The 72089-nt window shown below is 35.2% G+C and overlaps 2 protein-coding genes across 2 annotated transcripts; one reads left to right on the plus strand and one right to left on the minus strand.

Annotated features, from left to right (window-relative positions):
• The first annotated feature begins 10933 nt into the window (after positions 1 to 10933).
• LOC128546462 (calcium-binding mitochondrial carrier protein Aralar1-like) lies at positions 10934 to 46682 on the plus strand. Its single transcript, XM_053517002.1, has 8 exons — positions 10934 to 10966; positions 11082 to 11150; positions 17595 to 17648; positions 19079 to 19221; positions 21127 to 21242; positions 30750 to 30889; positions 39842 to 39988; positions 46338 to 46682. Exons 1-8 carry the CDS (start codon positions 10937 to 10939, stop codon positions 46680 to 46682), a joined length of 1044 nt encoding a protein of 347 aa, XP_053372977.1. The 5' UTR covers positions 10934 to 10936.
• On the minus strand, positions 24549 to 28337 carry LOC128546254 (zinc finger protein 862-like). The gene is made up of 2 exons (XM_053516540.1): positions 27921 to 28337; positions 24549 to 27193 (listed from the first exon to the last, which is right to left on the minus strand). The coding sequence occupies exon 2, from the start codon at positions 27138 to 27140 to the stop codon at positions 25332 to 25334; it is 1809 nt and encodes a 602-aa protein (XP_053372515.1). The 5' UTR covers positions 27141 to 27193; positions 27921 to 28337; the 3' UTR covers positions 24549 to 25331.
• Positions 46683 to 72089: the final 25407 nt, after the last annotated feature.

A 72089-nucleotide genomic window follows, 5' to 3' on the forward strand; every position in this document is an offset into this window, starting at 1 on the left:
CACAGACAAACATTAAATTTCTATCACTGTCACCAGCATCATTGTTTAAAACTCAATCAAAACTTAGAATAATGCAAGGTAGTCTCTGAAGAAATGCGTTTTCAACCTTTTCCTAAAGCAGTCAATTGAAGAACTTTGTCTGATGTTCAACGGCAAATTGTTCCACAACTTTGGCCCTATAGTACTAAAGCTTCTATCACTAAAAGTTTTTCGCTTGTTGAAAGGGACGATGTAACAGTCAACTGATGACTCCGAGGATCTGAGGGAGCGCTGGGGGATTTTCGGTGTTAAGAGTTCAATCAAATATGCAGGCGCATTTCCAACATGGCAATTGAACATGTACGTCAAGATCTTAAAGTTTATTCTGGCTTTGATCGGCAGCCAGTGCAAATCGTAGAGTGCCTGCTTAGAACTGTCTCTTCTTCTACGATTCAGAACTAACTTCGCACACATATTTTGAATGCGTTGCAGTTTTGCGATGTCACAATCAGAAATACCGTATAAAATAACATTACAGTAGTCTAAATGCGAAATAACCAGCGATAGCACTAAGGTTTCAGTTGCATCCTGAGTCAAATATTTGCGAATGTTTTTGATTCGGAAAAAATTCAACATTGCCGTTCTACACTTTATTTTTATATGCTCTTTGAAAGTTAAAGTTTCGTCCAAATAGGCCCCCAAATATCTGATGTTACTCTGTCTCTTGATTTTATCACCACAAATATCTATCTCGTGAATGTTTAACTTATTCAACTGAGGGGCACTTCCAAAGGCAATATGTTCAGTTTTTGAGGAATTCATTTTTAGTTTGTTACTGTTCATCCACTCATTTGAATCTGTAGCAAACTCCTCTAGTTCACCAATGGATTTAGCCTCGATGGATGGTTCGGGCTTAAAACGTGTGCTTGCGGTGTGGTCGTCGGCAAAGCCAAAGACGGAAATGGACGGGGGAACAATGTCAAAAATCGTTCCTGCGTACGTGAGATAGAGCCACGGCCCTAAACAGCTTCCCTGGGGGACACTACACGTAAGCTCACGTGCTGATGACACATAAGTGGCGTTGGTGACCCTTTTCTTCCTCAAAACGTTAGATACCACTGCCCAGTTTATGGACTTTTAAACCTTAAAAAGGCAAAATTTCCACCATTTTACCGCCACGTTTGGATATTCGATAAGGGTAACTACGACAGACTTAGGCAAATAACATCAACATTTGACTGGGACTCTCTCAAACATGAGGATATTGATAAGTACACGGAAAACATTGCAAATAAAATTATTGAGAATGCCAAAATATGTATCCCGAACAGAAAAGTACTGATCAGAGAGGGTGAACCGTCTTGGTTCACGAATGAAATCAGATTACTAATTAGGAAACGTAAACGTTACTATAGAAAGGCAAGACAAAGAAACACTCCGTATCACTGGGAAAAATTTCGAAACCTCCGCAATCTTATAGTTAACAAAATCCGTGTTGCAAAGAGTCAACAGTTGGATCTTCTTTCTAAAAAGTTAAAATCAGAATCTCAAACCAACAAAACTTGGTGGTCTTGTTTGAAATCTTTCATAAAACCATATTCCTCCTCCTCTATTCCTCCCTTGTCATATGATGATAAAATTATTGAAGATATGCCTGGTAAAGCCAACTTGTTCAATGACTTTTTTGTTGGTCAAACACGTATAGATGAGAACTCAGCACCGCCGCTGCCACACCCACAATCTGTTGATCACGACCTCCTTGTTAGTATTACTATTTCCCCAGATGAAGTAATATCTGTTTTACAATCTCTTCAACTAGGTAAAGCTGCAGGCCCTGATAGTATAAATAATCGTATCCTTCGTGAGCTTTCTCTAGAACTATCCGGCCCCTTGTGTGACCTCTTTAATTACTCATTGCGTATTTCTACAGTTCCAAACAGTTGGAAAAACGCTAATGTTACACCTATTTTTAAGTCTGGAGACCCCTCTCTTGTAAATAACTACCGTCCTATTTCTCTCACAAGTACTGTCAATAAAGTGTTTGAAAAAATCGTGTTCAAACATACTTTCAATTTTCTTCATGAACATAACATCCTCTCTCCCTGCAGTCTGGTTTTGTTCCGGGTGACTGTACAGTAAACCAACTTACATATATCCACAATTTATTTTCACAAGCTATTGATTCTGGTAAAGAGATAAGGGCTATATTTTGTGACATAAGTAAGGCATTCGACCGTGTTTGGCACAAGGGTCTCATTTATAAACTTAAGTCTATTGGAATCTCTGGGTCCTTATTATCCTGGTATTCCTCATATCTGCATAATAGGAAACAAAGTGTTATACTTCCTGGCTGTAAATCATCTCAAAAAGTAATCACTGCAGGGGTTCCCCAAGGATCAATCCTTGGCCCCCTTTTATTTTTAATCTACATCAATGACATAGTCCTAGATATTCAAGCTCATATAAGGTTATTTGCAGATGATACGAACCTTTCAATTGTAGTTGAAAATCCAAATACAGCTTCTGCTATCTTAAATTCAGATCTTAATAAAATTTCAAACTGGGCATCAAGGTGGCTAGTGAACTTTAACCCTTCTAAAACTGAGTCGTTATTGATATCCCGCAAACAAAATAGAGTCTATCATCCTCCACTATTAATGCAGGGTCAGCAAATAAACGAAGTCCATAATCATAAACATTTAGGTATTTTTCTATCAAATGATCTAAGGTGGACTACACAAATTGAGTACATAACAAAGAAAGCCTGGCTGCGAATAAATGTCATGAAAAAGTTAAAATTTCAGCTAGACAGAAATTCTCTTGAGGTAATCTACAAATCATTCATTAGACCTATTCTTGAATATGGTGACGTACTTTTTGACAATTGCACTCAAAATGAAAAACAGAAACTTGAAAAAATTCAGCATGAAGCAGCAAGAATAGTAACTGGAACAACGAAACTCGTTTCTATTGACAAACTTTTATCTGAAGTTGGCTGGAAAACCCTTGCAAACAGAAGGAAAAAACATAAGTTAGTGCTGTTTTATAAAATGAAAAATAACCTCACACTGTCCTATCTTTCAGACCTTGTTCCATCTAATGTAGGAAGAGACCACAGATACCCTCTTAGAAATGCTGAAAATATTCAGACTATGTTCACACATACTGCATTTTATTACAATTCCTTCCTTCCATCAGTCATACGGGACTTCAACGCTCTTCCAGACAAAATACGTAATGCTTGTTCTCTAGCATCCTTTAAGCGTATGTTAAATAATGACATTCCTACTGTTCCAAAGTACTTTCTGACAGGAGTAAGAAAATCTCAGATACTTCATACAAGGCTACGTACGCAATGCAGCTCTCTATCTTCTGAGCTCTATGCTAAAAACATTATTGAGTCTCCAAATTGTGACTGCGGGGATGTAGAAACGCCTTATCACTATTTTTTCATATGCCCGAGGTATTCTCACTTAAGAATACATTTGTTCAATATCATATCCCAGTTTTGTACTCCAACATTAAATGTTATCTTACAAGGTAGTCCTGCCCTATCAGATGATTCCAACGTAGAAATATTTACTGCTGTTCAGTGTTACATTGTTAAATCCAAACGATTTTGATCTACAAGAAGTAAACATATCAGAAATAGCTTACATGAAAAATAGCATATCAAACCCTTTTAACTGTGTTAAGTGATAGTAACTTCATCATGTAATTGCCTCTAGTTTTGTTGTCAATTTCTTACTATTTCTGTTCCTTTTTCTTTCTTTTTTATACCAGTATCTCCTACTACGGATAACTTTATAAATAGTTACTTTACACCTGTGTAATATTCTTTAGTAAACGTTTGTAATTTTTTCCACGCATTTGAAGGTTTCTATTGCCATGAACTATATATGCACATTGTTGTAATAGTGAGAGGACAACCTTAAGCTTATAAAGCTTCCTGTCCAATCCTTTATTGTATGTTTGTAATCATGTTGTAAATATTGCAAAATAAAATATGTTTAAACCAAACCACTGAGCTATCCGTCCACAATGATATATTCATAGTATTAATTTGACGTATTTCTGCTGTCGAAGTGAAAATAATATTATTCAATCATCTTTACAATTTTATGATATTTTATATTTTCCTTTTTCTATTTTTTTTTAATTACTTGTATTTAATTTTGTGCAGATATAATAACATTTTTATTGCTTTTAAATGTAATCCAACACTTTCCCGCACTTTTCTCGGTATGAGTTTTTAGGGTTTTGGTGCGCGGATTACAAATACGTCTGTCGCGACTTACGTAAAGAAACGAACATTTTTAGTGTAGGGCTGGATGCGAATGGTACTTTTTGACTTTGCTTGTATAAAATCTTAATTGTCCATTATAAATATTTTTATAATTGATCAACACCTATTTTGATAAAGCCTTCCTTGGCATTACGAAACAACTCGAATGACCATGTCTTATATTGGTGTTGCAGGGTTTAACCGGCTGCAACCTGTTAGAGGGGACCTTGCACCAAAAGCATGGTCGGTCATTAATATTATATCCTTGCACTGACTGTCACTTAGTTTAGCAGGGTGCCTCCTCCCAGCCAAGTTAGAGTAATGCCGTTCGGGAGTTGAGGGGTTTTTAATATGTACGAGTAGGGCCGTACATATCTTTATAGTTTTGTGTGGATCAACTTTGCTACATACGTCTAATAACCTATGTGGGTCTTGTATATTTAACTTGACCCCCTCTGCTAACTGGAAGCGCTTATAAACCAGCTCTTTATTTCGTCTGTTGCTCCCTAGTTAAATGCTACCAATAGTCCGTTTATCAGAACATCCTTTAGCTTAGATGGTATTTAATCTATCGCGTTCTGACGCGATCCGTCCCTGGCAACCAAGTCCGAATTAATCCTTTTCGAACCTTTGTTAGAGGGGACCTTGACCAGAAATGGTCGGTCATTCACCAATATCTTGGTAATGGCTGTTTCTTAGTTTAGCAGGGATTATGTTAATATAATGGCAAGACCGGGAAAACAACATCCTTTGCTACATACCTCTAAAATTTGGTCTGATTATAAATATAAGACCACCTGCTATATCTGGTAGCGCTTCCTGCTTCTTTATTAACATATAAATAGTGCAGTCTTTCCTGGATATTCTATTATAAGTTTGCAGCGACATTACTGTCGCGATCCAACCCTTCTTAAATAAAAAGCAAAATAATATTGTGCTGATTCTATTAGAAACTAACATGTAAAAGCAATAGTTGCATGATGTCTTCGCGACTTCGATGAACAATTCGCCTCACTTTCTCATCAGCTATGAATGGAGAAATCTCTGCAATTTGCCAGTTTCTTCATTGTCAGCCTTTAAAATGGGCTTCTGCCTCTTTGCGTTGCCTGTAAGTTGCTATGCCATTTCGCTAGTGATGTTTTTCTTGTGTTCGTATTCATTTCTATAAATTTAAACATGCTATATGCCATAATATCAATGAAATAAAGTCGCGGCCATTTCCCATCTACCTGTGTGTTTCTTGTTTGTGAATGCTAATAAGAATAGTTTAGAATATGTATCAGGTAAAGATTACTTGAAAGTCTTTGGCAAACGCTGAATATTACGTATACTTGTAAAAATTTAATTCACACTTTGTATGCGCATGTGCTTGATATCGCTTTCTTGCACACCGGACTGGCGTTTCCGGTGATTTTAGCTACCCATGCCGGCAAAACCCATCTGGCACCCCCCATGCCAGATGACTCTCGTGCTGTTAATAACAACTAGTTGTTCATGCACTGGTAATATATTGTTTATGTAAAAACACGAAAAAAGCAAGTACCTTGATAGTTTCTCTCCGTTCCTTATAGTATATTTCTCGATTCAAAATACGTTAGTTTACCATAAGAACAAAACGTTACGCTACAAACGATAAAACTAAAGTGGAACTTTGTTATTGTGCGTAACGCAAAACATCATGACGTCACTTCTGCTTACGGACGTTAATTTCCCGCGCTCTGCTACAAGAAAGGGTGCTACAAAGAAAGTATTTCTATCTGTTATTTGTAAAATACGGTATGCAAGAAAAATAATCTGCCAGAATAAAATGCTAACATGTATACGATATGCAAGAAAAAATCGGCCACCTGCACATGGACGGTAATTCGGCAAGCCTCATTACCGCCCAATGCGCAGGTGCCCTCGGGACGGATATTTCTATCCGATTCGTAAACACATGACAGATATTATTAATCTCTCTGTTACCGGGCATACTGCCTGCTGTTCATAATAGGTTCTATCATCGCCAATAAAATAACAACTGCCTGAAAACGGCTACGCATCGAAATGAAATATCTCTGAATGACGCCTTACAAGTGCAATATTCTACAATTTGTTAATGGCGTCATTTTCAAGATCATGTAGACTCAATTGCTGTGGCAAACGTCGAATTCTGCTTTTGAGCAACTCTTAAATGATTTTAATTTGACAAAGAGAAAATGTGGGTGTTGTTATTCAAACTATTCTTGTTACCAAGTCACAAATGTTCTTAAGAAATGAAACTGGTAATATTGTTATCAAGATATTGAATAAATTGATTGTATACTTTATTGTTTTATTTCCACCGTATTCTTAAAGAAATATATGAAAATCATAGGTGACCGATTATAAATGTCTATGAGTGTACGTTTCTAAACATTGACAAATTTGTCAATTGCGTCAGTCAGAAACGATCGTGCCGATGCAAATGTCACGACTAAACAGCCATTATCAAAATACAACCACATGCGTGCAAGTTATAGCAAATACTTATAACTTACAAAAGCCTCTCTTACCTGGCATGCGTCTTGTGAACGTAATTTGACTTTGTTCGGAATATTGCTTATTTTGCCCTTTTTCAGTTTAAAAATATAAAGGGAGTAACTCTAATGAAACGGCGACCGGCAAAACGAAAGAGAACAAGACTCGAAACAAATTGAATTTACACTGGATAAAGATTTGCAAAGAAATCATAAGTTTGATAAATTATAAGTATTTGTTATATAGCTTTTACGCACGTGGTTGTATTGTTTTGCAGAAGCTTTTCAATGGCTGTTTATTTGTGACATTCTCACCGCCACGGTCGTTTCTAAACGAAGCCATTGTACTGTCATTGAATGACCGCACGAATCGGACTTAGAACCAATGAAATCAGCTTAAGTTTACTAGAGTAAACGAGAAGAATATATTTGCTTTCAAAAGATCGCTTACACTGTGCTGTTGTCTAACATATGGTGTAATATTTGATTTTTATGGTAATTAGCTAAAACATGTTGCTAAATATAACTGAAGATTGAAAAATATGTACCTGATAATCATAGAATGTTCTACAATTAACTTTCCTGTTTTTACGAATCTACATATTTTCTAAAAGTGACATTTTTATTGTATTATTTCTCGGATGTATAAAATAACATACTAATTCTTACTCTCCATTAAATTCATACCGGGTGCGTATTTCTCCATACAAAGCTAGCAAGCTGTAAAAATATTCCATATTTACAGCAAATGATAGTATTATAACAATATTTCGAAAGAAAGAGGTGTTAGGTCTTCTAACTCAAAAATAATCGCAAACAATTTTCCATACGTCATGCAAGTTCTTAAAATGTACTGGTTACACGTGCTTCAGTTTCAAAATTGTTACAGCATTTTCGTCTTGTGAAAAAGACAACAACAACAAAAAAAAACCCACTTTTAAATCGCTTTGGTTGTTTAATCTTGAACCGCAAACGTAACAAACACATCGTCAATAGAAAATGCACTGTGTTTCCGGATGCGTAGGAGTAGGAGATGCGAATGGTTTCGGTTTTATTTGTTCGTTTGCTTTTGTGTCTCCTTTTTTTCTTTGGGAGAACGGGTTGCAGAATTTTGTACTGCTTAAAAATTTAGTGTTTTTGTTGTAAGTCATGAGTATATGTTTTTCCCATGCTTTGAAAAAAAATCCCCTCCAAAATTTGTTTTATGTATTCAAGACCTGTCTTTATATTTCGACGGCGTATGAATCAGTTGTTTCTCTGTCGGTCTTCTTGGCACTAGAATAAGGAGTTGAAGGTCTCTTATGTTTGATTGGCGTTGTGACAGTCTTTAGAGGAGAATGAAGTTTTTTTTGTCTTTTATCTAATTATCATTGCTTTCTGTTTGTCTTTTCTTAGTTTTTTGTACTCTGTTCCTCCGTTTATTTTTCAATGTTGAAACAAAAATATATCTAAACTTTTTTCTTGACATTTTGAAATCCTGTGGTAAACCTCTGAAAAAAAAATCATATTGTATCTAAGTAGAGATAAACCAGCCTACTTGTAAAATGTCTTAACTCATGCACCAGTAACCATGATAACGCAGCTGCTCAATGCCATTTTGTTATGGTATGCTACGTATTAGTCATTGTATTGTATATAAGTCAAGTTTGTAAAAGTCGCATGTGGTCAGCATTAAATCAAACAATCGATATTTTCATTTGATTTGTATCTATTTAGGAAAATTAGTACAAGCTTTGAAATCAATGTACACGGTTGTTAAGTCTTGTGTACGGTTCAACTCCCAGACGTCCGACTTTTTTACTTCAAATATCGGGTTAAAACAAGGGATCCCAGCTCCCCTCTCCTTTTTATGTTTTTCGTAAACAACATTTCTCAGAATATTTACTCAAATGTGGCTGATATTTTTACTGAAAATGAACAAAGAGCTATAAAAATAAATGTATTTTATACTTCTTTGAAATGAACTACAATATTTCCTGTTACTTGATGTTCACGATCAGATGCTTTTGGCAAAATCACCCGATGCCCTTCAATCGATGCTTGACGATCTTGTAAACTATTATCAGAGGTGGGGGTTAAAAATAGATACGTGAAAAACTCAGGCAATGATATTCGGAAAAGGCCATCATACCTGCCATAACTTTTATATTTATGACACCCCAGTTGAACCGTGACATTCTTTAAATACCTTGGTATCACCACTACTAGTACCGCTGTCGTGTCTTCCCTATATAAACAGACAGAAGCTAAACCTTGTTCGTACCAACCTCTATGTGTGTTTCCCCATGGTAAATAACTGTTGGCTTCTTGATAATACACTCAGATATAAGGAACGATAGTGTCCATCCTCATAACAGGTAGTTTTCTGGAGATTAACTAAGTAACTGCCCTGATCATCTGAATACTTTTGTTTGACTTATTGCTCAGTACCTCACAGTCACTTGGAGGTCAAGCCCCCCTCCCCTCCCCTGCCAGATATCAGCCAATATTCTTAATATTTTAAAACACACTGAGCACATATCACAAATATTGAATATGTTTTGTTACTAATTCAGCATCTTTTAAAAATTATACCATTTACTATCAATTCAATAAAATATGGGATTTTTTTTTAAACGTGTTGAAATTGTAACAGAAGTTGTTGATCGAGACATGTGCTCAGTTTCTTTTAAAAGGTTGGCAGGTGCGGATTGGGAGGGGAGGGGTGCTGACCCCTTAAGTGTCTGTGAGTACCTCAGGCAAGTTATCTCAGGCTTATCCACACAAAGTGAAAAGAAATAGCGTGTTTCCATTATTTTCATCAATAAATATTTTCATATAGCCATGTGATGATCATAAATAAGTCATTAAATATTCAGGCCGTCACAAATTGCGAAGTTTTTTTTATTATACTGGGTTAATTATATATACTCGTCTGCCAGTACACATTACTACAAACCCCGCGACACGTTACAAACTTACAATATGCATATTCCCTAAGTTGTGTTTTTAAAATCATAATTGTCCTCAGAAACAAAGTCAAAGTAGTGAGTGAGTTGGGTTTTACGGCGAATCGACACAAAATGGTCATATATCGCCGAGAAGAAGTTATCGAAAACGCCAATTGTAAAGCATACCTTAAATCTTTTATGTAAAAATGTAAAGCATATCTAAAATCATTTATGTAAAAATGTAAAGCACGTAAAAATGTAAAGCATATCTAAAATCAGTTTTGCCTAAAAAACTCTGTTTCCGGTAACATGCTCAAAAAAAAAAAAAAAAAATTGGGTAGGTAGGTCCGATTTTTTTTTCTTTTTTTGGATTTTTTTTTTTATTAAGGGAGACTTTTCGGAAATTATTTTTGTGTCAAAAATGAATACAAAAAGAGCTAGGGTTATGCCTTTAGAGCATCCGTAAGTTGATTTCTAACTTCACAGACCATGTTTAAAGCATAAAAGTGCAGTTTTGCAACATTTTGTTAAAAAGTTAAAAACGTATTCTCCAAGGCCATAAAAACATTTAGGGTCGGGCCAAAAATTTAGGGTAGGTCAGCCGGAAACAATATTTTTACGCCTAATATGTATAAATGTAAAGCATATCTAAAATCATTTATGTAAAAATATACGTACGAGTTAAAATATCAGCTGCAAACATAATAATATTGCAAAAGATCTGAATAAAAATATGAAATGTCAGATTTTTTGATAAAAACGATAAAATATTTCGGACTGAAACTTTTTCAAATAACTCTTTCAAAGATTGAACGTCATAGTATGTAGGCCTACTGCGCTGTGGAGCAAAGTCCACAACAAAGTCAAAGTAAAATTGGATCAAAACACAACTTAAAGATATTTCTGAGGGGTCGATACGTCACAGGGTCGAAATTTGTCTTTGGGGTCGGAATGTTCAAGGAAATTCAATTTTGGGGTCGAAGTGTCTTGGGGTTGAAACGTCTTGGGGTAGAAATGTCTAGCATTCGTGAGCGAAACTGACTCTGAATGAAAAAGTTAGGGTCTACGATACCCGCTTTTAACAATAAGAACGGATGAGTGAAAAGTATGTTGAACCGAGCTTATAACAATAAGATCACGCGCATGCATTTTTAAAAACGAGCCTTTCTACTTTCAGTTTTATGTTTATCATGACAGAAATGACCTTCACCCCTAGTTTTGCCCAATCAAATGCATTTTGGTGCATGACAAGGAAAATGGCGGCCTCCATAAGGGTTTGTTTTGCCATATCATAATTTCAGTGGTCTTTACTCAGTTTTCATCATATTGAATTGTTTTATGTTAGCAGCAATTCATTATAATCTGAAATTATATTTATTTTTGTTTCAGGAAAAATACCTTGCCCGTTTCTCTGCAAAATGGCCGTTTGCTACAAAGGTCGAATGTGAAGCTCACAAGGTGAACATTTACATGCATTATCGTCAGTTAACCTGTTTAAAAACTGCTCCTCTTTCCATTCCATAAATTGTTTCCCTATTCATGTTACGAATTACATCATCACCGACGCTTGCAGGTCCTTGATAGCAACAGTGACGCTTTCCAAGTCAACTGATATAACGTTTGAAGTGGGTTAAATTTTAATTTAAAAAGGGCAGTGGCTAGGATTATGGTACCGTCAAATAGATCAGGGCCCTCACTCTACTTTGGGGGAAGGGGTCTGCAGCCCTCAGTCAGGGGAATTTTCGCGTCATTTTAGCCAAAAGGGGGAATTTTCATTGCCTTCAAAGAATAACATACTATGTAAGAAGGCAGTGGCTACGATTACGGTACCGTAATCCTAGCCTCCGATTCTAGGATTACGGAAGTTCCGTATTCCTAGACAACCCTATGAGGATAGGCTAGGATTACGGAAGTATTTTAAGAGGCATAAAGTAGATGTTAGGACATGTATAAATGATGTTGTAAACTTACTTATTTCACTTAATTTTTCATGCCTGCCTTATTATTTCGTGTTTTCTATCTGCCGTTTTGGGTAAGTATAATCTTAATGGCTGCGCGCGGAAATATATTAGAAATATGAGTGTCAAAGTTAGATTAAAAAAAATCCTATACTTTGAATTTTATGATTCATTACCATATTGTATGTTATTAAAGACCATTTGTGTTGACTTGATAAAAAATGCAGGTATATACGAAACATAGATAATTCTATAATATTTCCGCACACCGCCATTAAGATTATACTAACCCAAAACGGTCGATCGATAGCATGAAATATTAGTGAAATTAAGTGAAAAGAGTAAGTTTACAATGTCATTTATGCATGTCCTAACATAAACTTGATGCCTCTTAAATTCTTCCGTAATCCTAGCCTATTCTCATAGGGTTGTCTAGGAATACGGAACTTCCGTAATCCTAGAACCGGAGGCTAGGATTACGGTACCGTAATCGTAGCCACTGCCATGTAAGAACTATAACATGTATAACTTTCTTGATTAGAAATACCATAAAGATTGTATTGAATAATTTACCCAACAAATTCTGGTGCAAATCTGAATATTTTAATAAATGTCATTATACATTCATTATATTACTGAACGAACCGTTGATACTCGTGTATAATACTTTTTTCTTTTTTTTTTAACATCTGGGCCCACCCCCGAATCGTGGGTGCTTATTATACACAGGTGTAGACGAATCCGGTGTAGACAATTTTCCAACTTCAAAATAACTTTGTTTACGATTTTCACCATTTTGGTAAAGGGAAACTACTCTTTGCGCTGACTGTCTGCACTAAAATCTGAGACTGCCGTTACGTTCTGCAAAGAAGTATAAAATACACAGAATGGCAACTGGCTGTAATCTCGCGTGAGCTCGTGTCAGAGCGTGATTAGGTGCTATCTTACTAAAAACAAACATCGGTGAGCATGGAGTTACAATTTGTACCTTTAAAACTACATTTAAAATACATGTTAGCTTCTAAAACAAAATTAGTTTAATGTGAAATGGTCTTAAGACACGAAGTACACGGGGTTTTTTGCCATCGAAAGAAGTGTGGTCATACGGTGATAATTATTTTACCGATGAATAATTGCTTTCGCATACAAAATGGCGCGTGGAGAAAGCGCCACTTCCGGTAAACGAGATCTCGTTTTTTTGTCATGGGAGGTTGGCGAGATTTGCTCTATATACCTTTCAAGTTGCCAATCTATTTATTTTTATAGCTCTTTGCGTTCTGTAAAAGATCGAGTGGTGTATTTTCTTTTAAACAAAATTAATATCATAATAAATTTAATAATATTTTGATAATTTTTTTTTTTTAAAAATCATAAATATTCTGATACTAATTAAAGATAGACTATTATTGTCAACCGGGATCAAATTGTGAACATCATGAAAGCGTCTAGGGTACAGATCCTTACCTCTACTCCTCTAGACAAGCTGTTGGGGGTTATAAGAGGGTACTTTATACCACATTTTTCTAGATATTGAGGGTTATTTGCATCTTTAATTTTGTTGAAAATGAACTATCAAATAAGATTTTATTAATATTTACTTAAAGCTTGAGTCTTAATGGTTCTCAGATAACCAGTGTTCGCACGATTGTTTACATTTTCTTTCATTAAACTAAATAGACAAAAGAATAAAATCAAAGCTTCATCTCTCAGGGTTTTTTTTTTATTCTATAGCAGAGGCCGAATATCGGCCTCGTCCCCCAGCCGAGGATTTCCCCCACAGCCAAGGATTTCCCCCACAGCCAAGGATTTCCCCTACCGCAGTCGAAATTCCCCCTCCAAAATCGTAAACAAAGCAATGGAGATTACTCCCAGCGATTTTCCCGACCGAATATCGGACCCGTTCACAATTGCAGACGGTCTTTCACAATTTTCAATGGGTGTGAAAACCTTTAGAAATAGTAGAAAAATGTTAGAAGAGCGTTCAGTGGACCCGAGGTTCCGGTTTTGACCAGCGAAAATCGATAAAAACTCGTATCTGACCCGCACATAATATGCCGTGGGCGTCTGCTTGTCTCGCGGTGATACTCTTTCATGCGTAACGAGTTCGAAAGCTCTGCCCCTTGTCAATCAAAATCCCAGTGAACTTCATACTGTTTGTCGACACCAGCGTAAGTATGACAGTAGGCGGAGCGTCGTATGTTAATTAGCTACTGACAGATGTCAATCACGCCACGCGCCGACTGACACGTAGTCATCAGTATGTAATATAGATGATTGATAAACAATGCAGCGTCAGATTATCGTGTTTGTACCTCTTGTTAATTAGCGGTAACAGCTTATGCTGTATTGTGTAATATGTGTTGTTAATTTAAAGTAATTATTTTATGTGCTTGATTCGATTAAATAAGCCGGTCGGCCGTTACGCAAATATTTTATTTTTGCCGAGGTATTTTGCTGGAGCAAAATAAAATATAAATGTTTTAAGTAACCTGATATTATAAGTATGGAATAGTTCTGGTGAAAAGATGAAATTTAAAACGGGTATTTTAACAAGAGTTTTTAATGTTTGCTTCCGTTTTTAGCTCGACTATTCGAAGAATAGTCTAGCTATTCTACTCACCCTGGCGTCGGCGTCGGCGTCGGCGTCGGCGTCACACCTTGGTTAAGTTTTTGCATGCAAGTACATACAGCTATCATTTAAAGGCATATAGCTTTGAAACTTATTTATTCTTTTTCTAGGTCAATTACCTACCTCTCTGGGTCAAGTCCCATAACTCTGACATGTATTTTGAGCAAATTATGCCCCCTTTTGGACTTAGAAAATTTTGGTTAAAGTTTTACATGCAAGTTACTATCTCCAAAACTAATGCAGATATTGAATTGAAACTTCACATGTGTCTTCGGGGTTATAAAACTAGTTGATAGCACCAAGTCCCATAACTCTGACCTTCATTTTGGCCAAATTATGCCCCCTTTTGGACTTAGAAAATTCTGGTTAAAGTTTTGCGTGCAAGTACATACAGCTATTTCTAAAAGGCATATAGATTTGAAACTTATTTTTTCTTTTTCTAGATCAATTACCTACCTCACTGGGTCAAGTCCCATAACTCTGACATGTATTTTGAGCAAATTATGCCCCCTTTTGGACTTAGAAAATTCTGGTTAAAGTTTTACATGCAAGTTACTATCTCCAAAACTAATGCAGATATTGAATTGAAACTTCACATGTGTCTTTGGGGTTATAAAACTAGTTGATAGCACCAAGTCCCATAACTCTGACCTTCATTTTGGCCAAATTATGCCCCCTTTTGGACTTAGAAAATTCTGGTTAAAGTTTTGCGTGGAAGTACATACAGCTATTACTAAAAGGCATATAGATTTGAAACTTATTTTTTCTTTTTCTAGATCAATTACCTTCCTCACTGGGTCAAGCCCCATAACTCTGACATGTATTTTGGCCAAATTATGCCCCCTTTTGGACTTAGAAAATTCTGGTTAAAGTTTTGCGTGCAAGTACATACAGCTATTACTAAAAGGCATATAGATTTGAAACTTATTTTTTCTTTTTCTAGGTCAATTACCTACCTCACTGGGTCAAGTCCCATAACTCTGACACGTATTTTGGGCAAATTATACCCCTTTTGGACTTAGAAAATTCTGGTTAAAGTTTTACATGCAAGTAACTATCTCCAAAACTACTACAGATATTAAATTGAAACTTCACATATGTCTTCGGGGTTATAAAACTAGTTGATAGCACCAAGTCCCATAACTCTGACATGTATTTTGGGCAAATTATGCCCCCTTTTGGACTTAGAAAATCCTGGTTAAAGTTTTGCGTGCAAGTACATACAGCTATTACCAAAAGGCATATAGCTTTGAAACTTATTTATTCTTTTTCAAGGTCAATTACCAACCTCACTGGGTCAAGTTCCATAACTCTTAACATGTATTTTGAGCAAATTATGCCCCCTTTTGGACTTAGAAAATTCTGGTTAAAGTTTAACATGCAAGTTACTATCCCCAAAACTAATGCAGATATTGAATTGAAACTTAACATGTTTCTTCGGGTTATAAAACTAGTTGATAACATCAAGTCCCATAACTCTGATATGTATTTTAGTCAAATTATGTCCCCTTTCGAACTTAAAACTCTTTTGATATTTAACATTTTGGGTAATAATTTCCTGCTTCTGTGACAATATTTCGAATAGTCGAGCTTGGCTGTCTTACGGACAGCTCTTGTTTATATTTGTCACACGTTTTCGCGATCGTGATTTTCGGACTTTTTTTATCCTTTCTTACAAGATTTTCTAGTACAATTGAAATAAAAAGCCAACAAAATTATGCATTTAATAATAATATGATGACTCTTGCAAAAGCAACTCTTATTTTAAAGCATTTTTTGTGAATAAAAGCATGTGACCTTTAAATATTCAATGATTTGAGCATTTCAACTCTCCCCACCCACCTTGTTACAATGATAAGTGAACATTAGTGCAAGTCCATCTATTGCTAAGTGACAGTGTGTATAGTTGCTAAAAGTTGCAAGAATATGTAATAAAAACATAGTTTAAAGTGTTTATTATGCATAATTGTAAATTCCCTCCTGAGTGAAAAAATCCCCCAAAACTGCTCGTCGCGCGCTATTTTCTTCCCCCAATGACAGGCTGGGGCCTCTTCCCCCAGTCGTAAAAAAAACCCCTGTCTCTGGACAATATCAAACCTCTGAGTCTGATGGATGAATGTGAATTTCTGTAATAATTAAGCAACATTGTCATGCAGTCCCTGTTTATATCACTGTCATTTACCAGTATTCAGAATTTTGACATAACATCAGGAATTCTAACTTGACTAATTAGAGAGCTGCATTTTGGAGTACCTGCCAGTTTCCACTTGGGTAAAACAAATTTTTACTATGATCATATTGTGACTTTAGAAAGAAAATCAAATTCAGTTATGTAGCCGAACATGCCCTAGAGGATGCTAGAAAGTGCAAAGTTTTAAAATTTTATTTCAAATATTATAATTTTATGGATTTAATACTTAGTTTTAATTCAAGCAGGGAGTCTTATGATCAAGTCTGATCAAATCAAATCATTACTAAAGTGAAATTAGTATTATTCCGCAATATTTCGGACATATCAGAATTATGAATTGTGAGCTGAAAAAATGATTTTTTGGTGTTGAAATATTGTAATTGGAATATTTCCATGAAAATTTAAGAATTTTGGAATTGTCTTGACTCTGGATGGCTTTTTTCCTTCTGTAACAGGGACCCACTATTGTAAATGCATTTTTTCTCTCAAATTAATCAAGAAGGAAAAATATTACAAATGCAAGGTCTTTTTCTGTAACATTTTCACAAAGTTCAGACTGTTTTGACATTCAGTGCTATGTCTGGCACTGTTTAATACGATTCCATTGCGAAATGGAACATTTCAATCAAATCAAATTGAGCGCTTCAGCCTTCAAATACAGTATAGTTCTGTACCAAAAAATTAGGGCACTCTGTTTACAGAAAAAAGAGAGATTTAATGTTAACAGGCAGGTAGACACTAACTTCTTGTTTTTTACAGTAAGACTGATTGTTTGAAAGGTGAATGTTTCATTCAACGGGTATATATAATACAGAAATTTTGTAAATGTTTACAAGTCAAACATGACAAGGACTGATTTAGACGTAAATATTTTTTGATGAGAACGAGATCATGGAGATATTGTGATGGAACATGTTAATATGTATGTAGCACAGAAAGTCTAGGGGATCTTTTTTAAGGTCACCAGGATCAAGGTCACTTTTAGGTCAATGTCACTGTAAGAAAGCATATAAAAAAATACTTGAAAAGCCTGGTTTTCATGGAATTTCCATGGCGCTTGTTAAAATTTTGAATTGTTTTCAATGTATATATGTTATTAATTCTTTTATTGTTTTCCTTTGCAGGAAGAAGGATTGATGCGTGCAGACTCTGAGCATTTGAGAACTATTTTCAATAAGGTAAACTTGTGGTGTAATGCTTACTTATACAGTATAGGTTTCCTGTCAGAAGGCTTGTAATTGAAGACACTTGTATATCAAATTTCAATGTTTTCCTCAGACTTTTCTAAAGGTGTTTTTAATGTGTGTTTGTGTACCAGTCATTCTTGCATACCAGAGGTCTGCCATGGTTTCAAGCATTTTGCGTGTTATACATGTTATATGCCTAAATAGGCTGGGGGAAAACAATTAAGCAAATTTTAGCTCAGGTATTTTCAGTTTAAAGCTTGTTTTCTGTCTTTTCTTTCTTGTTTATTATTGAAGACATAACATGAAGCTATGGTAATCAAGTTATTCCATAGATGGTTAGCACTGTGGAATTAATAATTTGTAACATTTGCCTGGTTACTTTCATCTTTCTCAAAATGTTGTGCTTGTCACATAATATAGACACATATTTCTTGCATACCAGACGGGGATTTCCGGTATTTTTACCGGTGCTGGAAAAATCCATCTTACACCCCGGGGTGTAAGATGACTCTCGTGCTGTAAATGACGTATTACGAACTACATATATGTAGAAGATTTATGTAGTAATATATATTTTATTTAAAAAACGGAATAAAAATTCAATACATTGACAGTTCCTATTGGTTCCTGATAGTATATTTCTCGATTCAAATCACGTTATTTTATCAAAAATTCATAACGTTACGCTGCAACTGATAAAACAAAACCGGAACTAAACATTGTTATTTATTTTGAAACGTCATGACGTCTTTCCTGTTCACGGACGTTGGTTTCCCGCGCTTTGTTTAAATACACTGCCATATGAAATAGTTCTAAAAAGAAAGCCGTTCGATTGATTTTATTTTTATTATTATTTCTTGAGATCGGTATGCAAGAAAAAGATTCTGTCACTGGTTATAGGTGCAGATGGAAATATCCGGCTCTCGGGTAACTGTTTAGGCGGTAACTCGGCAAGGAGCCTCGTTACCACCTAAACAGTTACCCTCGAGGCCGGATATTCCCATCTGCACCTACAATTAGTGAAAGAATCTTATAACATGACATAGTATTTGTTTAATACCATATTTACATCATACATGTTGACTACAGAAGAGAGAATATAATGTAAATCAATTTGTGTATGATTTGTTTTACAGATGTAGGATAAATTCCCTTAAGATAAAAATTGACTTTGCTTTATTTGGCCAAGTTGGATGAAATCGCCCTTTGATTTGTTTAATAAAACTTTGAATGTTACAAACAGGCAAAAGTACAATTTTTTAAGGGGATATTTAACTATGTGCATTTTCACCTTGAAAATTAGTGTATGTTTCAGAAATATTAAGATAGAATTGTTTTCACCTTGGTCAATGAGCACAGTGATTTTGTCTGTATTCTGTTTTGTACAAATTTTTGATATATGGTAATAATATATTTTGTAGTATGCCAGCGTGACTGAAGGAGATGAGAAGTTTATGACATATCCGGACTTCATTCAGAGATTTCTGCAGTTGTTAGACACCAAGGACTATAATGAGTACACACTGCAGCTTTTCGGCAGCAGTATCGATACAAGCCGAGATGGGTAAGACATACACATGTTTTATATTTCTTGCTGTCAGTGAATGGTAGCTAGACAGTTACTCATTCTTTGGAATCCAAATACAGTATAAATTTGTTCCCTTGGACTGGGATAATTCAAACACCACTTGAACTCATCACCCAGGTCTCAGCAAAATTCCTACATATATTGTTCAATGGCTCCAACTGTAGATAACTTGAACAAATTTTGATGGTCCTGTTGAGTTGGAGTGAACATAGATTTTCATCCCTATTTTGAAATGAGGACATGTATACTTGTCTTAAATTCTTTTTAACCAATATAGAGGAATAGTGTTCAGGAAATAGGGATCTCAGTTAGTAGTAAGTCTTTTAATGCTGTTGATTCTAATGTCAAGTAGAGAAAGGCATCATTACTGGTACATTCAAGTTTGAATCAGAAATCTTAAACATTGGATATGATGATGCTAATAAACTATCCATTAAGCATTTTATTGTACCCCCCGACAACAAAGTTGTAAGGGGGGGTATACTGGTTTCAGGTTGTCTGTCCGTCCGTCTGTCTGTCCGTCCGTAGACACAATCTTGTGCGCACCATCTCTTCTCATCCCCTTGACACAATTTAATGAAACTTCACACAAGTGATCAGTAACAACAGTAGTTGTGCATGGGGCATGTTAGGTTCTTTCAGAAAAAAAAATTGCAGAGTTATGGGACTTTGTTTTTTGTTACTATACTATATACATAGACACAATCTTGTGTGCACCATCTCTTCTCATCACCTTGACACAATTTAATGAAACTTCACACAAGTGATCAGTAACAACAGTTGTGCATTGGGCATGTAAGGTTCTTTCAGAAAAAAAATTTGCAGAGTTACGGGACTTTGTTTTTTGTAACTATACTATATATAGTTAGACACAATCTTGTGCACACCATCATTCTCTCCTCATCCCCTTGACACAATTCAATGAAACTTCACACAAGTGATCAGTAACAACAGTAGTTGTGCATGGGGCATGCTAGGTTCTTTCATCGACAAAAATTGCAGAGTTATGGGACTTTGTTTCTTGTTAACATACTATGTACATACAGTCTGCATATGCAATCTTGTGCATGCCTAATCTTCCGAACCCTTGCACACAGTTTAATGAAACTTCACACAAGTGATCAGTACCAACCCTAGTTGTGCATGGTGCATGTTAGGTTCTTTTAGATAAATATTCAGCATAGTTATGGGACTTTGTTTTTTGTTACTTTACTGTATACATACAGTCTATATACATACAGTCCACATAATTATGCAATCTTGTGTGCGTCAAATTGCAATGTACTGTGTCAGTGCATGTGGGGGGTACATTCATCACCTTTAGTGATAGCTCTAGTTAAGGTAAGCAACAGCAGCTCCAACACAGTTTAGGTAATATGAAAACTTACAAGCTTTTTAATGGTAGTCCACTACTAGAGGAAGACCACTCATGTCCCTCTGGGCATCATTTCAGACAGGGATGAGCCCCTGTATAGGACCATAAACCTACAACCAGTTGAATGGCTTCCTCACATGACATCTCTAGCAGCACTTAAACCTGCAAGGTGGAGTAGCAAGGGATTTTAAGCCTGTGACTTTAACTACTCTGCCACAGAATGAATGTATGTGGTAAATTGACTTTGGGATTTTATGGATTCGTTGAACAACAAAACTAAACTTTCTCTCTATAAAAGAAATTCCCATTAGATTTATGTTTATAAGTTGAATTTACAAAGTCTTGTCTTTTTGTATTAACAAGAACACTAGCATTTGTTTTACAAATACTGGCTTGCAGTAAGCATTAGACAGAAATTGAACAATTTCAAAATACACTTTAACCTACTGATTTCATTTAGCCTGTGTAGAATATTTTACAGTTGATTACAATTGTTCTTGTTGCAGCAAAATCTCCTTTACAGAGTTCCAGGCATTTGAGCACCTGCTTTCCCTACCTGATGCCATGTACAGGCTATCTTTCCAGATCTATGATCGCAATGGAAGTGGCTTCTTAAGCTTTAGTAAGTTAACTTTTGTATCATGTGATACATGTATGCATCAAATTTTCCCAGAAACAAAAAATTGTGAGCGGAAAATGGTACTTTTGAGAAAACTGAAAACAATAATTGATTTTGTTTTACAGATTTGTCACCTAAACTGTTCGTGTCTATATGGTAACCTGGTAGCTAATGCATTTAAATACTGACAGTAACAACTATCATATATTTATTGAGTTGAAGTTATTTGAGAAATTTTATATACACATTTTCACAGTCGGCAATACTGAAAGGTCGTATCTGCTTCTTTTGACCTGTTGACTATATAATTGTTGTGTCCGATGTCACATAATATGCAGTGTTTAAAAGGTTGTTAGTGGCAGGTACAATCTTTCTCCTTGGAACATATTTCTACAACTGACCAAAAAATGGGTCATATATGTAACAGTTTTAAAACCTTATATCATTAATGAAGTGTCATTTTTGTCTCGAGAAACAGGTTCACACAAATGATTCCATGTTCAGGTTATGGCCATATTATTGCAGTTTCCAAAAATGTGGAAGTCATAAAATGGCATAAGTAACTGTAAACAGTTACAACCACGTTAAATTATTAATCCCCCGCCACAAGTGGTGGTGGTTATAGGAATGGTTTCCATCTATCCGTCCATATATCTGTCCATCCATAACAATTGTGTCCACTCTATATAACTTAAACCCTTTGAAGGATTTTCATGAAACTTGGGTCAAATGATCACCTCGTCAAGACGATGTGCAGAACTCATGAGTCAGCCATGTCGGCTCAAGGTCAAGGTCACAACTCGAGGTCAAAGGTTTGAGCCTTCCATTTTGTGTCCACTCTGTATCTTGTAAACCCCTTGAAGGATTTTCATGAAACTTGGGTCAAATGATCACCTTATCAAGACGATGTGCAGAACTCCCAATACCATCAACCCTTTTACTATGATCAATAACAGCGGCAGGGCAGACTGCCTTGTTTATTAAGAATATTTGCATTATTATTCAGAGTGAATAATGTATATGAAAAATGATCATTTTGACAAAGTGAAAAATGCATTGACTTGCATATTTGGCACTGCTGAATTATTCCAACAAATTAAAGACTGGTAAATATTTCGTTATTAATATTTTGATGCATGTAAGCTGCTGTTTTATTCGCTGATCTGGATCAAGTTAGAGGTGAGCTATTAGTACAGCTCCATGTTTTGTGTTGCCAAGAATTTGGTCCAATTTTCATGAAACTTGAAGAATATTTGCTTCGGTGAATTTTTAGCTCACCTGAGCCAAAGGCTCATGGTGAGCTTTTGTGACCGCTCAATGTCCGTCGTGCGTCATCAGTCGTCCATCCGTCAACAATTTCTAAAAAAAATCTTCTTCAAAACCACTGAGCAGAATTACACCAAACTTCATAGGAATGATCCTTGGGTGGCCCCCTTTCAAAATTGTTCAAAGAATTGAATTCCTTATAGAACTCTGGTTGCCATGGCAACCGAAAGGAAAAACTTAAAAAATCTTCTTGTCCAAAACCACAGGTCATAGGGCTTTGATATTTGGTATATAGCATCATCTAGTGGTCCTCTACCAAGATTATTCAAATTATCCCCCTAGGGTGAAATATGGACCCGCCCTCGGGGTCACATGGTTTACTTAGACTTAAATAGGGAAAATTTTTAAAATCTTCTTGTCAAAAACCACAAGGCGTAGAGCCTTAATATTTGGCATGTGACATCATCTAATGGTCCTCTATATAGATTGTTCAAATTACGCTCCTGGGGTGAAAAGGGGCCCTACCCCGGGGTTCCCAAGTTTTACATAGACTTATATAGGAAAGAAATTTAAAAATCTTCTTGTCTGAAACCACAAGACCTAGGCCTTTGATATTTGGTATGTAGCATCGCCTTGTGGTCCTCTACCACAATTTTTCAAATTATGCCCCTTAGGTGAAAAGAGGCCCTGTCCCGGGGGTCCCAAGTTTTATATAGACATACAGTGCATTCGCGATGCTACGAATCGCAATTTAACGAAATACCGGTATACTACGAAAAGCTGTTGTGGTCCCGGCTGCTTTCCTTCTTATTTCTATGTAACAAAGTCGCGGTTTTACGAAAATGCAATTTTACGAAAAATGCGCTCCTACGAATGTATTGTTATGCCCTTAAAGCCTGTTTTCAACTTGTTTTAGTTGCAATTTTACGAATGTATCGTCTAAGTTTTCACACCTTCCATAACGGCATGAAAATGCTTTAGAGTGGAAAGTCACTATCATTTAGCTAGGCGTAAACAGTGATTAAAGTGTGAAAACTTAGTAATTAAATTCGAAACACATACGCTGTACACTATGACACAAGTTAATGGTTAATTTTTTCGCCTATTACTATCCGATCGGATGGCATACAAGTCACTCTTGCTTCGATATCTATACGTCTCAAACAATTACTGCATAAAGAAAAGAAAACAATATTTAAGTACTGATCGTCTGTATATTGTCGTTTTATTATACCAAACAATTCAGTAAAGAGTAGCTGAGGGTATCGGAATATGCAATTGCGATTTTTTTCTCGTGCAACAATGTACCCTGGATATGTTTTATGTACAGTGAATAAAAAGTGAAGAAAAAAAAAACATAGATGGTTGTATAGCGAAATTTCCTATGCTACGCTCGAACGAAAATGCGATATTATGAAGAAAACGGCCGGTCCCTTGGCATTTCGTAGGATCATGATTGTACTGTATAGGAAAAGAACTTCTAAAATCTGCTTGTCTGAAAGTTCAAGGCTTTGATATTTGGTCTATGTAACATTGCCTAGTGGTCCTCTACCAAGATTGTTCAGATTATGCCCCTGGGGTGAAAAGAGGCCCTGCCCAAAGTCACTTGTTATATGAGTTATATAGGAAAAAAATACTTCAAAAATTATCTGATCATATTTCCTAGACTGTTTAATTATAGTTACCTGATGACCCAAAGTAGGGGTCATTTGACTGTGACCTTGACCTACTGACCACCAACTTTCTTGCTTTTTAAGATACAGCCTTGAAATTTAGATGACATATACAGTTTTGCACATCAATCTTAAAACTGACTTTCAATGACCATGAATGTGACCTACTGACCTACTTTCTTAATATTTTAGCATCAGTTTGACATTTGAAACATATAGCTCATATTACTCAGGTGAGTGATCCAGGGTCATCATGACCCTCTTGTTTGTGAATTGGATGCTGGATCATCCATGATACATTACTAGTATCTTATTGAGCTCATTATGGCCTTCTTCAGCAGGGCTCTAGCTAGGCTTGAATTTTAGGGAGAAGTCACTTCTCCCTCAGCTTAAATTAGGGAGAAGTGGGGAGACTTAGGGAGAAGTGGAGCTATCGGTCATAATGCATGAGCAGTTGTGGCCGCATACAACCATAAAAGGAAAATTTCTATAGATTAATGGATGCAACTTAAAAAGGTCTAATTGTCTTAGAAGTATAAAAGGAAAACAAATAAAAGAACACATGTTTTTATTACATATAAAACATTCTTCAAAAATGATCAGTGTCAAAATCACATTTGAATGTACATGCATGCGATGACTTGTAAAACATGTATCAATACAACTGACCGCACAGATTCATTTAACATCAGAAAATAATTGTATGATATAGACTATCAGTATATAGCATTTCTTGGATTTATGCTTATGACATACAACAATAAGTAGCATTTAATAAATCTCTGATTTACAAGCTCCTGACATATAAACAATACATACCATTCAATCTCTAGTGACATATAAACAATAGATATCATTTAATGTACAGAGTTCCTCAATGTTTATGAGTTTGGTAGAATACAACTTTCTCACTTTAGCACATTTCCATTTCTTAAGGGCATAATATAGTTGTATGATATAGACTAGTATATAGTATTTCTTGGATTTATGCTTATGACATACAACAGTAAGTAGCATTTAATAAATCTCTGATTTACAAGCTCCTGACATATAAACAATACAATGAATACATATCATTTAATCTCTAGTGACATAAACAATACATATATCACTTAATCTCTAAGTGTGTACAGAGTTCCTCAATGTTTTTGAGTTAGGCAGAATACAACTTTCTCACTTTAGCAGATTTCCATTTCTTAAGGGCACGTTTGAAGTCAAATTTTTCTAGTTCTGGGCCATCTTCAGATATGCGCATTAAATCGTCTAATGTCTTACTTTTCATTGATGTTCTGGCCTTAGACTTAATTCTGTTCTGGGTGCTAAAGCCCCGTTCACATTGGACACTGGTCATTGGAATCACTGCACAACATTTCAACAACAGAATCATGTTTGGGAGGTCATTAGTTTTCATTAAAGAGCACAATACTTCAACTACACTAGAGTCACTATGACTTCCTTTCACCAGGCGTTTGTAAGTCTGAAACTCTGACCGAATTTCATCTTTGTTTAGTAAGTGCGACTCAAAGTGATCTGCTAGTTTTTGTACTTCCAGCACTCCGTATTTTGATAACTGATCAGCACTGACAATGTTTTTTGGGATGAGCACTTTCATGGATTCCAGAATTTCAGTTTCTTGAAACCTGTCGTTCAAATTATCCGTAAGTTTTTCAACATATGCTGGTGTGATAGTATTGAGAATGTTCTCCTGTTGTGTGTAGAAGTTAAGCACTGGTGAAAAGCCTACATTTTCCTCACTGATATCATCCTCATCATCACTTTCGTCAGAGAATCCTTCAAATTCTATATTTTCCTTTATGGCACTACTAACAGACTTGCAGTCAGATTCTGATAATGGCCTTTTATACACACGTTTGCCATCTTCTTCAACCACAAACTTTGAGAGTTTTTCCACAAACAGTCCATCTACCTCAAGTAAGTCCTGTAGGCTTTCACAAGTGCTAGTTACCATAGGTTTTACACTACTAAAGTCCAGTGTCTGTGCTTGGAATTTCTTCGACAGCCGAGTCATGAATGGGAGAATGTCCATCATCAGGTGAGTGATTGCTATGAATTTGTACTGTGATACTTCATGTAGTAGTCCTTTTGCAGCAGGCTCATAGGTTGCGTCCCTTTCCAGCGCCATACACAGTGCGGGGTAAGTACGGTACAAGACCTGAACAGCATGATCCAAACTTAACCATCTCACTGAATGTACCTCAGCAAACTTTATTTGTGGAATGTTCAGTAAATTTTGTATAACTCTTAAACGGTTTGAACGGAGCGCAGAGTTGTGAAAGTACCTAAATACACTTGCAACTGATCTGGAGTAACTTTCCATATGTGGAACAAATTTGGCTGCCTGTGATGTTGCCAACGCTATTCTGTGAGCGGCACAGTGAACACCTATTAGTGTTGGTGAATGTTCTTGGAGTAACTTTACTACACCACCTTTTCTACCAGTCATAACACTAGCACCGTCAGTGCCAATACCAACTAATTTAGTTATGTCTAATCCTTTGGACTTAAGTTCCTCAACAACCATAGACACAATGTTCTTAGCATCAGCTGAACCTTCAAGAATCTGCTTATTTGTTAACAGGTTATACTCCAATCCTGTCTCTGAAACACACTGAGCGTACATAATAAGTCTTTTTAAGTTCCCATTGTCAGTGCTCTCATCTATAGTTAACGAAAAAACACCAGACTGCTGAATATCCAGGATTTTGTCGTCTAATATCACATCAGCCAGGGCACTCTGAAGTTCTGTTACACTTTGCGGACTGGTGTAAAGTACATTAGCATCAGCCTTTGACAATTCAACTCCAAGTACGGATGCGTATTTCACCATATGCTTCATCTCGTCTTTTGGTAATTCCCGTTTCGCTATGTGGTATGCTGTCTTCAGAAGATTAATTGCTATTTCGTCGTCTTGGTCAAGTTTTGCTTCCAGAAGTTTTTGCATTGGTTTTTGGCTTTTGAGTGTAGACCGTTGAACTGCATTCAAGTGGCTTTGAGCTGAAAAATAAAAATAAACAGTTGTAAAACACACAGAAAACAATATCACTGAAATATTTTCATAAACAGATTACAATTAATAATTAACATATTACTTATTAAATGAATTAGAATTGCGATTTTTATTCATAAAAACTTGGCAATAACATGTTGAAAAAAATGCCTGTCAACTTTGTATTGATTACATTTATAAAAGATATTAATATTTGCCAGTCTCTGCATACAGCAATCACACCCCATGAATGAATACTTACATGCAGCGTGCCTTCTATGGTTCGTTGTCTTAGCTGGGACTTCGTGTCCCTTAGCGTTTGCATTATCATGCTTGTTCTCTCTACATAATTTACAATGCCAAAGTTTGTTTGAGTCCTGAACATACCAGTCGAAACATGCCTGGTTTAGTTCCTTAGTAAATTTCTTTTTAGAAGGAGAGTCTGAATCAACAATTTCAGCTTCGGAAGCTTTGCGTTTAAATGAACTCGGTTTCGGAGAGTCGCCCTGTAACCAGGACGTTAGAGACATGATTTTTTGATGTTAACAGATCAAATTTCTAACTGAAAATGAATTTAGAATCTAAAACTAATCAGAAATAATTGCGATTATCACACAATTATAATAACTGCACGTTAATTATGCGGCTTACCTTTAATCGTTTAGCAACACGTGACAAACGTCTCCCGATTTTTAAATACAAACAATTACCATAACTGTACGTTAAGCAGCTTACCTTAAAATAGTATTGCAATACGTGACAAACATCTCCCAGTTTATAAAAACAAACATTGCAATCAGACACAATTAAACATGCCGACCCATCTACTCTACAATAACGCCGGTAAACACAAAGAGTACATCACCCTGTTTATGTCGCTGTGTGACACTCCGAGGTGTTAATTACGTACACATTTATTCAATACAACAGAATTCCCAAGTCGTCTCAAACTACTGTACTGTAACTCCGCTCTGATTGGTTATTTACGTTTACATCTTGTCTCAACAGCTATCGCGCGTCACTAATCGGGGCGGAGTTTATATCTCACTGACAGGCGTTGTGTAGTTGTGTATTCGGAAGAAGTGTACACGCGAGCTTCGGAAATAAAGCATGGATTTTTCCAAAATTTTAGGGCGAAGTGAATTTCGCTTTGATACGCAAATACGGCGAAGTGCCGACGGTTTCAGCGACTTAGTCGCTCACGTCGCCCAGTCGCGAGAGCCCTGGTCTTGTCTTTACTTAAATCCTATATATGCTGTGGCATGAACGTTTCAACCGGCTTAAAATTTCAGAAGTGTAAAAGTTGATCTTTCATGTCTTAGCTCTCATTAGATTTTCATTTTAATGAAAAATGAGGCCTCTCTGTGCTTTCTGGGAATGTAGCTGACATCTCAAAGACTGTTTTCTGTTATTATGCTCAATCCTTTTTTAGCTCGACTATTCAAAGAATAGTAGAGCTATTGGACTCACCCATGCGTTGGCGTCAAATTTGGTTAAGGTTTTGTATGTAAGCTGGTATCTCAGTAACCACTTGTGGAAATGGATTGAAACTTCACACACTTATTCACTGTGATAAATTGACCTACACTGCACAGGTTCCATAACTCTATTTTGCTTTTTTACAAAATTATGCCCCTTTTTCGACTTAGAAATTCTTGGTTAAGGTTTTGTATATAAGCTGGTATCTCAGTAATTGCTTGTGGGAATGGATTGAAACTTCACACACTTATTCACTGTGATAAAATGACTTACATTGCACAGGTTCCATAACTCTGTTTTGCATTTTTTACAAAATTATGCCCCTTTTCGACTTAGAAAATTCTTGGTTAAGGTTTTGTATGTAAGCTGGTATCTCAGTAACCGCTTGTGGGAATGGATTGAAACTTCACACACTTATTCACTGTGATAAACTGACCTACATTGCACAGGTTCCATAACTCTGTTTTGCTTTTTTACAAAATTATGTCCCTTTTTCAACTTAGAAATTCTTGGTTAAGGTTTTGTATGTAAGCTGGTATCTCAGTACCCACTGATGGGAATGGATTGAAACTTCACACACTGGTTCACTGTCATGATCTGACATGCACTGTGTAGGCCAGTTAACTCTACTTTGCATTTTTTCAAAATTATGCCCCTTTTTCTGACTTAGCAGTTTTTTTTGGTTAATTTTTGTATGTAAACTGGTATCTCAGTATCCACTAATGAGAATGGATTGAAACTTCACACACTTGTTCACTGTCATTATCTGACATGCACTGTGTAGGTCCCATAACTCTACTTTGCATTTATTCAAAATTATGCCCCTTTTTCGACTGCAGTTTTTGGTTAAGTTTTTGTATGTAAGCTGGTATTTCAGTATCCACTTATGGGAAAGGATTGAAACATCACACACTTTCCATTTTTTATGCCCCTGAAGGGAGGCATATAGTTTTTTAACAGTCTGTCAGTCTGTCGGTCTGTCCGCAATTTTCGTGTCCGGTCCATATCTTTGTCATCCATGGATGGATTTTCAAATAACTTGGCATGAATGTGTACCACAGTAAGACGACGTGTTGCGCACAAGACCCAGGTCCGTAGCTCAAAGGTCAAGGTCACACTTAGACGTTAAAGGTCATTTTTCATGATAGTGCATTCGTGTCTGGTCCATATCTTTGTCATCCATGGATGGATTTTCAAATAACTTGGCATCAATGTGTACCACAGTAAGACGACGTGTCGCGCGCAAGACCCAGGTCTGTAGCTCAAAGGTCAAGGTCACACTTAGACGTTAAAAGTCATATTTCATGATAGTGCATTGATGGGCATGTCCGGTCCATATCTTTGTCATTCATGCATGGATTTTAAAATTATTGGGCATGAATGTGTACCACAGTAAGACGACGTGTCACGCGCAAGACCCAGGTCCATAGGTCAAAGGTCCTAAACTCTAACATCGGCCATAACTATTCATTCAAAGTGCCATCGGGGGCATGTGTCATCCTATGGAGACAGCTCTTGTTTTTTTTACAAAATTATGCCCCTTTTTCGACTTTTGTATTCATTCAGTTGACAAGGCTGTTGAATAGTCGAGCGTTGCTGTCCTCCGACAGCTCTTGTTATGTTTGGGTTCTATATATACTAACTTGATATTGTTTCTATAAACTTGAAAACCTGTTCTACACTGACCTTTAAACCAGAGACAAAGTTACAAGATTATTACAGTTTTCTAGAAAAATTATTCAAATAAATTCCCGCCATTTTTGATTTCTTTTCTAACAAGTTGAGTGATTAAAAAAACGAAATGCAGTTTATTGAGATTTAAGAAAAAGATCAGGAGCACCATCTTTACAAGATAGGCATATAACAACAGTTGAGGTGGGTAATGGGGTTTCTAGGGTGAAATGGACTTTGGATGACAGAACTTTGTTAATGTGACATGTGTTTAATATATACAGCTAAGTTGAAGTAAATCATACAGGCTTTCAAAACATACAGCCACACAGTTACAGGTGATTTTAATGATAAAGTAAAACTTGCAACAATACACAGACTATACCATTTAACTTTGTCTTTTTTTGCTTACAGAGGAGTTTGAAGATATAGTAAAACACACAACTCTACACAAGACAATACCATTTAACTTTGATTGTGACTTTATACAACTACATTTTGGTGTGGACAAATCACGACGCATTTCTTACGCTGAATTTACACAGCTTATACACGTAAGTTTAGTTATAGAAATACAATGTAATTGAGGTTTTCTTGCAGATGATGAACATATGGCAGTGAAAGGTACATTACTTCCTTTGCTTTTGCCTAAGACAAGTCAGCTCTGTTCATTCAGAAGTCAGCCCGCCCGCTTAGCTCAGTAGGGAGAGCGTTGGTCTACGGATCACGGGGTCGTGAGTTCGATCCTCGGGCGGGGCGTATATTCTCCATGACGATTTGATAAAAGACATTGTGTCCTCCACCTCTGATAATTCATGTAGGGAAGTTGGCAGTTACTTGCGGAGAACAGGTTTGTACTGGTACAGAATTCAGGAACACTGGTTAGGTTAACTGCCCGCCGTTACATGACTGAAATACTGTTGAAAAAGGCAATTTTTAGCTCACCTGTCACAAAGTGACAAGGTGAGCTTTTGTGATCGCGCAGCGTCCTTGCATATGTGCGTCCGTGCGTAAACTTTTGCTTGTGACCACTCTAGAGGTCACATTTTTCATGGGATCTTTATGAAAGTTGGTCAGAATGTTCACCTTGATGATATCTAGGTCAAGTTCGAAACTGGGTCACGTGCGGTCGAAAACTAGGTCAATAGGTCTTAAAATAGGAAAACCTTGTGATCTCTCTAGAGGCCATATTTTTCAGTGGATCTTCATGAAAATTAGAATGTTCATCTTGATAATATCTAGGTCAAATTCGAAACTGGGTCAACTGCGGTCAAAAACTGGGTCAGTAGGTCAAATTATAGAAAATCCTTGTGGCCTCTCTAGAGGTCATATTTTTCATGGGATCTGCATGAAAATTGGTCAGAATGTTCATCTTGATGATATGTAGGTCAAGTTCGAAACTGGGTCATGTCATATTTAAAACTAGGTCAGTAGGTCAGATAATAGAAAAACCTTGTGACCTCTGTAGAGGCTGTATTTTTTGTGGGATCTACATGAAAATTGGTCAGAATGTTCATCTTGATGATATCTAGTTCAAGTCTGAAACTGGGTCAACTGCGGTCAAAAACTAGGTCAGTAGGTCAAATAATAGAAAATCCTTCTGACTTCTCTAGAGGTCATATTTTTCATGGGATCTGCATGAAAATTGGTGAGAATGTTCACCTTGATGATATCTAGGTCAAGTTCGAAACTGGGTCACGTCCGGTCCAAAACTAGGTCAGTAGGTTAAATAATAGAAAAACCTTGTGACCTCTCTAGAGGTCATATTCTTTAATGGATCTGCATGAAAATTAGTCAGAATGTTCATCTTGATGATATCTAGGTCAAGTTCGAAACTGGGTCACGTCCGGTCTAAAGCTAGGTCAGTAGGTCAAATAATAGAAAAACCTTGTGACCTCTGTAGAGGCCATATTTTTCATGGGATCTGCATGAAAATTGGTCAGAATGTTCATCTTGATGCTATCTAGGTGAAGTTCGAAACTGGGTTAACTGCAGTCCAAAACTAGGTCAGTAGGTCTAAAAATAGAAAATCCTTGTGACCTCCCTAGAGGCCATATTTTTCAATGGATCTTCATGAAAATTGGTCAGAATGTTTACCTTGATGATACCTAAATCAGGTTTGAAACTAGGTCCATGCGGTCCAAAACTAGGTCATTAGATCAAATAATAGAAAAACCTTGTGACCTCTCTAGAGGTCATATTTTTCATGGGATCTGCATGAAAATTGGTCAGAATGTTCACCTTGATGATATCTAGGTCAAGTTCGAAACTGGGTCACGTCCGGTCCAAAACTAGGTCAGTAGGTTAAATAATAGAAAAACCTTGTGACCTCTCTAGAGGTCATATTCTTTAATGGATCTGCATGAAAATTAGTCAGAATGTTCATCTTGATGATATCTAGGTCAAGTTCGAAACTGGGTCACGTCCGGTCTAAAGCTAGGTCAGTAGGTCAAATAATAGAAAAACCTTGTGACCTCTGTAGAGGCCATATTTTTCATGGGATCTGCATGAAAATTGGTCAGAATGTTCATCTTGATGCTATCTAGGTGAAGTTCGAAACTGGGTTAACTGCAGTCCAAAACTAGATCAGTAGGTCTAAAAATAGAAAATCCTTGTGACCTCCCTAGAGGCCATATTTTTCAATGGATCTTCATGAAAATTGGTCAGAATGTTTACCTTGATGATACCTAAATCAGGTTTGAAACTAGGTCCATGCGGTCCAAAACTAGGTCATTAGATCAAATAATAGAAAAACCTTGTGACCTCTCTAGAGGTCATATTTTTCATGGGATCTGCATGAAAATTGGTCAGACTGTTTTAATCTTGATGATATCTAGGTCAAGTTCGAAACTGGGTTATGTGCGGTCAAAAACTAGGTAAGAAGGTCAGATAATAGAAAAACCTTGTGACCTCTGTAGAGGCCAGTTTTTTCATGGGATCTGCATGAAAATTGGTCAGAATGTTCACCTTGATAATATCTAGGTCAAGATTGAAACTGGGTCACATGCGGTCAAAAACTAGGTCAGTAGGTCAAATAATAGAAAAAACTTGTGACCCCATATTTTTCATGGGATCTGTATGAAAGTTGGACTGAATGTTCATGTTGATGATATCTAGGTCAAGTTTGAAACTGGGTCAACTGCGGTCAAAAACTAGGTCAGTAGGTCTAAACATAGGAAAACCTTGTGACCTCTATAGAGGCCATATTTTTCAATGGATCTTCATGAAAATTGGTGAGAATGTTCACCTTGATGATATCAAGGTAAAGTACAAAACTGGGTCACATGCCTTCAAAAACTAGTTCATTATGTCAAATAATAGAAAAACCTTGTGACCTCTCTAGAGGCCATATTTTTCAATGGATCTTCATGAAAATTGGTCAGAATTTTTATCTTGATGATATTTAGGTCAAGTTCAGATCTAGGTCACATGAGCTCTAAAACTTGGTCACTATGACAAATAATAGAAAAAACGACGTCATACTCAGTTCATGTAGGGACAGGTGAGCGATTCAGGACCATCATGGTCCTCTTGTTAGCTCACCTGAGCAATGCTCAGGTGAGTTTTTCTGATCGCTCGATGTCCGGCATCCGTCATCTGTCGTCTGTCAACATTAAGCTTGTGTATGCGATAGAGGCTGTATTTTTCAATTAATCTTCATGAATATTGGTCAGAATGATAAACTTTATGAAATCTAGGCCGAGTTCGAAAATGGGTCATCTCGGGTCAAAAACTAGGTCACTAGGTCAAATCAAGTAAAAACCTTGTGTATGCGATAGAGGCTGTATTTTTCAATTGACCTTCATGAATATTGGTCAGAATCATTGCCCTGATCAAATCTAGGCCGAGTTCGAAAATGGGTCATCTGGGGTCAAAAACTAGGTCACTAGGTCAAATCAAGTAAAAACCTTGTGTATGCGATAGAGGCTGTATTTTTCAATTGATCTTCATGAATATTGGTCAGAATGATTACCTTGATGAAATCTAGGCCGAGTTCGAAAATGGGTCATCTGGGGTCAAAAACTAGGTCACTAGGTCAAATCAAGTAAAAACCTTGTGTATGCGATAGAGGCTGTATTTTTCAATTGATCTTCATGAATTTTGGTCAGAATGATTACCTTGATGAAATTAAGACCAAGTTCGAAAATGGGTCATCTGGGATCAAAAACTAGGTCACTACGTCAAATCAAAGAAAAACCTTGTGTATGCAATAGAGGCTGTATTTTTCAACTGATCTTCATAAAATTTAGCCAGAATGATTACCTTGATAAAATCTAGGCCGAGTTCGAAAATGGGTCATCTGGGGTCAAAAACTAGGTCACTAGGTCAAATCGAAGAAAAACCTTGTGTATGCAATAGAGGATGTATTTTTTAATTGATCTTCATGAAATTTGGTCAGAGTGATTGCCTTGATGAAATCTAGGTCGAGTTTGAATATGGGTTATCTGAGGTCAAAAACCAGGTCACTAGGTCAAATTAAAGAAAAATCTTGTGTATGCGATAGAGACTGTTTTTTTTTCAATTGATTTTTAGCTCACCTGAGCAATGCTCAGGTGAGTTTTTCTGATCGCTCGATGTCCGTCGTCCGTCGTCTGTCGTCATTTAGCTTGTGTATGCGATAGAGGCTGTATTTTTCAATTAATCTTCATGAATATTGGTCAGAATGATAACCTTGATGAAATCTAGGCCGAGTTCGAAAATGGGTCATCTCGGGTCAAAAACTAGGTCACTAGGTCAAATCAAAGAAAAACCTTGTGTATGCGATAGAGGCTGTATTTTTCATTTAATCTTCTTGAATATTGGTCAGAATGATAACTTTGATGAAATCTAGGCCGAATTCGAAAATGGGTCATCTCGGGTCAAAAACTAGGTCACTAGGTCAAATCAAAGAAAAACCTTGTGTATGCGATAGAGGTGGTATTTTTCAATTAATCTTCATGAATATTGGTCAGAATGATAACCTTGATGAAATCTAAGCCGAGTTCGAAAATGGGTCATCTCGGGTCAAAAACTAGGTCACTAGGTCAAATCAAAGAAAAACCTTGTGTATGCGATAGAGGCTGTATTTTTCAATTCTTCTTCATGAATATTGGTCAGAATGATAACCTTGATGAAATCTAGGCTGAGTTCGAAAATGGGTCTTCTCGGGTCAAAAACTAGGTCGCTAGGTCAAATCAAAGAAAAACCTTGTGTATGCGATAGAGGCGGTATTTTTCAATTGATCTTCATGAATTTTGGTCAGAATGATTGCCTTGATGAAATCTAGGCCGAGTTCGAAAATGGGTCATCTCGGGTCAAAAACTAGGTCACTAGGTCAAATCAAAGAAAAACCTTGTGTATGCGATAGAGGCGGTATTTTTCAATTGATCTTCATGAATTTTGGTCAGAATGATTACCTTTATGAAATCTAGGCCGAGTTCGAAAAAGGGTCATCTGGGGTCAAAAACTAGGTCACTAGGTCATATCACGTAAAAACCTTGTGTATGCAATAGAGGCTGTATTTTTCAATTGATCTTCATGAATTTTGGTCAGAATAATTGCCTTGATGAAATTTAGACCAAGTTTGAAAATGGGTCATCTGGGGTCAAAAACTAGGTCTCTAGGTCAAATCAAAGAAAAACCTTGTGTATGCAATAGAGGCTGTATTTTTCAACTGATCTTCATGAAATTTAGCCAGAATGATTACCTTGATAAAATCTAGGCTGATTTCGAAAATGGGTCATCTGGGGTCAAAAACTAGGTCACTAGGTCAAATCGAAGAAAAACATTGTGTATGCAATAGAGGATGTATTTTTCAATTGATCTTCATGATATTGGTCAGAGTGATTGCCTTGATGAAAACTAGGTCGGTTTTGAATACGGGTTATCTGAGGTCAAAAACTAGGTCACTAGGTCAAATTAAAGAAAAATCTTGTGTATGCGATAGAGACTGTTTTTTTCAGTTGATATTTATGAAATTTGGTCAGGTTGATTGCCTTAATGAAATCTAGGTCGAATTTGAATATGGGTCATCTGAGGTCAAAAACTAGGTCACTTGGTCAAATCAAAGAAAAAACTTCTGTATGTGATAGAGGCTGTATTTTCCAGTTGATCTTCATGAATTTTGGTCAGAATGATTGCCTTGATAAAATCTAGGTCGAGTTTGAACATGGGTCATCTAGGGTCAAAAACTAGGTCATATCTCAGGGGTGTAAAATTCTTTTTCACACCACTCGCCCTGCAGGACTAATAGCTAGTAAAATCTACTCGCCCTTAGTGGACAGTCACTCGCCCTAATAATTGACATTTTTAAAACTCAGGTAGTAAGGAAGGAGTATTATGTACAACAAGCAAATTTCAAACATAATACATAGCTCGTACACTACGTTTCCTTTTTGATTATTCATTTTTGGTTACTCTTAAATTTCTTTTTCACACCAGACATTTTTCTTTCACTAATTTTGTCATCTCCACCATCAAGTTGCTCTCCATAATAACTGCATCGATAGTAAAAATAATCACAGTCTAACCCCTACCGTAGTTTCCCAAAGTGTCAGGAAAGTATTAAACATCAGTTATTTTCCTTTTCTCAAGACTTATTTCCCGAAAAATAATTATTTTAAAAAGTGTCATAAAAATATTGACACAATATTCATCATCCACCTACCCGTCTTGAAAGCAAACAAAAAAGTTGACGATCATCGGTAATTATTCTGTTGATAAACTAAGTAATTGGCCTGTTTTCATCATCAACTAACATCCACTCAAAGAGCTAAAGTGTGTCGGCATCATGACATCTGAAGTGGAGATCAAAGCGGTATTGTTGCACGAGATTGTCATGGCATTACGTCATATTACAGTTTTTCGCGCCATGTGACCTATTTGTCCTCAAGGAATTTACATTATCGTTTGAGAAGAATATTTTATAAAAAAAAAATACATGTACCAAGATTTATTTAAAACTTATTAAAAACCGTAACAACATCATTTTGTTTTATTTTAAAACCACATTTCTATTTACGTCCACGAGGTCACGTAACCTATTCCGCCGCACTAACAGAAACCTTTTCACCAAAAAAATTGTTTTACTCAATGTATTTAAATTACTGCCGCTTTTTCATTATTTAAGATTTTTTAATTCTGTTTTTTTGTTCTTTCTGGTCAAAAGTCCGAATTTTATGCCCATAGTATGTATCACTTATTTTCTCTTAGAAAGAAATCAGTAATTAAGATCGCGCTGTTTGAAATTTAACAAATGATTATATGAAAATTCGACCGTTTTCATACAAATTTGCTTACATTTCCGTCGATATTTTATTGAAATCTTAGTAGAATTCAAATTGTATTACTTCTCAAGCGATGTTGAAAAACTGAAGCGATAAAGTTAAAAAAATGAATGCACTACGCGCGTTTTTTTTTTGTGTACTGGTCGATAAACAAAAGTAACGGAGATGTAAATTTGATATTACGATAGGTCGCACGTGCTCTCGGAATGGAAAATTACCGGCATGATTGACGTTTTGATATCTTTACGATTCGCGGGTAAATTCCAGTCAGTCAAAGTAGCAACTGAACTATCTCAAAGTTTGTTGACGTTTTTCAAGATGTAATTTCTGAATTTCATTAAAGCTACGACGTAAAAACCACTCGCCCGATCGGTCGAGTATACAGCGAGATCCACTCGTCCTATCCAGACTTTAACTCGCCAATGCGAGCGGGCGAGTGGAATTTTACACCCCTGATATCTAAGAAAATGCTTGTTTTATCGCAAAGAACCAAGTTTTTGGTCCAATCTTAATGAAAATTGGTCAGAATATTTGTTTCCATGAAATCACTAGGTCAAACATGTTTTACACTGTTATGGAGTGTTTCTTAGGTGAGCGACCTAGGGCCATCTTGGCCCTCTTGTTATGAAATTTGGTCAGGATGATTGCCTTAATGAAATCTAGGTCGAATTTGAATATAGGTCATCTGAGGTCAAAAACTAGGTCACTTGGTCAAATCAAAGAAAAAACTTGTGTATGTGATAGAGGCTGTATTTTTCAATTGATCTTCATGAATTTTGGTCAGAATGATTGCCTTGATAAAATCTAGGTCGAGTTTAAACATGGGTTCTAGGGTCAAAAACTAGGTCATATCTAAGAAAATGCTTGTTTTATCGCAAGAGACCAATTTTTTGGTCCAATCTTAATGAAAATTTGTCAGAATATATGTTTCCATGAAATCACTAGGTCAAACATGTTTTACACTGTTATGGTGTGTTTCTTAGGTGAGCGACCTAGGGCCATCTTGGCCCTCTTGTTTTCTAGTGCCATTTAGCAAAATATCGGGTTCCACTAGTAATTATTTAAAGGCTGTTTTAATGTGCTAAATTTATTATGTTGTTTTGTTGTTGTTTGGTTTCATATAAAAGTTCACGTTTCAGACAGGCCGGGACTTTCTGGTTTCGGAAGTATGATACAAACCAACGTACTCAATGACTCTTTGGACTTTTGGCTGGAGTTCTTTCAGGTCACTGCTTGTAGTGTTGCTAGAATTTTTAGTCTCCGCGGGCCTTTTTCGCACAAAGAAACTTCTTATTTTCCTCTCCATTTTCGCAGTTGAGAATCACCGACCAAAACGAAAACAAATATCGTCTAGAAGCTTACTTAGATATCAGATAATTACATTTGTTTAAAGCGACAAGCGTCTACAAGTGGTCATGTGATTGTTGGTAAATTAATTACCCCAAAGGAGTTTTTAAAGAGGAAAGGACAGTTTGAGCGAATTCCACTATTTTCGAACAATGTTTGTTGGCATAATATCTCGGCAAAGTTTGATAACCACCCAAATTGCCCCAGCCACTCTTAGATTATGGCCAAGTTCGATGACGGGCATATTTTGTGACAGTCTGGCACTCTTGTTAACAACTGAGCACGATGTGCTCAAGATGAGCGATTGTTATCACCAAGTGTCTGCTATATGTTGTCAGCCGTTTGACTGTTAACGTGCTAGAAGTCATAATTTTGACCTAATCTTAATGAAATATGGTCAGATGTCACTCTTAATAAATTTTGGACATTTTCGTTACTGGATCATCTGAAATCATATCTAGGCTTTAAATCAATTAATATGAAAACCTTGTTAACACCCGAGAGGCCACGTTTGCTACAGCATCTTCATAAAATTTTAAAAGTTTTTCATAAAATCTAGGTCAAATGTGAAACTGTGTTACCCGAGTTAATAAACTAGGTCACAAGGTCAAATCTTAGAAACACCTTGTTAATGCTTTAGACGCCACATTTTCTTCTTGTCAGAATACATTGGCCCATTTTAAAAATAATTTGATATTTCCCATTTTAAAAATCATTTTAAAAATAATTTCACTGATATTTCCCATTTTAAAAATAATTTCACTGATATTTTCCATGCTCAACTGGAATTGTTCAAGCAGTCTGTGAAACTCAGGTGAGTGACTGAAAGCCATCTTGGCCCTTTTGTTTGACATTTTTCAGGTTACATTTACCAAATTTTATACTTTTTTTCAGGATTTCAACGAAGAACATGCACTCCAGGCTTTCAGAAAATTTGACCATGATAACAATGGCTATATAAATGCAAAAGATTTTGAAGAAATCATGATTTCTCTAAAGAGTTACCTGCTCACACCATTTGTACAGGAAAATCTAGTATCTGTAAGTATATCTGAAAAGCAGATAATGTATTTCATGGGAATGTGTGCATTTTGGCAATTTTCAGAATAATAGTCATGAAGGTAAGGGGTGTGTTTCATTTGTTTTGGGGATAAAAGGAAATGCAGTTGTTCCCACTTGCTATCTTCCCAGAATCAAAGGTTCAGAGTGAGTTATAAGTATGGATGGATAGTATGGTGTCCTTATTTCAACAATATTTACTTAAATATCTTTTGAGAAACTATTGGTCAGAGTTACTCATACTTGGTCCATACCATCCAGGCAAGGTCCTCTCTCAGTTTTGTTCAAATGTAGGCATTTGGCACTAGAGCTAAAAATAAAAAAAAATCTTTAAATGACTTCTTCTCCTGAAGCCCTTAATGGATTTTCATCAATTTAGGTCTATAGGATCATTGTATGGTCTTCTCGCAAATTTATCAAATTGTGATGCTTTGCCCCTTTTAGAGGCGCTAGAGCTAAAAAAAAAAAAATTAATACCACTTGATCGAAATTCATCAGACTTGGTCTTTAGGATCATTATAAGGTCCTCACCTAGGCCCCTTTTAAGGGGCTGCTAAAGCTATAAATTTTGGATGGAAGTGCATGCCGATTTTTTTCGATTGAGTACACAATTACTCGTTAAAGTGGTTTCTGTAACCGGAATATGCAAGAATTGGCCGTATTTAGCATTTTTTCACTATTAAAGGGAGATCATTCTAAATAATTAGTTGTTTCACCATTTCTCCTGTAAGCAGTGATATTAAGTCTCAAAACCATTTCTTGTTGTTGGATAAAGTTGTAAATAATAACTTTGTGCTAAACCATTGTAAATTGAGTAAATTTTAATAGCTTATTTAAGATCGTAATTATTATTTTATGTATCGGTGACTAATAAAACGCAAAGCCGAACTTCTGGAGAAAAACTGCAAAATCAGCATAAAATTTGGTTTGGTTTACATTTTAAATTATAAAGAATATGTTTTTTATGATGTACTGCTAATTTTAATGTTTGCACACAGGTGTGGTGTGATTTTCTAATTGTTTATGATATAAGCGGTACTGCAATAAGCGGCATAATTACACTTTACAGCGACCATGATTTTGCAAACACGTGTTACCTGGCAGGGGTCATTATTGACCATTGAGCATCAATTTGTATAATCTGGATAATTGATCGAAAAGATGTAGACACTTTGGTGCCGTTTAGATGGCCGCATTAAAATTGAAGTGTTTCTAGTCTCTTTTTTTTTTTCGAGTACTTGATTAGAAAATTTCGTAATCGATACTCGGAACACTGAGCGAATACCCAGTTAACCGGTTAACCATTGCCATCCCTACTAAAAATAAAAAAATGTCTAAATGCCTTCTTCCTTTGAACCACTTTGCTGATCTTACTGACATGGTCAGTAGCATGTTAAACTTTCCTCAATGAAATTTGTTCAAATTAGGGAATTTGACATGTTTTTTGTATTAAACACAATTGTTGCCATCTATGATTCAGAGCAGCATACATAAATTATATTTAGTGTCAAATGATCAAGTTCAGGTGAGTGGCATAGAGTCACTGTGGCCCTCTTGTTTTGAGAATAAAAGTAAATGCAAGTGTTTTATTTTTGGAATGAAAGGAAATGTCATTAGTTGTACCCCCCGACAACAAAGTTGTAAGGGGGGGTATACTGGTTTCAGGTTGTCTTTCCGTCTGTCCGTAGACGCAATCTTGTGCGCACCATCTCTCCTTATCCCCTTGACAGAATTTAATGAAACTTCACACAAGTGATCAGTACCAACAGTAGTTGTGCATGGGGCATGTAAGGTTCTTTTAGAAAAAAAATTTGCAGAGTTATGGGACTTTGTTTTTTTGTTACTATACTATATACATAGACACAATCTTGTGCACACCATCTCTCCTCATCCCCTTGACACAATTTAATGTACTTCACACAAGTGATCAGTACCGACAGTAGTTGTGCATGGGGCATGTTAGGTTCTTTTAGAAAAAAAATTTGCAGAGTTATGGGACTTTGTTTTTTTGTTACTATACTATATACATAGACACAATCTTGTGCAAACCATCTCTCCTCATCCCCTTGACACAATTTAATGAAACTTCAAACAAGTGATCAGTACCAATAGTAGTTGTGCATGGGGCATGTTAGGTTCTTTCAGAAAAAAATTTGCAGTGTTATGGGACTTTGTTTTTTTGTTACTATACTATATACATAGACACAATCTTGTGCGCACCATCTCTTCTCATCCCCTTGACACAATTTAATGAAACTTCACACAAGTGATCAGTACCAACAGTAGTTGTGCATGGGGCATGTTAGGTTCTTTCAGCGACAAAAATTGCAGAGTTATGGGACTTTGTTTCTTGTTAACATACTATGTACATACAGTCTGCATATGCAATCTTGTGCGTGCCTAATCTACCAAACCCCTGCACACAATTTAATGAAACTTCACACAAGTGATCAGTACCAACCCTAGTTGTGCATGGTGCATGTTACATTCTTTTAGATAAATATTCTGCATAGTTATGGGACTTTGTTTTTTGTTACTATACTATATACATACAGTCTATATACATACAGTCCACATAATTATGCAATCTTGTGTGCGTCAAATTGCAATGTACTGTGTCAGTGCATGAGGGGGGTACATTCATCACCTTTAGTGATAGCTCTAGTTTTGTTTGTTTTGGGAATAAAGGAAGTGTTTCATTAATTTTGTTTTAGGATAAAAGGAAATGGAAGTGTTTTGAATATAATTTATGGTTTTCGGTTTATTTTTAGCTCACCTGTCACAAAGTGACAAGGTGAGCTTTTGTGATCGCGCGGTGTCCGTCGTCCGTCGTCCGTCCGTTCGTCCGTCCGTGCGTCCGTGCGTGCGTCCGTAAACTTTTGCTTGTGACCACTCTAGAGGTCACATTTTTCATGGGATCTTTATGAAAGTTAGTCAGAATGTTCACCTTGATGATATCTAGGTCAAGTTCGAAACTGGGTCATGTGCGGTCAAAAACTAGATCAGTAGGTCTAAAAATAGAAAAACCTTGTGACCTCTCTAGAGGCCATATATTTCACAAGATCTTCATGAAAATTGGTCAGAATGTTCACCTTGATGATATCTAGGTCAAGTTCGAAACTGGGTCACGTGCCTTCAAAAACTAGGTCAGTAGGTCTAAAAATAGAAAAACCTTGTGACCTCTCTAGAGGCCATATATTTCACAAGATCTTCATGAAAATTGGTCAGAACGTTCACCTTGATGATATCTAGGTCAAGTTTGAAAGTGGGTCATGTGCCATCAAAAACTAGGTCAGTAGGTCAAATAATAGAAAAACCTTGTGACCTCTCTAAAGGCCATATTTTTCATGGGATCTGTATGAAAGTTGGTCTGAATGTTCATCTTGATGATATCTAGGTCAAGTTCGAAACTGGGTCACGTGCTATCAAAATCTAGGTCAGTAGGTCTAAAAATAGAAAAACCTTGTGACCTCTCTAGAGGCCATATATTTCATGACATCTTCATGAAAATTGGTCAGAACGTTCTCCTTGATGATATCTAGGTCAAGTTCGAAAGTGGGTCACGTGCCGTCAAAAACTAGGTCAGTAGGTCAAATAATAGAAAAACCTTGTGACCTCTCTAGAGGCCATATTTTTCATGGGATCTGTATGAAAGTTAATCTGAATGTTCATCTTGATGATATCTAGGTCAAGTTTGAAAGTGGGTCATGTGCCATCAAAAACTAGGTCAGTAGGTCAAATAATAGAAAAACCTTGTGACCTCTCTAAAGGCCATATTTTTCATTGGATCTGTATTAAAATTGGTCTGAATGTTCATCTTGATGATATTTAGGTCAAGTTTGAAACAGGGTCATGTGCGGTCAAAAACTAGGTCAGTAGGTCTAAAAATAGAAAAACCTTGTGACCTCTCTAGAGGCCATACTTATGAATGGATCTCCATAAAAATTGGTCAGAATGTTCACCTTGATGATATCTAGGTCAAGTTTGAAACTGGGTCAAGTGCCTTAAAAAACTAGGTCAGAAGGTCAAATAATAAAAAAACCTTGTGACTTCTCTAGAGGCCATACTTTTCATGGGATCTGTATGAAAGTTGGTATGAATGTTCATCTTGATGTTATCTAGGTCAAGTTTGAAACTGGGTCAGCTGCGGTCAAAAACTAGGTCAGTAGGTCTAAAATTATTTAAATCTTTTGACCTCTCTAGAGGCCATATTTTTCAATGGATCTTCATGAAAATTGATCTGAATGTTCACCTTGATGATATCTAGATCAATTTCGAAACTGGGTCACGTGCGGTCAAAAAACTAGGTCGTAGGTATAAACCAAGATATTAATACAATTAAATACTACAGTAACTGCTAATCCAGATGTGTCCTCAGAGAACATTTCACAGTTACGTAATAATCCAAACGTAAATACCACATTAAACTTGAATGAAAATAACAGTGTTAAATCAAAATCCATACAAACTAACACACAGTCCGGTGAACAAAAGGGAATTGCACACATATCACGTGCAGATAACCGCAGCGTGAAAAGATCTGAATCAGCAAATCCATACAGTCGGAGTATTTCTCGTGGAAGAAGTATGGATTCCCCTGTTTCTAAAAATAGACAGAGGGAAAACCCGAGATCAATGCACCAGAGGATAATAAGTAGAACGTTGTGGAGAAGGTTCGGTTAAGATGCGCCCTATTAAATGCTCAAGGTCTTGTTACAAAACGCACAAATAAATTGAATTCTGAATTTTTGAACAATGTTTTCAGAGAAAATGATATTGTGATGTTCACGGAAAGTTGGACGGACCAGTTTTCTGTTTTAGATAAAGATTCATTTGAATATTTTGTACTACATAGAACTTTGATTAAAAGTACATGTAAAAGAAACTCCGGAGGCATTATAATATATCTGAGAAATAATTTGGTAGATGCAGATACTTTATTCTTTACAAGTCAAGATGATATATTATGGGTTAAGTTGTCTGCAAGTAAACTGAATATTAACAAAGATTTATACATAGGATTGTATTATGTTTTACCCGATGACAGCAGTAGACAATCTGTGGTCGAAAATAATATTTTCGACAGGCTTACAGACTCAGTTATAAATATTGAAAATAAATCAGATGGTAATTGTTATTATTTCTTGTTTGGTGATTACAATGCACGGACTTCCAGCTTTCCTGATTATGTAACAAATGATAATATTAACCATATGGAAATGCTACCGGATGATTATATCTCTGACACAGAAATACAGAGAAAATCACAAGATCAAGGTCATGTAAATAATAATGGTCTCTTATTGCTGGAATTTTGTAAACAGACTGGTTTAAGAATTTTGAACGGAAGAATAGGAAAAGATTCTGACATAGGTAAATTTACTTTTATAAATAACCGTGGGTGCAGTGTGATTGATTATATCTTATGCAAACAAGAATTATTTAACTGTATTGAAAAAATTGAGATCGATGATCCAAATATTTTATCGGACCATTGTCTTGTATCTTGTTCATTTTGTTTGAATAGCTTAGAAAACACTATTAGATGGTAACTGTAGTGAGGAATGTGAAAGTATAAATTCAAAATATGTATGGAAATCTGATATGAATGAGCATTTTCTTGAACAATTAGCGAGTACTGATATTACAGAAAAACTTGCTGTCAAATGAAATATCGTCATGTATTTCTCATAGTGATATAGATACATGTTTGAATGAATTTCAAGGTATTGTTGGTCAGGTGGCTATGCCGCTTTATATGAAAAATGTTAATACAAAGAATCAAAATATTTCTAATACATTGATAAAAAATCAATCTTGGTTTAACGAAGAGTGCTACGAGAAAAAACATGTATTTTTTAAATGCTGAATAAGTTTTGTCAAAATCCAACTGACGTTAACCGAGTGAATATGGTAACAGCTAGAACGGAATATAAGACTTACATTAGAAAATATAGATTTAATCATGATAAAGAGAAAACTTCAAAGTTGTTAAATGCTAGCGTTAAGAATGCGAAATTATACTGGTCTATGTTAAAAGATGCGGCAGGTGTGAAACAATCAAATATACCATTGTCAACCTTTGAAAAATATTTTAAAGCGGTTAACACTCCGGATGATAGATTTTTTTGTCCGAATGAAGATATTTTATTCTTCAATAAAAGGTATCAAAATGAGAAATTTAGTATTATGTTTGAAGAGCTTAATGACTCGATTTCTACTGATGAAATACTGTCAGCTATTAAACAACTGAAACATAATTATTGTTAAACGAATTTTTATTGTTGGTAAAAACACATTTGTTTCTGTCTTGTATATACTTTTTAATAAGATTTTTGAAGTGCGTTATTTTCCTGAAAAGTGGTCAGATAGTTATGTCATTCCGCTACACAAGAAAGGTAGTATTAATACTGTTGATAATCGTGGTATAACATTGTTGAGTTGTCTTGGAAAACTCTTTACACGTATCTTTAATAACCGATTGAAAAGTTGGGCTGAATATTACAATGTATATGTAGAGGCACAGGCTGGATTTAGACCTAATATGAGTACCATTGACAATGTCTTTGTATTGAACGGTTTGATCAATCATGTTTTGAATCAGGGGAAACAACTATTTAAAGTGTTTATAGACTACACAAAAGCGTTTGATTATGTTGTTAAAGATAATTTATAATATAAAATGATACAATTAGGACTTCGTGGTAAAATTTTAGATATTATAACATCCATGTACCAGTCAGTTAAGTCACGTGTTAAATATTTAAATAAACTTAGAGAAGAATATACATGTATGCTCGGGGTCAGACAAGGGGAGTGCTTATCTCCCTTTCTCTTTACATTTTTCATAAATGATCCAGAAGACATCTTTATTCGTAATGGCACAGAGGATTGATGTTAATATGTTTAAGATATTTCTCCTTTTATATGCAGATGACATTGTTATTTTTTCTAATTCAGCAGAAGAATTACAACATAGTCTATTTGTGTTCAGTGATATTGTAGAACATGGCAACTTAAAGTAAATACAGCAAAAACAAAAGTTATAATTTTCAGAAAAGGTGGTATGTTACCAAGAAATTTATGTTTTTATTATGAGGGTGAACCAATTGAAATTGTTAAAAAAATTCTCATATCTAGTAATAGTATTTACATGTGGTGGTTCCTTAAGTCAGCCCAAAGTACTTTAGCTGGTCAGGCACAGAAGGCCATATTTAAGTTGAACAAATACTTGTACAAATTTGCATATATACCGCCTAAACATAAATTGGAGTTATCTGATAAACTAGTAATGCCAATATTAAGCTATTGTAGTGAAGTATGTGGTTTCGCAAACGATTTGTCTTTAGAAAGGGTGCATTTACAATTTTGTAAAAAAAAAAACACAAAATGATTTTGTATATGGTGAGTTGGGCAGAACATCTGTGAAAGTTACACACAGTTATAAAATTATAAAATATTAATTGAAAATTGTACAAACACCAGAAAACAAATATATTAGAAAGGTATATAATATTTTAAAAGCTGATTTTGAAAGTGATCACCGAAATGTGAATTGGTGTTCTATGGTTAAAAATTAACTATGTACGCTTGGTTTTTATGAAGCGTGGTTGGAACAAAATGTTGGTGATGTAGATTTATTTTTAGATTTAGTTAAACAAAGATTAACAGATCAATTTATTCAAAATTGGCATAGTAGATTAAATGATTCTAGTAGAGCTTTGTTTTACAAAAATATTGCGTCTTTCAATTTTCAAACATATTTAGAGTAAATTTTTTTTTCTAGCATTAGCTAGGTAAAGAGTTTCTTCGCATAGGTTACAAATCGAGTCTGGAAGATGGATAAAACTAATACGTATTCCTGTAAATGAAAGAAAATGTTTGTTTTTTTTGTAATGTACTTGAATATGAATTTCATTTTGTAATTGAATACGAAAACAAATTATACCGTCTTATTTTTGGAAAAGACCGAACATGATGAAGTTTATAGATCTGATTAAGTCTGAAAATAGAATCGTGATAAAGAAGTTAGGAATGTATGTTCACAATGCATTTACCGTAAGAAATGAATATATGTTAAGACGTTAGGGCTCGAAATTGTTGTAAACATGTTTATATCTATATAACTTGTGAGTTATGTAATTACTTTAGATGTTTTGGTTGTATGCAAATATTACTCCGGTTGCAAAGACTTAGTCACGTCGTTTTAAATGTATGTTATTACTTCATTGTCTCTGTGAGATACATCCTTTAAAGATTAATTATACGTATGAGAATAGCCAACATGTTAATGAGAATAGCCAACATGTTGGTTAATGTTGGAACATGTTTATGTCTTTCGTTTTCGATAAAGGTCGACAGTAGTTTGGAGTACTATTCCCATTAGATACACTTTTTACGTCGTATTAGAATTACGTATTTTCCTGTTCCTTTTAATTTAATAATTTTCTAAAAATGTAAATAACGTATTAGTTTATAACACTTTGTTATTGATATGAATGTAACCTTCTCCGACATGCAATGTATGATATATGTATGTACTATGTATTTGCATTTTTCACTGTTCGTCATACATGTATTGAACTATTGTCCTCATGGGCTTATGAGCCTAATGGATCTAATAAATAAACTTGAACTATAAAATATATATGAGCCCGCCATGTGAATACCAACATAGTGGCTTTGCGACCAGCATGCGCATCCGTACAATCTGTGTCAGGGTCTATGTTGTTCGGTTTCAAAGCCTATAGCAATAAGAGAAACCGTAAGCGAACAGCATGGATCTTGACCAGACCGCGCGGATGCGCAGGCTGGTCTGGATCCATGCTGGTCGCAAAGCCACTAAGCTGGTTTTCTCATGGCGTGGCTCATATATCCTCGCACATGTAAAAATAAAAACACATTCTGAGCACGTATCACCCGCCATGTTGGAAAGTACCGGTGACTGGCTTACTATCGTGTAAGCACTTTCCAGCTATTACCTGCGCACATATTACTTCATACGTGCGCAGATGCTTTCTTTATATCAAAACGCGCAGGTATTAGATAGTATGTGAGCACGAAACAAATGAAAACATGAACAGGTAATAAAAACATCTATGCCACATCTGTGCTACCGTAGGTACTAGCATCGCAGTGTATATGTGGTTCCTTCAATGTGTATTATGTATACGTCATGAGCATAAACAACACACATGTTTTGTTTTAAAATGTTGTTTGCTTAAGAGAGGGCCGCTCTGGAGAGGTTGTACTGTATATCTAAATATTCTGCCTCAGTATTTTCTTAAACCACCACGTCCCTAGGTTTAAAATAACAATAAAAAGTGATTGCTGCCAGCGCTTAAAGGTCTCGTTATTCACGTGCTGACTTAAACTTTGTATATCTTTCTAACATAGATACTTGAAAAACGGCCATATGATTTTCATAGATTATACCAGTAGATTCATTAATTGAAAAGTCTCCGGGTAGCTGGTAGTAAAAAGGATCAAGCCAAGTTAAAATTGGTAAACAGTCAAATACGCGTGAATATTTTACTAGCATGCCTGTTTAATAAAATGTTTATCATAATGCTCGAAATTTATAAATATGTCATATACTGTATTGCTAAGATTATAACCTTTTCACATGTTTTTAAAACAAAACTCTAGGTATGCGAAGTGTAATGTAGAACAGAACAGAACATCTCATTTATTCTCTCAATATATGTACACACATGCAAATATGAGGAATTTACAATAGACAATACGATCTATTACGAGGCTACCATATATAAACACATCAAGGTACATTATTTTAGTTATAAACAATTAATATTAAACACTTGATATATGCACAATTCATATTAATAAAAATAATAATCTGTAGATATGGAGAAGAGATTACATTCTAATTTCTAGCAATTCGTAGGATAACCTTTACAAACTTACAAAGCTTCAAAAATTCTGATTTGTTGCTAGTACACATTAATTTTTCTAATTTAAACATATTCGGACGTCGATAAAAATATGGCTTGATAAATTGTCTTCTTGCATCGGAGAACTGTTCGCATTCGAATAAATAATGAAATTCATCCCCAGTTCTGTTTCTACATGAGTTACAAGTTCTTTCATTTATTGGTATTCTTGACCAGTTTCCCGTTTCAATAGGTAAGCGGTGATTCCTTGTTCTAAATTTAATGAAATTATATAATAGAGAGGGTTGTAGTTTGGATAAATAAGGTGCAATACCAAAAGATTTCTTAAATACTCTGTAGAATGTGCTATTGCTTGAATTTTCAACTAAAAATACCAATTATCTAAGAATAAATCCTGTAGTTTTTGTTTAACGGTCATCTTTAACCATTTTGCATTCGGAAAATTTTGATTTCTCCATATATTAACAAGGCCGCATTTAATCAAAATAGATCGAACATTGTATAACCATGGGTACTTTATTTTAAGCATTTCAGTGGGTATGGTTTCTGTTGATTGTAAAATATTTTTATGAACTGCAGTTGATAATTTGTTTGGGGTGTCTCCACCTTCAGTTACACAGAGCCTTGACCAAAAAGAAGTTATGTTTTCTTCTATATCTATTGACAATGGTATACATCCCGTTTCACCATAAACAAAATAATTAGGAGCAGACCTTTTTAATTTTAATACATATTTTTAAAATTTTAATTGTACACGCTCTATTAAATCTAGTTTACCAAAACCCCATATTTCAGCTCCATAAAGTAAAATAGGTTTGACAGTTCTGTTAAAGAGATCTATTTGTAAATCTATTGGAAGGTTAAGACGATTGGAATTTTTAATAAGACTATACATTGCCCTAGTTGCTTGGTTTGAAATATGTTTTTTACAACTAAGAAAAGAGCCACTTCTATTAAAATACAGACCAAGATATTTATATGCATTCACGACCTCAAGGGCTTCATTTTTAAAAATAAAATTATATAACGGTTGTCTGCCTTTAGCGAAAACAACAATTTTCGTTTTTGATGTGTTAACCTTAAGCTTCCAAGTATCACAGTATTGTTCGTAAGTATTTAAAGCTTCCTGTAAGTCATTCGCTGTTTCTGCCATTATTACTGTATCATCAGCGTAAAGTAAAATAAAGATTTTTAAGAGATTAAAGAGTTCATTTGTATTTTGTTCATTTTGAATTGTTATTCTTCGTACATTACTATTATTTTGAAAAAAGTCCTTTAGATCGTTTAAAAAATAATTAAAAAAGCAAAGGTGATAAATTTTCCCCTTGACGAACTCCAATATTACAAGAGAAAAAGTTAGAAAATTTTGAATTTACTCTAACACAGGACTTTATATCATTATACATGTTTCTGATTACTTGGAGACGTGTAATGTAAAAATACCGTTAAATAGAGAAGAGCATGCAAACTAATTAGGAATACATGTGTCTTCAATGTCTTTAAGTATATAAGTATCGTTTGATCAAGGAGGAAATTTACTTTACATGCTGTTTGTTTGGGTTTTTTTGTTGTTGTTTTTTTTTTTTGGGGGGGGGGGTGTTTGTTTTTTTAAAACAATTGACAATCAAGGGAGAGAACACTTGATATTCTTATCAAAAGCTGGCCATGACATGAAGTCAGTGTTAATAATTTACTATGAATTATTTTATACACGTACAGTACAATAGACATGTAACAAAATTTTATTATGAATTCAGTATTTTCACTTTTATAAAGTAAACAGATGCATTTTGTCATTCACGAAATGCCAATATTCGCTCAATAGGACCTGCGAGACTTGCAATAAGTAAATTTTACTTCTTGGTTTACAACTAGATTAGTCTGTTCCACTGATCTGTTTTAGCAGTCTACAACAAGACAAGGGTCAGAAGTGTTTAACCATTCGCCATGCTTCACATGTGGTTTCTTGTCATTTGATTGTGTAGCATACACTGGGCCAAGTAGAGATTGTTTTTACATTGTCAACTTATCAAAATTTTGGTCTTACTTAAAAGCCATTATCCTTTATTAGCGAAAGGATATTCTAGAACAAATACATCTTTGACTTTCTGGTGAAAACTTTTACCTCTTTACCTCAAAGACTAGAGAGTGCATGGCCTCAGGTTTATGACCTTGAGTTCAAATGGACCCAGCCAATGAGTCCATCCCACGGGCCCAGCCCTGGTTTTTCAGTCTGCCAAATACGATGTCCTATTTTGTGAAGCATTACCAATTTAGACAGAAGAATGAGTATACACGTTTTAACTTTCAGACAAATCTCAAGACCTGTTTAAAATTGAATATTAAAATTTTACAGCAAAGTCATGTTTAGATCAATTTTTAAGATATGTAACTCTGGTCGAAATTTTTTACTTAAGACGAACTTTTTATCAAACAAATGATGATATTATTTACGCACACAGACTTACCGTGCTTCTACTGCATTGTTACGGTCGCTTACGAAAAACCTGTAAGTTTAAATTTAATCTCTGACGATCGCGTAAATGTGTCGGCTCAGTGGTTAGAGCATTGGACTATCACTCGAGCGACCCGAGTTCGAATCCTCCATAGACACATGATATTGAATTTCTCATATATCTATATAGATATTGTTCTGATACTTTGACGCATAAATTTTGGTATCAGATATTGTTCTCTTTCCAGCATTAAAATTTTACCTTGTAACATTCTATGGATTTTAACGTTTTAAAAAAAAAATCGACTATTTGTTGACATATTTCACCACAAAAAAAGTCACACTTTCCACGGGGCATTAAGGCTTAGCATTACAATTTCTCGACGGATATTTCAAATATTCGGAAAAAAGTTGTCTCCCTTTGAAAATGAATGTCATTTGTAAAGAAATAAAGATAAACAATTGCTGAAAACTGTGTTCCACATTGTTATGTGAAATTTCACAACTCGCACGCTATTGCAAATGCATCAAAACGAACATGTGTAACAGTTCTTTAAAAATGGTGAGATTTTAAAGGCGTTTGACTGTCCGGAAGTGGGGCCCCTTTAGGCAGTTCTTTTCCGGAATTCAATGTTTATATCAGTTTAAGAGCTCTTTCTTTCTATGATTTGGTGTTGTTTGATTTTTGTTTGTCGAAACGTAATGCTAAGCCTTAACTGATTTAATCTTTACATAGTTCTTTTACAACTGCTAATCTTTGTATTAATTATGTATGTTTTTTTAGCAATAGATGTAAAAAGTGCACGGTTTGCATGAGGTACTAGGTCAACATTCACCTAGACACAATAGTCTTAGCGGAGTTGTCTCTATTTTTTTCCAAATATTTTACCCGTGATCACTTTTTCAGCACACTGATTAAACACTTATCATTAAAAATATTTATGTTGATTTTCGGTAATATTTGTATGTAAATAAATTCATAAAGAAAACAAATTGAAATAGAAATGACAATATTTGCGTGTAGCATATCCCTCTAAATCCGTGGATCTGTGCTGAATAATTTACAGTAGTGCTTACATGAAATACTACCATCATTGTATAAAGGATTTTGAGAGAATATTAAATATTATTAAAGATATTTATATATAGCAGTTTTAGTAAATCCATTCTGTTTCACGTCAGTCCTGCTTTATGTGTCGGAAATCATGACCTTTGATCTAAACTTATCAAAATCTAAGTCCAACACGAGCTTGAACACGGGCATCAGATAAAGTTTGTGTTAGTTAGCTACTCGGAAGAAAAATACACTAAACCCTTAAGGCCTCCTTAGTAATGTATTCTAAGTCTGTACGTCTGCTTTTGAAGTAGTGCTGCTTCTTAAAGGAATGTTTTGTTTGACACATACTTTCAACAATAAGGTAAGAAACTGTATTTACAATCAGTAACTAAAGCTTTTTATGCTTTACAATCTTTGCTATATTAAATCTGAATCTTGTAATATTTCATAAGAAATATGCCATACGAACGAACATACCGATACACATCATATAACTGTATGTATTATACGAGATCTCGCAGGACAGCAACGCTCGACTTATTCAAAAGACTTGTCACATGAAAAGGTAATGTAAACATTGATATGAACAATTATCTAAAAATTAGTACAAAAGGGATAGTAATATTTAATAATAAAAATGTCACCCTTTATGAAGCTAAATGAAATATCAGATCACACCTATAACAATTGCTAAGTCAAAAAGGGACATAAATGTGTAAAACGCATAGATTAATTCAGCCTGCACAATGTATGCATGTAAGGTCGTCACGTGCAGTGAACATGTGTGTGAAGTTCAAATATAGAGAAATATAAGAATACGTAAAATACTGAACCAAAATTATCAACTCGAAAAGGGACATAACTATGTTACAAATAAAAGTACAGTTTTCGAACTTTTTAAGTGTATATAAGATTATTAAAATGAACAAGAGTGTAAAGTTCAATCCATTCTTCAAGAGATTACTGACATACCGGTTCACATACAAAAACTTAATCAAACATTTAAAGACTCCAAGTGTGTTTGTATACTGCAATTGTACAAGTATAGGGTTAGGTTTATGTAAATATCAAGACTCGAGCTATTATGGATTCAGAGAAGAAGATAGTACAAGCTTCAATTATATAAGCCTATATTATATACGTGTCCAACACATGGCCATTGTTTCGACCTTGGGCAATAATTTGAACAACTACGATAGACGGTCAAATCCGGATACCGGTATCATACGCTAACTATCAAGGCTCTAGCTATTATGGATTCAAAGAAGAAGATTTTTAAAGCTTCTTATATATAAGCCTACAGTAAGTACATGTCCCACACGGGCATGACCATTTTTGAATAAATATGCTAATAAGTCAAACCATTATATCACATGCCAAATATGAAAGCTCTAGCTATTATGGCTTCAGAGAAGAAGATTTTCAAAGTTTCTTATATATAAGCTTTTAGTATATACATGTCAAACCCAGAGGCATGGCATTTTTTGATTGTAGGGCAATAATTTTGAAAGAAATATAGCAGAGAATCAAACCCTGATATCACTTGCCAAATATCAAGGTTCTAGCTATTATGTATTCAGAGAAGAAAATTTTCTTATATATAAACATATAGTATATATATTTCAAACTTAGGAGCGTCGCCATTTCTGTCCCTAGGACAATTACGTTAGAAAGTCAAACCCTGATATTACAAGCAAAATATCAAGGCTCTAGCTATTATCACATCAGAGAAGAAGATTTTCAAAATTTGATAGCTGAAAACCTATATTGACCTAGTTACCCATATGTTCAATGAACCGGAACCATTTCAATAACTCTGAAAAAGGCCCTTCTAGAAATCATTTGTGCAAAGTTTCTTTTGAAATTCATTCGCTGGTTTTAGAAATGTTGTGTCAAGAAATTGCTGACGACCGACGGACGGATGGACGCATGCACGCACGCTGGGCGACGGACACAGCGTAATCACAATAGCTCACCCTGAGCACTTTCATACAAGAAGATTTTTAAGGTTTCTACTGTTACATATAGAACTTACTGCCAACGCCCTCTGGTGGCCATGTTTTTTGACGATACAAACTATTTTGAACAATCTTCATAGAATGTTACGCAAGGACCATTTGTTTTAAATTATTTAAAAATCCGGCTAGCAGTTTCACACTAGAAAATTTTTAAGTTTTCACTATATACATATAGGAAAAGTGACCATGCCCTCTGGTGGCCATGTTTTAAATGAACCCCCCAAAAAAATTGTCTTGGTAGAGGGTCATACAAGGACCATTTTTGTGAAATTATTTATAATCAGGCCAGCAGTTTCAATCATATTTCATTTTAAATTTTCTACTACCGACATATCGAGAAAGGCTCAGGTGAGCTAAAATCTGCGTAGTGCAGATCAGGTCAATAGACTGAATGTGTGAAGTTGCAATCCCTTCCTAATAGCGGTTACTGAGATACAAGCTCCAGTAGGAAAACAATATAAATTGCTTAGTCGAAAGGCGGCATATATAACATTGTAAGAAAATATAGCAGAATATACTACTACGAGTAATTAAACCTTCGCAGTGCAAATCAAGTTATCAGAGTATACAAACAGGAAGTTCCAATTCATTTTCAATAGAAGTGTATGAGCAACAAGCTTTCAAATAAAATCTGACGCAGACGCTGAAAAAAAGGTTTAAGTGCAATAGTTCGACATATACTTCAAATAATCGGACTCGAAAAGGGGTCTAACTTTAAACAAAGGCAAAACAGAGTTGATAATATGTACAGTGCATGCATGTAAGGTCATCACAATGAACAAGTGTTAAGTTTCAATCGATTCCTGTGTTACAGTTACTGAGATACCAACTTACATACAAGAACTTAACCAAATGTAACTAAATCTAGACTTATGCATATATTTAATTAAGCAAGACAGATTTATTCGACATGTGCAGTGCACATCAGGTCATCACTATGCACAATTTTGTGAAATTGATGCACAATTTTGTGAAATTGTAATCAATTTATCTAGTAGTTCCTGAGATACAATATAATATAGATAAAACTATCTATAGAAACAAGAAGATGGCATAGACCAAACAAAATCCCGTGAAATGGAAGAAAGTGCATTATATGCAATTTTATTAAAGATGAGTTCCACTTCTTGTTAGAGTGTCGGATATATAAAGATCTAGACAAAATCATATCAAGAAATATTATTGGAAACGTCCAAACATTTGTAGAGTTGTTGTCATCTGAAAACTGCCTGATTCAGAAAAATCTGTCAGTGTTTGTGTTCAAGTCATTTGAACTCCGTAGACCTATCATAGCTAACATTTTTCTTCTCAAGACATAGTATTATGCTACATATTGATTTTTACTTAAAAACTATCACAAATTCGGATTTATATATTCATACGTGCACATTTCTGTTAACCGTTTACCTTAATAACCTTTTATAAATTATAGAGAGTTTTATCTCAAGTCAGTGTAATATGTTATACTGTACTTGAAAGTTATGAAAAGACATATTTTTGCTTTGAAAAAATATCTATCTATCTATCTATCTATCTATCTACCTATCATGTGTCGGTGCGACGTTAAGTACAACCCAAAAAAAAAATCTAACTAAAGATTTCATACAACAAGAGGGCCAAGATGGCCCTAGGTCGCTCACCTGAGAAACACACCATAACACACCATAACAGTGTAAACATATTTGACCTAGTGATTTCATGGAAATAAATATTCTGACAAATTATTATTAAAATTGGAGCAAAAATCTTGAGTATAAACAAGTATTTTCTTTGATTTGACCTAGTGATCTAGTTTTTAATCCCAGATGACCATATTCGAACTTGACCTAGATTTCATCAAGGCTATCATTCTTATCAAATATCATGAAGATCAATTGAAAAATACAGCCACTATTGCATACACAAGGTTTTTCTTTGATTTGTCCTAGTGACCTAGTTTTTGACCCCAGACTACCTTTATTCGAACTTGACCTAGATTTCATCAAGACAACCAATCTGACCAAATTTTATGAAAATCAAGTGTAAAATGCAGCACCTATTGCAAATACAAGGTTTTTATTTGATTTGATCTAGTGACGTAGTTTTTGAACCCAGATGACCCATATTCGAACTTGACTTAGATTTTATCAATGCTATTATTCTGTCAAAATTCATGAAGATCAGTTGAAAAATACAGCATCTATCGCATACACGAGGTTTTTCTTTGATTTAACCTAGTGACCTACTTTTTAAACCTAGATAACCCATATTCCAATTATATCTAGATTTCATCAAGGCAATCATTCTGACTTAATTTCATGATCATCATTTGAAAAATACAGCCTTTATCGCATACACTAGGTTTTTCTTTGATTTGACCTAGTGACCTATTTTTTGACCTCTGATGACCCATATTCAAACTTAACCTAAATTTTATCAAGGCATTCATTCTGACAAAAATTCATGAAGATTAATTGAAAAATACAGCCTCTATCACATACACAAGGTTTTTCTTGGATATGACCTAGTGACCTAGTTTTTGATCCACGATGACCCATTTTCAAACTCGGCCTAGATTTCATCAAGATAATCATTCTGACCAAAATTCATGAAGACTTATTGAAAAATACAGCCTCTATCGCATACACATGGTTTTTCTTTGATTTAACCTAGTGACCTAGTTTTTGACCCCAGATGACCCATTTTCAAACTCGGCCTTGATTACATCAATGTTATTATTCTGACCAAAATTCATGAAGACTATTTGAGAAATACAGCCTCTATCGCATACACAAGGTTTTTCTTTGATCTGATCTAGTGACCTAGTTTTTGACCCCAGATAACCCATTTTCAAATTCGGCCTAGATTTCATCAAGGTAATCATTCTGACTAAATTTCATAAAGTTCAGTTGAAAAATACAGCCTCTATCGCATACACAAGCTAAATGTTGACAGACGACAGACAGACAGACAGACGACGGACGCCGGATATCGAGCGATCACAAAAACTCACCTGAGCATTTTTTGCAGGTGAGTTAAAAACCAAATCGCGACGCCGACACAGACACCGGCGCCGAAGAAAGTTATACATATTCCTCAAATTGTCGATCTAAAATCACCTTTTTAAACAGCTTACCTTGTACGTACATTCTGTCAAGCAATCCGAATAAAACGAACAGTACAATTATTGTATTGCCCATCCTGGCGACGATTCTGGAAAATAAAGATATTTTTAAGTAAGCATCTTTGTAAGCAATGCTCATTATTACAAGCCTATGTGCCTACTATGGTGGCATATTTCTGCCAACCACATATCCACTTATTTATCTTGAAATTTCTCGTAAAAATGTCACTTATTCAGTTATTATCTGGAAAGTGACAAAACTGCTTGTTTGTTTTTGTCAGTTAGTCAGTTATGATTGGCAATATCCCGTAATCGTCCCCTATCATTACGGAATAAATGAAAATACATAAAGGGGCACAACAATTATGCAAATTTATCATTCCAGATCCTATCTATAGGCACATACCATTAGGGGTGGTAGTAGGGGGTGAGGTGTATATACACTCATTCATTCTGTCACAGGGTGAGAAAAATGTGAAGCCAGACCGAGACTCGAACCCGGGGCCTCGGAATACCGTTCCGATAATCTACGGACTGAGCTACCCGACCGCCTACACATTTTCTCCCCGTTTCAATATTCAAGTTGTATACCGTGACATATTTCCCCACCATTTTGAAATTCGTCCTCAAATTTCAGCGGGTACTTTATAAATCAAGCAATTACAGGGTTGGAGACTAACCAGTGTAATGCCGTCAAGACCTCATGTTGGGCGCCAACTGTCACAAGATGAGAAAAATGTGCAGCCAGACCGGGTCTCGAACCCGGGGCCTCGAAATACCGTCCCAATGCTGTACCGACTGAGCTACGTGGCCGCCTATACATTTTCTTCCCGTTTCAATATTCAAGTTCTATACAGTGACAAGTCCGTATAGGGGACGAAAAGTTAAACTGTTGATCGCCAATTTGGGTACGAATATTAACTGGATATCAAGAAAACGTTCACAATAACCACTTATTTATGTGAATATGTGGATGGCAGAAGTGGGCACTAACAGGCAGTTTTGTCCTGTTAACATAATTATCTGGATAACACGCAATTTTGCCACTTGCCAGATAATAACTGGATATGTGACATTTTTGAGAAAACTGTCTACATAAATAAGTGGATATGTGGTTGGCAGAAATATGCCACCATACAAGCCAAATATTTATTATTTCATACTCATTCAAAAAGTCCGTTAAGTTTAAATGAAACCTGAAACGTCAGTATATTTATAGGTTATTAGCTTTGTATCGGGAAATATGCACGAGTTCTTTAGCGGAAATATTGCGCGACTTTAGGAGCGAATATTCTTCCGCTAAAGAACGAGTGCATATTTTCCGACGCAAAGATAATAACCTTTTTATTACATACTCGTTTCTATTCCCTGTTAAGTTACACTGGTACCGGAAACGTCAATATTTTTCCATATACTGACGCCTGACTTTCATATTAGGTGCGTGACGTAATTTAGTGTGTGTTGTTGCACTATTTTTTTTATTTATTTCAGTATTGTCAATCCTATTCAGGCTATTGAACTAATTCATGATAGGAACACTATATTTATACTTGCAGATACGTATGTAATAAAAAGGTTATAATCTTTGCATCGGAAAATATGCACTCGTTCTTTAGCGGAAGAATATTGCGCTCCTAAAGTCGCACAATATTTCCGCTAATGAACTCGTGCATATTTCCCGATACAAAGCTAATAACCTATAATTATTAGACTTGTATCAAGAAATATGCATGAGTTCTGCAGCGGAAATATTGCTCGACTCTAAGAAAAAGTGCATATCTAATAATCTTTTTATGATAGATGCATCTAAACTTAAAATTATATGTATAACCTTTGACATGTTATTGATACAGCAACAGTGAAAAGGTAAAATATATGATTAAAACGTTTAACGCGTTAAATTACTCCTAATAATGTTTCAAATCAGCTTGAAAGGTAACGATATCTTTAAATATGGGCAACTATCGCCAAAACAAGCAAGATTTATACATTTTTTTTCACCATGTAATAGATACGATTTCTGTTTGCAAAAATGTAATAAAAATTATGATTTTCCAATAAACTCCCACCATAAAATCTTGTGTGAAGTCCAAATGTTTGAAATCAGTCAATCAAAAATCTACAACAAAAACCTATCTAGTGTGCATGCGTAGCGTTTGTCTGCGTCAACTGTTGTGGTTCAGTTGGCGACACGGTTGGTGAAAGAGTCTCATTTGAACGTTTTCTACCCATCTAAACTTTTACTAAAATAGTCATTCATCACAAACACTAAGGTTTACATTTTAAGTCCATGGTAAAATTGAGCAAGAACATTTTTACAATGATTATGATGTATATACCTACTAGTAATTCTGTTTTATTTTAATTTGTTAATATGCATGAAAGTGGTTTTTCGAAACAGTTTTCTCAGTATGTAGGCATAGGAAATAGAGATCAATATAAATGCACCTTTACTAATTCTACCAGGTGTTCTGTATTTTTTTGTATTTTTTATTATTTATTGTTTTCCCTTCATGTACATCATACAGACAATAATAATAACTTTACATAAAACATATACAATTTTACCAACTAGTTTTATATATCGAATATATGTCTGCTTCTATTTTTTTTCATTTTTATAACATGATGCTCATATATTATCATTTGTTTAATGTACATCAGGAAATTTCTTGAAATCTCACATCAATCTCACACCCACCCTCAAACATACACATTCTCATACAAAACAACCTCCCACGCAAATCATACACACACTCACACATATCCTTATATACATATGTGATATCAGCAGATATAGTGTTGTATATCTACGTTTTGTATCCAACTGCCATATTCTAATCTAAAAGTATGTTTAGAGAGAGTTTTTTTATATTATGTAGTTATTTGTAGAGGGAATCCATTCCATTTATGGTAATATTCATTTATTTTGTCATGTTGTAGCGCTATTAACTTTTCCGTTTCCAATCTTGTCTTCAAGTAATTTAAGAAATGTTCTAAAATTTGCATAGTTTTATTTATTTTATTTTTATAAATAAAATATTTTGCTGTTAAAATGATACCATTTTTAGCTTTACTTTGTAGAACTCGTTCCGTAATTAAAAAGCCACTGTCTCATATGTGAGTTCTAAATGTACGTTATTTTGTTGAAGAAATTTTCTCAAATCTCTCCAAAATGTTTGTATATGTGGACATTCCCAGAAAAGATGTTCAGTGGATTCAACATGCATCTGACAGAAATCACACAGGTTTGATTCGATAAGACCTTGTTTTAGTAGAAGTTTATTTGTCGCTATTATTCTGTGTATAAATTTATACTGGAAGTTTCTAAATGTACTATCTATCGTTGCTGTAAAGATATTTCTATATATTGATTTCCATATTAAATTTGCTTTTGAAATAATATTCTCCTATTTCGTTTCAGATTTATTTTTCAGTGCTTCTTTTTTTATTTGATGTTCATATAGGAATTTATTTGCCCTTTTTGTGTCCGTAAACCTTTTCAAAATAGCTTTTCTTTCTGAAGTTAAAGGTACATTTTCTATCTTGATTTTTTGTTTTAGTTCTGTAGGTATACTTTTTATTAAAGACATGTATTTGAGATGTCATGTTCAGGAAGACTATACAGATTTTTAACGTCTTCATATGTATAGAATTGATTTTTTCGGAAATCATATAAATGTTCGAGATATAACACACCTTTGTCGATCCATGTTCTATAGAAAAATGTTTTATCATTTACTTTTATTTTCTTGTTGTTCCATATTATCTCTTTATTTACATTTGTGCATTCGGACAGAATACCGATTTCAATTCACGCTGTAATGATATCTCTTAAAAAGGGATTTATCTTATATGTTTTAAATATTTCTCTTTCATTTAAATTACATTCAAAAATCAAGATTGCTCCTATTTTTTCTAGTTTATTTATGTAAATAGCTTTTATTATTGATTTGTTATTATTATCCAGTAACTTTTTAACCCAACAGGCCTTTAATCCCCAATTAACTTGGAAAGATCTATCATTTTTATACCTCCATTTAAATAGTTTTTCTTTATTGTTTCCCTTTTAATTTTATCCGGTTTCTTATCCCATATGAATTCAAACATGTTTTTTTCTTATTGGTTTATTGTTTGTTTCGGTGGGGTTTGTAAAACAGATAAATAGTAAATCAATTTTGGTAGAGTAAAACTTTTTATAACTGTGACTTTTCCCAGTAGCGTCAGTTTCCTATGCTGCCACTGTTTGAGGCAGTTCTTAAAGGATTCAATTTTTGTTTTTAAATTTTTAGATTGTGACTTTTGTATATCTGTGTAAAACGGTAATTCCAAGAGATTGCGCAGAATCTGATGTCCATCTAAATTTTTTATTTGTACAGTATCTAAAATTTGTATTACGTATTGAACCAGCTTTTAATACTTGACACTTTTTTATTTAGTTTTAGACCGGAAATATTTCTAAAATTGTCTAATATACTTATTAACGTTTCAAAAGACTGTCTTGATCCATCAGTTTTAAAAGTGGCATCGTCAGCAAATAATACATTTTTAACTTCAATATCATTGATATGTATTCCTTTTACATCATTGTTTTTTAGAATACAATTTGATAATAACTCTATACAAATAATAAACAAGTAAGGGGAAAGGGGACATCCTTGTCGTACACCTCTTTCGACTTCAAAAAATTTTGACATATGACCGTTATTTATAGTGCAACTTGTTGCTTCTTTGTAAAACAGTTTTATCCATTTTGTTATGTAATTACCAAAATTGAAGAATTCAATTGTTTGAAACATAAAATTATGATTAAGGCTGTCAAAGGCCTTCTCGAAATCAGAGAAAAATAAGACTGCTTCCTGTTCTGAATTTTCCATTTGTTCAAGAATAACACGGATGTTGTCTCCTATGTGTCACCCTTTCATAAAGTCTGATTGACAATTGTTTATTATCGATGGTAAAACATTCTTAATTATATTAGCTATTACTTTAGCCATTATTTTATAATCCGTATTCAGCAGGCTATTGGGTCGCCAGTTTTCAATATATGTTGTATCCTTGTTTGGTTTCGGTAAAAGCGTTATTATACTTTGTTTGCAGCTCTGTTAAAGAGTTAGTTTCAAAGGAGAACTTAACGGATTTTATATAGTGTTGTTTTAAATCATTCCAAAGTATTTTGTAAAACTCTGTTGTTAACCCATCAGATCCTGGACTTTTATTGTTTTTCATGCTTCTCAAGGCAATGCTGAATTCATGTTCTGTTAATTCTTCACTTATTGTTTTATTTTCTATTTCACTTAGGGTGTTTATTTGTGGATCCATAAAATTGAATTGTGATGTTTTTTGCTCTTCTTTTTTGTATAGATTTTGATAAAAACGTTTTTGTTCTTTCAAAATTTGTTTTTGATCAGTTATAATAGTTCCGTTTACATGTATCTGTTTCATAGATTTTTTCTCATAGTTTTGTTTCTCTATGTTTGAGAAGAACTTACTATTTTTGTCATTATATTCAACTTGCTGAGCTTTTGACCTCATAGATATTCCTTGTATCTTTTTCTCATTTAATTCATTTAATTCTGTTGTATACTTATCATATTCCTCTGTTAGTTTTTCAATATTGTTTTTGTCATGTGAAATTTGTTTTTCTATGTCTTTTATTTTCAACTGTAATTCTTTTTCCTTTTTTTCCCTCTTCTTTATTTACTTTTGTAGCTTATTTTATAGTTACATTCCTAACGTTTCCTTTGATAACTTCCCAAAGAGTATTTGGATTTGCCTGTTCGTTTAATCTAGCTGTTTCCCAGATTATATCCTTTATTTCTTTTTGAAAATCATCTTTTAATAAGAGACTGTTATTCAGTTTAAAATATCCTTTTCCTTTCGGTTGATTTTGTATATTCAGTGTTAAACATACTCTTGAATGATCTGACTTATATCCGACATCTATTTCGCATGAGTTTGTATTATTGACAAGACTTTGAGCTATCAGAATATAGTCTAATCTACAAAAAATAGGCGGTTTATCGCTACAGTGCCAAGTAAATTGTGATTTTTTAGGATTTTTTATTCTCCAGATGTCGCAAATACCAAATTTTTCCATTACATCTTTTAATAATTTTCTGCATTTTTTATGAGTATTTGAATTTACGTTCTTTTTATCTAATTCTGGATCTAAAACTGTATTTACATCGCCTCCCAATATAACATTTTTGCCTTCATGCTCTGTAAGAAATTCTTCTAATTTACTAAAAATTGAAATGTCATCATTATTCGGTCCATATATGTTTACTATCAAAAATGATTTCTCTTCAATGTCTAGTTCAATCGCTATTAAATGACCCCTGATTATTTCTGTAAATCTAATGTTTTCAAATGCAAAATAATTGTTTAACAAAATGCATGTACCTGCACTGTTACTTTTTTTCCCCACTGAAATATGACCCCTTTCCCCAGTCTGATTGCCAAGTACTACTTTTATCGTTATTTAAGTGAGTTTCTTGCAAAAGATATATATCACATGTTTGCTGTTTTAGCCAATGGAATAACTCTTTACGTTTCGACTTGTTTCCTATCCCTCTGACATTGAGACTTCACAACTTAATACTCATTTACATAAAACAAAGTCTCTATTCAGAAACATGACAGATGGATACAAAACGCAAAGAAATGTTGAACACATTAACTTATTCGTTTTTGTTCATTTGTATCTTATTGCAATAGACATGTAGCAACTACATACAGGAACGCACACATATATATACCCATACACATACATATACACATATATATACATACATACATACACATACATGTGCGTTCGTGACCTTTACTTTTGTTACAGAAAGCGTAATGCTAAATATGATCAAAAATATGCTGTAAGCTAAAACCATTTATGTTTGACCCATATGTACCAAGGTTAATGTTCGTGAACTGAATCAATATATTTATGTCTCCCCCAGGAGACATATTGTTTTTGCCCTGTCCGTCCGTCCGTCTGTCCGTCCGTCCGTCCGTCCGTCCGTCCGTCCGTACGTCACACTTCATTTCCGAGCAATAACTGGAGAACCATTTGACCTAGAACCTTCAAACTTCATAGAGTTGTAGAGCAGCTGGAGTAGACGACTCCTATTGTTTATGGGGTCACTCCGTCAAAGGTCAAGGTCACAGGGGCCTGAACATTGAAAACAATTTCCGATCAATAACTAGAGAACCACTTGACCCAGAATGTTGAAACTTCATAGGATGATTGGTCATGAAGAGTAGATGACCCCTATTGATTTTGGGGTCACTCCGTCAAAGGTCAAGGTCACAGGGGCCTGAACATTGAAAACCATTTCCGATCAATAACTAGAGAACCACCTGACCCAGAATGCTGAAACTTCATAGGATGATTGGTCATGAAGAGTAGATGACCCCTATTGATTTTGGGGTCACTCCGTCAAAGGTCAAGGTCACAGGGGCCTGAACATTGAAAACCATTTCCAATCAATAACTAGAGAACCACCAGACCCAGAATGTTGAAACTTCATAGGATGATTGGACATAAAGAGTAAACGACCCCTATTGTTTTTGGGGTCACTCCGTCAAAGGTCAAGGTCACAGGGGCCTGAACATTGAAAACCATTTCCAATCAATAACTAGAGAACCACCTGACCCAGAATGTTGAAACTTCATAGGATGATTGGTCATAAAGAGTAGACGACCCCTATTGTTTTGGGGTCACTCCGTCAAAGGTCAAGGTCACAGGGGCCTGAACATTGAAAACCATTTCCGGTCAGTAACTAGAGAATCACTTGACCCAGAATGTTGAAACTTCATAGGATGATTGTACTTGCAAAGTAGATGACTCCTATCGATTTTGGGGTCACTCCATTAAAGGTCAAGGTCACAGGGGCCTGAACATTGAAAACCATTTCCGGTCAGTAACTTGAGAACCACTTGACCCAGAATGTTGAAACTTAATAGGATGATTGATCATAAAGAGTAGATGACCCCTAACGATTTTGGGGTCACTCTATGAAAGGTCAAGGTCACAGGGGCCTGAACATTGAAAACCATTTCCGGTCAGTAACTTGAGAACCACTTGACCCAGAATGATGAAACTTCGTAGGATTATTGGTTATGCAGAGTAGATGAACCCTAACGATTTTAAGGTCACTCTGTTAAAGGTCAAGGCCACAGGGGCCTGAACATGGAAAACCATTTCCAATCAATAACTTGAGAACCTCTCGACCCAGAATGTTGAAACTTCATAGGATGATTGTTCATGCAGAGTAAATGACCCTTATTGTTTTTGGGGTCACTCCGTTAAAGGTCAAGGTCACAGGGGCCTGAACATTGATAACCAGTTCCGATCAATAACTTGAGAACCACTTGACCCAGAATGTTGAAACTTCATAGGATGATTGAACATGCAGAGTAGATGACCCCTATTGATTTTGGAGTCAGTCTAATAAAGGTCAAGGTCACAGTGGCCTGTTCATGTAAAATCATTTTTTGGAAATAACTTGAGAACCACTTGACCTACAATGTTGAAACTTAATAGAATGATTGGACATGCAGAGTAGATGGCCCCTGTTTATTTTGAGGTCACTTGATCAAAGGTCAAGGTCACAGGAGCCTGAACAGTGACTTGAGAACCACTAGGCCACTAGTGTTGAAATTTAGCGGTATGACTGGACATGCCAAGTAGATGATCCCTATTGCAGCCAACCATCAGTGTCTCTTTGACTTTCGCTCCTGACCCCTATTGACTTCGTGCCTATAGGACTTTGCATTGGGGGAGACATGCGCTTTTTTACAAAAGCATTTTCTAGTTTTGTTTGTTCTTGGTTATTTAATGGCATCACTTTGTTTTTCAGTGTTTTACAATATCTATATGTAGTTTTTTTCATGCTTCAAAATAAAGTGCTACTGTACTGTAATGTTCTTTCCTTTTCTCTTCTATCCCTATTTTTTTTTTGTTCCTTACCAGAAACAAGAGCGAAAATGGTATGGTCAATTTAGGATAAAAGTCCTAATATAACAAATAATAATAGATATCCTTGTCTTTGCGAAAAAATATACATAATAAAGACGTCTTCACAAAGTATTTTTTTTTCCTAAAGATAAATACCTGTGTTTGTCTTTCTAAAGAAAAGTAGAGAACGAAAATCGCAAAGTATAGTATACCTACAAAAAATATTAAATAGATTTACTTTTCATCTATCAATATTTTAGAGAGTTTGATCAGTATAATTTAAATAAGTATAGTTATCAATACAAGTATGTACTGAAAAGCTGTAACAACATTCTATATTTATAACCTTTTCTATACCACAAAACCAAACAAAAGCAATGTTCACCTATAAAAAATATATTCAAAAAGTGTACTCTACAAAAACATTTTCAATAAGCGCACTCTACGTCTGTTTCTGTTTTAAGAAAGTTTTGATCAGTATACTTTCAATAAGTATAGTTATCAATACAAATTATACTGAAGAGCTATAATAGCACACCTAATTCATAAACCTTTTTTATCGAAGAGACAAAAACGCAAAGTATAGCGCCCTTACAAAAATATATTTTGATCAGTATAGTTTAATAAGAATAATTACCAATACAAATATAAACTGAAAAGTTATAACAGCCTACTAAACTCATAATCTTTCTATCGCAAAAAAAAAATCCAAAACATAGCATACCTATAGAAAATATTTTTAAAAAATGCACTCTACATCTGACCATATTTTTGAGAAATTTGATCAGTATACTTTAAATACGTATAGCTATCAATACAAATATATACTGCAGAGCTATAACAACTTTCTAGATTCATATTCTTTTCTATCGCAAATCAAACAAAGAAGAAGTTTAACTAACACTTGTACTTTACATATCTCCATATTTTAGAGAGTATTATTTTTATCAGTATACCCTTAATAAGTATAGTTATCAACACAAATATATACTGAAAAGCTATACATGTAGTAGCACACTAAAATTCATAATCTTTTCTTTCGCAAAAAAAAATAAAACTTTGAAATATAGTACACCTTCAAAGATATATTATATAAGTGCACGTTTTTATTACATCTTTTCATTTTTAGAGAGTTGTAATGAGTATACCTTTAATAAGTATTGCTTTCAATACAAATGAATAATAAAGAGCTGGAAGAAAACAAAGTATAGCACACCCACAACAACATATTAGATAAGTGTACTTTACCACTGTCTATATTTTAGAGAGTTTTGATTAGTTTACACTTAAAAGTATAGTTATCGATACAAATGTATACTGAGAAGCAGCACACTAAAATTCATAACCTTTTCTATCGCCAAATAGGTGTTCTGTATTACAAAAGTGCTTCTATTGTGACATTTTGATACAAGCAAAACTGTATTATCTGCTCTATAAAATACTTACTGGTATTTTATTTTATTATCGGCTTGTTAAAAGTTGATTTTTACCATAAGTAAATTGACAAAATCATAGGAAGTAGGTCTGAGGGGTAAATCAAACACATATGAATAAATCCTAAATGTTTTTGTTGTGCAAAAATGTATTATATTGTGCCCTAAATCATTTTTGGTTATTTCAAGGACCGAAAAATCAATTTCTAGACTTTATTTAATGTCTTTCTATCATTGAAAATGTTAGAGTCTATCTCTACAGTAAAGTACGAAATATAACCCCACGAGAGAGAACTAGTTTGCGACAGTAAATCTCAGAATTGTCAATGAGAGATTAGGTAGTTACGCAGGTATCTGAAATTTTACTTTCATGTCCAATACAGGAAAATGTTTGATAGATTATATACTATTGCAATACGAGTTGTTTCCCTTCGTACGTAATTTTACAATACATGATCTTACGTTTTTGCACCATAAACCTCTAACCTGTAGTTGAGTTTAGTTTTAGCTGTATACCATTAAATAACGATAGTGAACGCATTAATACTGATGTCTTGAAATGGGACCACGAAGATAACGAAAAAATCTTACTGCATTGAGAGATGTCTTTTTGCATTTCTAGTTGTTCTTTCTCTCGTACGTTATGCGAATTTAACTGACAAATTAACCGATTATTCAAGTTTTATGGAGCCTCTAATTAGTTTTAAATGGAACACGCAACATAGCTGTATACAGATTTCAAGTTATTTCATAGTAACATAAATACTTTTTAGACCCAAGCAAGTTGATCAAATTAAAACATAAGATACGCTATACAGAGATTGCAAGGAAATGAAATAGCCAGACAGCTCATATGAAAGTATGCATAGCTGGTATGACTATGTCCAAGTTCTCTAAGGGTCTGTGACTATCGCCGCCATTTGTGGGTTTACGAAGACAATTTTGCATGTAACTTGCTTAATTTAAGCAACACGCGAATCAGTAATAACTAGCGAAAGTTAAATTAAGTATGTCAACTGTCGTTTTGCCAAACAAGTTGTTATTTGTAGTATAATCATGACAGTTTAAAATGTGATATGTTTGTTGACTTAAAACTGTTTTAATGAGTACACTTGAACATTTAACTAGAATGTGAAACATGTTATCGAACTAGATCTTTATGCGGGCTTAGGCAATGTTATAGAATAATAAAGCTATTCAAGAACTATGAAGACACTGACAACAAGACGATCTTTTTACAGATTTTAGTTGATACTGCAACAGTACAAAAGTGTTTTTCTACGGATCAGTTTAAAATCAAGGACAAAGGCATTTATGACTAATATTGATCATAATCATTATATTTACAATGGAATATCCATATTTGAAATATTTACTAATATGTGCATTGTAAACTTTTGGGTTCCCAATGAACCTCAACAAATATTTCATTATTTCAGTGTAACAACGGATTGCCCCCTGAATCACCACATATTGGATAAAGTGGCAATGTCTGTAAACAAGGCGACGGTTGCACCGACGGATGCTTTCACCGTATATAGCTCACGCATGAGCTACATTCGGTGGTTGACAACGCATACAGCTTACGATGAGCTATATCCGTAAGAATGCATCGAATACAGCTTACGTCAGCTGTATACGTTTGACATACACATATATGTTTTTCAGATAGGTCTGTCGTCTTAACGTATATAGCTTACATGGTCAGTTTTAAACATATTTGTGATAATTATCTTCGTCGTCGTCGTCGTAATAGTAGTGCTAGCAGCAGCAGCAATAGCAGAAGTAGAAGCAGAAGTAGGAGTTGTAGGAGCAACGGTAGTAGGAGCAGTAGTAGCTGTAGCATAAGCAGCAGTACAAACAGCAGTAGTAACATAAGCAGCAGTAGTTTGTTTGTTTGTTTTGGGTTTAACGCCATCAACAGGATTTCAGACATGTAGCGGCTGTCAGTTAACCTCACCAGTGTTCCTAAATTCTGTACCAGTACAAACTTGTTCTCCGCAAGTAACTGCCAACTTACCCACATGAATGATCAGAGGTGGAATACGAATGATTTCAGACACAATGTCTTTTATCAAATCGTCACGGAGGACATACGCACCGCCCGGGTATCGAACTCGAGACCCTGCGATCCGTAGACCAACGCTCTCCCTACTGGGCTAAACGGGCAGGTCTTAGTAGTAGAAGAATTAGAAGTAGTAGTAGCAGCAGCAGTTGAAGTAACAGCAGCAGTAGTAGAAGTAGTTGTGTAGTAGTACCTGTAGTAGCAGTAGCAACAGTAGCAGTAGTAGCAGCAGCATTAGAGGTAGTAGTTGTAGTAGCAGTAGCAATAGCAGCTGCAGCTGTTGCAGCAGCAGCAACAGTAGTAGCAGTAGCAGCAGTATTAGTTTTGTTTGTTTTGGGTTTAACATCGTTTTTCAGTCATGTAACGCGAGCAGTTAACATAACCAGTGTTCCTGGATTCTGTACCAGTACAAATCCGTTCTCCGCCAGTGACTGCCAACTTCCTCACACGAATTACCAGAAGTGGAGGACGAATGATTTCAGACACAATTTCTACTATCAAGTCGTCACGGAGTACATACGCCCCGCCCGAGTTTCGAACTCGCGACCCCTTAATCCTTAGACCAACGCTCTCACTACTGACCTAAGCGGGCGGACGCCAGCAGTACAAGTAGCAGCAGTAGTAGTAGTAGTAGTAGTAGTAGTAGTAGCAGCAGCAGCAGTAGTAGCAATTGTAGCAGTTGTAGCAGTAGCACAAGTAACAGCAGCAGTAACAATAGCAGCAGACGCAGTGAAGGAAGCATTAGCTGCAGCACTAGTAGGAGCAGCAGTATCATAACGATGAATATGGTGGTTGTTGTGGATGTTGAAGTGGTGGTGGTGATCATGCTGCGGCTGCTACTGTTGTTGATGCTGCTGATGGTTGTATGACGATGAATATAATAATAATGTTTATGATAATGTAGATACTGACGACGGTGATGATAACGCAGTGTTCAATCATGACATTGTTGATTCCTAATTACATCCTATCAAAGATGAGATGTATTACGTGTAAGCTATTACGGCTTTATAATCAACGAAAACAGCTCTTATGTGAGCTGTATACGGCGCAAGCTCTATAGGCGTAACAATGCTCCA

Source organism: Mercenaria mercenaria, chromosome 10, assembly GCF_021730395.1.
Source record: "Mercenaria mercenaria strain notata chromosome 10, MADL_Memer_1, whole genome shotgun sequence".
NCBI classification, from domain to species: Eukaryota; Metazoa; Mollusca; class Bivalvia; order Venerida; family Veneridae; genus Mercenaria; species Mercenaria mercenaria.

Bases quoted from the DNA above. Each gene is read 5' to 3' on its own strand.
- LOC128546462 (XM_053517002.1), top strand. From the start codon at position 10,937: ATGACAAGGAAAATGGCGGCCTCCATAAGG. The intron at 17,649-19,078 runs GTAAACTTGTGG...TATATTTTGTAG, and splicing joins TGAGAACTATTTTCAATAAG to TATGCCAGCGTGACTGAAGG. The intron at 30,890-39,841 runs GTAAGTTTAGTT...ACTTTTTTTCAG, and splicing joins AATTTACACAGCTTATACAC to GATTTCAACGAAGAACATGC.
- LOC128546254 (XM_053516540.1), bottom strand. From the start codon at position 27,140: ATGCAAAAACTTCTGGAAGCAAAACTTGACCAAGACGACGAAATAGCA.